We start from the raw sequence: 72089 nt of genomic DNA, 5'->3' as shown, positions 1-72089 counted from the left end.
ATATTCCATTTGCCCCCTTCTATTAAGTTAAATTTATCCACACCCCTCCTTAGTCTCTTTCTCCCTGTCTCAGATGTTGAGGCTTCCACACTTCTGGCCAGGCATTCCCTTCACCTAAACCACTTTGTACTGCCTCTTCTGGGACCTTGCTCTACTAAGCAGTTCTCTTCCCATTGCATTCAATTGCTTACTCTCTACTGTTTCCTTCTTCCCGTAGTTTATAAATATGCCATAAACCCTACCTTGAAATTAAATCTCCCTATAGCAGCTACCACCTAATCTCTATCTCATCCACAAAAGAGAAGTAGGCTCACTACTAAACCCACTATAATCTTACATCTATCATTCTACTACAAACTGTTCTTACTAGGATCACTAAAGACTAAACAAATGTCTACTAGATGTATATTATTAAGTCTCTATATTATTCTTAACTGCAGTTGAAACTGCTGACTTCTTCCTTTGTGAAACTCTCCAGTCTCTTGCTGTCTGTGATTGTACGCTTTCCTCATCTTACCCTGTCTCCATTATAGTTCTGTCTTCTTCCCAACACCCTTGAAATGTTGATTATCTCTAGGGTTCTCTCCTTGGCCCACTCTTTTTCTCACTGAGCAATGTACCAGAGTTATCTCATTTGTCTGCACTATTTCAACGTTACCTATATGCTGATGACTTCCAAATTTAAATCTCCTGTCCAAACTTCCTTGAGCTTGAAATTGATAATCACCTGTAGAGAATATCCTATAGATACTTTAAAGACAATATGTCCAGAATTAATTCTTTTTTACGTCCTAAATCCATGCATTTAACTATATTCTCTCAATTGATGGAATTACCATGTAGCCATTGACCCAAGACAAAAATGTGGGAGTGATCCCAGTTTCTTTCCAACTTTGGTAGAATATATTGTTGTCCTGTTTTTATTCCTACTGCCTTACCATTTCAGTGCATGCTGGCTTGACTTGCTAATGCCATTATCTGCATCTCTCTACATAGCAGAGCAAGAAGTGCCAGGGAATTAACCTCCCTTTTCTTTGACCCATGACTGAGAGTAGGCTTATAAATATCCTGCCTCCATTCCCCTTAGGTAGGATGTGTTTACATATAAGACATGTTTTTAATAATTTCAACATTTATTTTAGATTCAGGAAATACACACGTGAGTTTGTTACATGAGCATATTGTGTGATGCTGAGGTTTGGGATGTAACTGATCCTATCATCTAGATAGTGAGTATAGTGTCCTCTACTGCCTTACCAAGTTCCTTAGCAGGATTAAGTGCCAGTTGCCCACACTGGTAATATGCTTGAAAATATGCCGTTTATTTGTTGAATTTCCTCCTCTGTTTTACTTTCTTATTTTTTGTGCTTGCATTTTCTTCCTTTCCAAACCAAATTACTTACATTCTGCTCTCAGGTTCTGCTTCTAAAAAAACCCAAAGACACTAGCGTTTAAGTGAATATGTAATCAAACACTTGATTTGAGTTGGCAACTGTGTCCCAATTCCATTCACATCATTTCCACCATTTTGTACTTTCCTCATTTATTGTCCGGGCTATTCTAAAGGCCTCCTATTCCTTCTTCTGTCTCTAAGCCTGTCTACCTCAAACCCATTCTCTACACTGCTGAGTGAGGTATTTATAAAGCAGTCCTCTTGTGTCTCTGTTGGCTGAAACCTTTCAATATCTCCCATCACCTACAAGATACAGCCCAAACACTGATGATGAAATTAATATTAATTAAGATCTAGTCCTACCTACATTTTTAGGCTTGTTTATCCTACTTCTCCATGTTTTATTCCAGCAACACCAATTGAATTGATATCTCACTCTCTCTCACCTCAGTGTTATCCCATCTCTCTAGATAACCAGATCTCACCTCTCTCCTATCCTATCCTATCTAGAAAGTTTCACCAGATCTCACCTCTCTCCTATCCTATCCTATCTAGAAAGTTTCACCAGATCTCACCTCTCTCCTATCCTAACCTATCTAGAAAGTTTCAAACAAACAACCCCATCAACAAGTGGGCAAAGGACATGAACAGACACTTCTCAAAAGAAGACATTTATGTAGCCAACAGACACATGAAAAAATGCTCATCATCACTGGCCATCAGAGAAATGCAAATCAAAACCACAATGAGATACCATCTCACACCAGTTAGAATGGTGATCATTAAAAGTCAGGAAACAACAGGTGCTGGAGAGGATGTGGAGAAACAGGAACACTTTTACACTGTTGCTGGGACTGTAAACTAGTTCAACCATTGTGGAAGTCAGTGTGGCGATTCCTCAGGGATCTAGAACTAGAAATACCATTTGACTCAGCCATCTCATTACTGGGTGTATACCCAAAGGATTATAAATTATGCTGCTATAAAGACACATGCACATGTATGTTTATTGTGGCACTATTCACAACAGCAAAGACTTGGAACCAACCCAAATGTCCATCAGTGATAGACTGGATTAAGAAAATGTGGCACATATACACCATGGAATACTATGCAGCCATAAAAAAGGATGAGTTCATGTCCTTTGTAGGGACGTGGATGAAGCTGGAAACCATCATTCTCTCTCTCTCTCTCTCTCTATATATATATATATATATATATATAAATATAAAAGAAAGTTTCCCTAACCTATACCTCAGGCCACCATCCTTAAAATCTCAGCTCAATATATCCTCATGCAAAAATCATTTTCTAACTTTCCAACAAAAGGCTAAACACCACATCCTTTCACATTATTGTCCACATATATCTATTATTTGCACATCAGATTATAATTTTCTATTTACACCTGGATTATTACAATTGTCTCCATATAGATCTCCATGCCTTGAATGTCTTCCTCTTTTGAATCCACATGACACATTTATACCATTACTAAATTTGGAAAAAAAAAAAACTGATAGGGAGCCCCAGGCAAATTCACTATATAACTAACCCCTTCTCCAGTCACTCCATTCTGATCTTTGGTTCAGGACATAGCAAATTAAATTACTTTTCTCATTGCATGCCATGGTGCAAGGCTCTGTTATGCTTCTATGCATTTGTACATGCTTCTGACTGGACTGGATATACCCACCTACTAATCCATCAAGTTTATCTCAAACATTACTGCTCTATGGTACTTTCTCCTATTTTTCCCCATCCCTTCTTGTTAGCAATCTCTTCTAATGGCATCTCTTGGCACTTGGCAAATATTCCCCTTATAATACTCACTATACTGCCTTGTAATGATTTGTAAGTGCCTTACAGGCTGTTCTTTCTCATCTCAGCTCTGTATCTCATACACAGTAAATGCCCAGTAAAGAACTGTTGAGAATGAATGAATGAATGAATGAATGAATGAATGAATGAACAAACAAATTAATGGGAAGAATAATTAGTTTTTAATGAAACTGAAGACAATCACAGAGAGGCAATCCTTCGCTTGCAGTGTGGCTGAGCCTTAGAAGCATTTCTCATATTCGAAACTTGAGAGTAAATCTGAAAACAAAAGATAGAAAAGAAAAAAAAATAGAGGCTAGAAATGAAGAAACAGAAGGAAACAGAGTGGGGAAGGCAGGTGAAACAGGCAATGGGGAAGATTGATGACATAATCTACTTCCACATAGGATCCTCATATGTGGCTTCAGCTCAGGATACACGTGATTATCATAACTCAAGCAATGGGAGATGAAGCCTCAATTCCCCTCAGCAGGACTTTCCCATCACACATGTCTTTCCTACTACCACTAGGGATTTAAACTACCAGCCATAAGAAGCTGCACATTATATTAACTCACAGAAAGAGAAAGAAGCAAAGGCAATAACAGAATTATACCTTCAGGATCCCAGGTGAAAGGGGTATTCTCCAAAATAAAGCTAATTATTTAAATGATGGCAGTCAGTCACTGGCTGGTCATTGCAGTGGCCATACGTATGGTAATGTATTGTAGCCCCTCTGTTGGATGAGGTTTCATGCTCTGAACATCTGCCTACTGAAAGCAAGAATATGTTCCATTTAGCCTGAGAAGAGTATCATATGCACAGAATTACCCAGAACTAGAAATTCAGTAATACAAGCCAATTATTTAGGCTTTGCAACAAAGGGGTGTTGGGGTTTCGAAAGATCACTCGGTTGACAAAAATAATATACAGATTTAACTCAAATACTGATGTGTGGGTCAAATCTGAAGCCCAGTGGTAGATAGCTGTGAAACTGTCTAGTATGCTAATAATCAGGCCACAGTGAAATGGTGTCATTACTCCTTCTCATTATCTTCCCCTGTCCCTTTACTTCATTCTCCTGTCTCTCAATGAGAATGTCAATAAACCTCACTGGAGTTAAACACTGGAAGTATCTAATTTCTCCCCGGCAAGTTCTCAGGTTCTCTTTTCTCACAGATTTTTCATTAAAAATAGGGTAATAAATGAGAGTCTTGGAAGACATAAGGAAATCTGTCTAGTAACTTTCATTAATCAAAAAGCAAGAACATAATTTACTCATTCCCCTGAGTGACATGTTTTTGCTCCATCCCATGGCTCACTTCCTCTTCTCCCTCCCCCTGCTGGTTTCCTGTCTTTCTCTATCCCCCATTATAAGGACAACAATTTCCTCAGAGCCGTCAAACACATCAAACCTTGGTAACAGCCTGTACAACGATGTTTCTTAAAAGGCAATGTCTGAATATGACAAATGACATTAGCCCCGTGTTTGGCAGGGTCACAGCCAAAGCCAAGACTGGTATTTACAGTATACTTTATAAAACCACAAACATCTCCCTAAGTCCTATGGGATGTCATGTCACACGGAACATATATAATTAATCTTCTATTGTGACATGTACCACCTTTCTCCTCAGGCAGGCCTCTCCCAGAGATAGCTAAGTAGCCACTGCCAGAGTTGCCACCTACCAGCAATAGTCATGTGGGGGTTTTAGGGTCTGGCACCAATACAGCATCAGATCTATGCAGCAAGAGCATTTAGTACTCAGCCTTGAAAAAAGACTCAAACTTAACAGGTGATGCAGCAAGATATTTCCCTAGTGGAATAAAACTTTCAATGCTTGGAAGGGATGCCGGCCTTGGAGAATTGGCTGCTATCAGTTTTGGGCATTATATAAATTTGCCTTAATTTAGCTCTAACATGACACTATATTTCAAGGCTTCAATACACTGATATTGCAGAAGTGGAAGTTTCAAAACTGGATACTATCAGTTTTGATCTTTACAATACCTGAATCAAGGCAGGGCCAGCAAAATGATTTGAATGGCTAAATAATAAAGTTTACTGAAAAATGTTAAAAGCTAGATTTCTATAGTGAGTATATACATACATACATGTATGTATATATGTGTATACACACACCCACACACACACTTGTGTCATGTGTGTGTATGTGTGTGTGTGTGTGTGTGTATATATATATGTATGTATATGTGTATATATATTATATCCAAGATTCCAGTTCTAAGTCCTATTCTTCCTCTTTGGCTAGTGCCCAAGCAGAAGTCCAAGGCCAGACATCTACATGTCCCAAGATTCTCTGTCCAGCAGTGGGAAGACCACATAGCTGAGGACAGATTTCCAAATTCCAACATTATCACGGCACTGAAAACTGTTATACTTGGTCAGCTACGCAAGTGCAGTTGTTAATCCCAGAATGAGCAATTGCCTAAGCAGCAAGTCCGACACACATTAAGATTGGCATTTCCTTATGACACCCCTCCATGAATACACACAGAAACCTCAATTTTCATATGCTAGCTTCAACTCCATCTTTTTCTCTAATAGTCAAGAAATCAAATCAGTGAGCTGGAGTGTTTAGTGGAAATATGGTTGTTCCTTTCTACTGAATATAAAATTAAATAATTCACATGTGTTAGTATTTCATTATGAATAACAAGATAATCACAACACAATTGACAACTCATGAACAGACTTTAGGGTATCAAAACCCTATGGTTGATCCATGCTTCACATGATAATCATACCATATGCCTTCTATGCCAGACATAGTGCTAAGAACTTTACGTATTACATTTAAATCATGATCACAGTCAGAAATATTATATTATCTACCCAAGATCATACAACTGGCAAAGTTTTGGATCCAGGATTTTAAAGCAGATTCTTCCTACTGCAAAGACCATGATCAACCACTATCCTATTTATAATGACTCTCCACCTCAATCTTCACCTCAAAACCTTGGGTGCTCCCCAGTGGCAAGATCAAGGTCCTACTAACTATGACTACAACCTTATTTATAGTCTTACTTACTCCCTGTATTCTAAGACTCAGGTCAAATGAATCCTCTTGGCATCTTCTCTGAAAATTTTACAAAAGTTATTGTTCTTCTCTAGTGCAGTGATAGCTTCTGCCCTCCTCTACTCCACTGCTCCTTCATCAGGGCAATTTTTCTCCCCGGGGAGTTATCCGGCAATGTCTGAAGATATCTTCGGTTGTCACAACTGTGGTAATCCTACTAGTATCTAGTGGGAAGAAGCTCCAGTTGCTTGCTAAACATACTCAACGCACAGGAAAGCCTCTTACAACAAATAATGACCCATCCTGTCTCAACAGTGTGAGGCTGAGAAACCCTGGTGTATAAGATAATCATCTTTGTAACTTCCTTAAGGAATTTAACACTTTTCCCCTTGCATTACATAATATACAGAATATTCTCAGAGTTAAGAGACTATGTCTTACACAATTTTATATCACATATCCTTTTCCTTTTCAAGAGTGACTTACTGTTCTAAGTAACTAATAGGTGTTCGATAAGTGTTGGGGACCATATGATTAATGAACATTCTACAGACATTTGACTCTTTAGAGTAAATTCTGAAAGACACATTGGAAGAGTTGTGTGAAACAGTGACTGCATCATAGAATCCTGTAGATTTGAGGTGGACAACATATCAGATGAACAACAATCTCATTTTAAATGCATGGATGATGAAGACCAGAGAAATGCAATGAATTGACTAAGGTCACAGGGCAAGTGCCGCTTTCGTAGTCCTTAGACTGGGCTATATATTAAACAAAGCCAACACTATATAAGAAAAGGATCAAAAGTAGAAAATATCTCTTAAATAAGTAAAATTTCTCTTTTCTCAGGAGAATGAAAATCTCCTCATGACATGTGTTAAATACGTGAGTTGTTTTTTCTTTTTTTAATCATAAACATGCTATGCATCAGCGCTTCCTCTAATCATACTGTCAGTGGCGATCAATGCCTTTTACAGAGATTTGTGGAAACCACAAAGAGTCAAACATTGCTAGTATGGAGATAAATGTCCTTGAAGGCTCTCAGCCTTAGCTCACCACTAAATGCCTCCTTGGAGGATGCTTTATTTTATCCCCACGTTATTACTGAAACAGGGCAGTGGTGCAGTTCTGATTCAGAAAAGTGTCCAAGGTACTATGTCAAGACCTTAGTTTATGACTCATATGAAAGACAGCTCCATCCTGAATCTTCTTTCTTGTCATCTGTTGTCCCAGTCCTGGTGATTCCTCATCCAATTAGTTCATGAGTTCTCTGAGCTAACCCTGTGGAAAACTCTTTCGTTATTTAAAAATAACAGCAACAAAACAACATAATTTAAAACTTGATACAGAGGTTGTGCTCTCTGTTAAAAATTACGTGCCTCATTCTTGGGGCTGACCCAGTTCACCCACTTCTGTTAATAACTAGCTCACAACTGCTCACAAAATCACTTCTTAGTAGTATGAAACTCTCACAGTGTGGCTGGGTATGTGCTCCAGCAAAAGAGACCCAAAGGCTTAACAAGTCTGACTTCAAAAGGAATAGTCTGTTGCTGCATCCTCAATAGGTTGTGCTCAGCTGAGAGAACCCAAGCAGAAGATAATGCCACACTAGTCCAAGATTAAGGCAAAGTGCACTGTGTGCCAATAACTAAGCACAGTCACAATAATGGAGCAAGAATAAACCTGCCATTTGGACACAGTTATCCTGAGTCTCCAGATCTTTCTTCAGATACTACACCAGAGACCTCATGAGTTACATGAACAGAGGTTTTACTAGTGGAATCCCCACTTCGGGGCACACACACGAAATAGAAATGTTATCTTTTTTTATTCAAGACAGAACTGTTTCCTCTTCTCAACCCAGCTACTAATCCACATATCAGCATCTGTGCTGCATAACACATTTCCACATGTTGTACCCATCGCAGGGTCTTCTATTTAACCCCATCCTCTCCTACATGAAAGAAAATCTTCACATAAATATTAATGAGTGTTAGACCCATGAGCAGAAAGGTATGACTCTCTCAACATTTCATAATGATTGCACTTCTCTCCTTCTTCAAAAGCCACAATTAAATCCCAGAGGGAAAATTATCTTCTGTGGATAACGCAAACAGTGTTGTTTTAATATATGCACAGATTAATAATGATATTATTATTATTAGTGACAATAATGAATAAATTTGCTACTAGAAAATAAGTAGGTAGCCCAGATTTTATAACCCTATTAAATATCTCTGTATTTTACATATTGCATATTTTTTTTTATGAGATGACCTGAGTCACATACGCACTTTTATAGCTTCCTATAGAGATACAAGAAAATGGAGCTATAACTTTTCATTTTCTCTCTATCATGTGTGATGTGTATAAGAATATGCATATGTATCAAAAAAAGAAAGCTTTATTTTACTTCAGCTCTTTGATCTGGGGGGTAGGGATTATTTTCCATATGATTCTATTCAAAAGAGTCATATTTCTCATACATATTTAAATAGGAAGGAAAGAAATTAGCCACCAAAATCACCCACAAAAAAAATAAGAAAGAAAAAAATCATCCACCAAAATACAGCTCTCCACTTACGATGTATTGTTTCTCAAGTGACTTTTGTCATTGGATGCTCCAAACAGGGGAGTCCAAAAATAACAGCATGTAATATTACAAGGCTTCAGAGTACTGAAATCATAGTCTAAGTCAACTTTTTTAGGGTATTCAGAAATTTTGAGTGGCACTCACTTTGATATGATCCCCAAACACAGTCTTAATAATCTATAAAACTTCTTTGCTATACAAGAGATTATCAAAAAGATCAGGACAAGAATAAAACAGAATAACAGAACAGTATAAGGAAGAGAATAAAATGGAAAAGGAACACAGTTGTATAGATACTTGACATTTTTTAAAAGGCAGTTATTCATTGTCTCAAAGGCACTGAAGAATCAAAACCATTGTCCGATTGATATTATATCAAAACATAAATTTGCCAACAATCCAATTGTTTTATCATCTTCTGTGCAATAATACAGCACGAAAGAATGGAAAATGCATTTATGATATTCTCAACTTGATTAGCAACTTACTGTACAAGTTGTCTATTCTTAGTTATTGTAACACTTGCTAAGTCAAAAAGTCAGGATTTGGCCTTTTTCCCATTCATTGTAAACAATTCTTGATGTTTTCTACTGGCCTGAGTGTACAGACTTTGCTTTCTGGCCATCAGATCAAGTCTGGGACCAGCATTTGAGGGGAGCACCAAAATGAGCTTCAGTGTTAGGAAGAGTCCATTTTGCAGGGAATGCACAAGGCTAGACAATCCTGAGGTCTTCAAGTGCTGCGTGGTCCCCTTTGACACTTCCCAGTGGTGCTCTGAAAGGCTTATCCCAGTGGGTTTCAAAGCTGATACTACATTAGAATAATCTGGAAGGTTTGTTAAAGCACAGATTGCTGGGCCTCACCCCCAGAGCTTCTGAGTTGGTAAGTCTGAGGTGGCCTAAGAATTTGCATTTCTGACGAGATGTTAGAATGCCCATGCTTTTGGTCCGAGAACTACGTTTTGCAAATCATTATTCTATTCAATTACATACAGATTTCCAGGACAATCTTGTCCTGGGCTCCACAATAATCAATTTCCATCTTCATGTTTAAAATATAATGCCACCACAATTTGGAATTAAAAATTAAACATTTAAGGAGTTACGTTTTCTCTGCTTGACATCAAACATTCACATTTTTAGAAGTATTTAAATTCATTGATATGGATCCACACAACTAGAGATGGCCTTTCATTAAAGAACATTTAATTCCACTGACAGATAAAAGGAAATATGGGGGATAGCCTCATCCTTTATAATGTCAGTTTCTTTTTACGTTGAAGAAATATTATGACTGGTGTACAGAAAAAATAGATTATAGCTTTGACATAGTTTGGTTTTTAACAGTTTTGCAAAGCCTTTTTTCCAATGTTATTTCATCCAACAAATATTTTATTAAATGTCAGCCTACAAAAGGCCTACTGTATGCATGGCACTCTGTCAGGCCCTTTGTAATATTTAAAAAATAAATAAATGGCAAGTTTCTGACTTAGAGAAAAGTTACACACACACACAAACACAACATCACAGCATATAATAAGGTGAAAGATGAAACTTTATACAGGAAGATTACCCTTTTTAGGAAAGCTCTGGCTTTTTTTATTTTGTAGAATAGTGCTCTTCATGAATTGATCACATGTTGAATTTGCAAATACTCTCAGCCTATGTCTTTCATCCTATTCAGTGCTGTTGTTTATCTTTTTAGCTTTCCCTTCTGTCTTAGTCCATTTGGGTTGCCATAACAAAATACCATAAACTAGGTGGTTTGTAAACAGCAAACATTTATTTTTCAGAGTTTTAGAAGCTGGGAAGTTCAAGATGAAGGCACTGGCAGATTCAGTGTCTGTTGAGGGCCTGTTCCTTATAGACGGTAACTTCCAGCTGTGCACTCAAATAATGGAAGGGCACTAATACTATTTGTAAGAGATCTGCCCTCATGATCTAATCACCTCCCAAAGGTGCCACTTCCTAATATCATTACATTGGGATTAGGTTTCAACGTACAAATTTTAGGGGGACACAATCATGATAGCACTTTCTAACATAATTATCCTAATTATCTTATTCCTTTGACATTTCACTCAACTAACATTTAATATGCATACTTAGATGACAGCCATTTTGTCTGGCAATGCGAAGAAAAAGTGGATTGGTCTACATGGTATCTCCCTCAAACTACTTACAGTCTAATGGGAGAGGCGAACAAATAAAAAGGCATTCATGCTATGAGGAGTAAGCACTAAGACTAGAGAGAGGCAGCTAGACCAGACATGGTAAGGTTTTCTGAGTTTCCTAATACTTGAGGCAAATCTTGAATTTAAAGTAGGAGGGGCCAGACAACAAGGTTGTAATGAAGTAGAGGGAACAGCCTGCCAAATGGTCTCACATCATAGTGGAACATACTGTGTTTGTTAAGAAAATTTAAATTGTTCAGTAATGATTGAAAGAAAAAGGTGTGAAGAAACAATAAAAATAATCAGCCAAATGGGACATCAAGCCCCAAAAGAGGACTTTCCAAGTCATCTTAAGGAGCTTGGGTTTTACACTAAGAGTTGAAATCCATTAACTTTGTTTAAGAAGATAATGGCAGGATAAGTTTTGTTTCAGCAGAAACAATCTTGCATTTTCTAAATTGTAGCCATTATTTCAGTTTTCTGAATTTTCTGTACCTTTTTGGATGCCTACCTGAAGCAAGCAAACTAAAAGTGATGAAAATAATTGATACCTTTAACTGGCCATTCACATGATATGATTTACAAAGTCAAATGTGTAGATGTTCAATGGCCACTGGGTGACTGATTCTGTTTCTGCATTTCTATTGGGGTGTTTGGTGAGGCATAGCCTCCATTTGAGTCCCAGGACTGGACATATCAGTCCAGCCAAGGCCTGAGTCATGCTGACTATTTCAAAAGGGCTGTTCTCATTCCTTTCTCACAATTACAGATTTGCTTTTTACCAGTCCTCCAGAAGGAAAAAAAAATGCTGACTGGTGGCCTACTTGTTACCCACTGTGGCCTCTCTAAATTTTTCTACCCAAGCTGCACAAAGCTGTGATGGTCTTGCTCATTCTTATAGTCTTACACTCAGAATTCCCTCCACAGGTCTGTGCTCTTTGTTTTTTCTGCACATTATTTGGCTGATGTCTGATCGCTGTCCAAATCCTCAATCATCTGGAATTTTCATTCTTTGCTTTAGGATATAGCTCATCAATGCCTTACTGTGCTGGCTTGTCACATTATTTTCATTTGATGGTGGTTCTGCGCTCTTTATTTCCTACCTCTAATTTTCACCAAATTAAATTCAATAAATATATTTTCTTAATGTTTGGAACTTTGTACTAAAAACATGATAAAGGTGTTTTGAGTATAGACCTTAAAAGTAAAGCAAAAAAGGGAACTAAAATCATCTGAACTTTAATGCCTTTTTCCTTTTTTTAAAGAAAATTTAAAAATGAATACCTGGACTGTTCTATAATATCTTTGAAAGAAGCAATTTAATAAAAAATCAGAGTGCTTCTAGTTAATTTAATTCCCTCCAGACCCACATTCCTTCCAAATTGCACACTTCAAAACTACAGAGCCAAAGAACTTTAGATGCCCTCTGAGAACGCCTGAGGAGAAGGGGGAAAAAGGTCCATGAAAGAAAATGAAAGTAAAAGCTAATTTATGGAGAGAAAAGGGAAAATGGTGAGGAAGTTTCAATTAATCTGTGATTGATTTAACACTTAAGAACAATTGTTAAGAAAAAAAGCAATATTAGCATTTAATTAATTACTTAGAAGCTACTGAAAAGAACATATTGTATAGTGTATTAAACCTATAGCCCATATAAAGAATGGATTCAAACTCAATAGATTACTAGCTTGAAAAACAAAAGGTTGATGTACCATAGGGACAATCCCATTCCAAGCTTAAAAACATGGGAATAAAAACACATAAAGGAGAAAGGGTTACAGATTGTTAAATTGGACAAAATTTTAGATACCTGGACAGCCTGAAGTCATTGACACCTAGACTTTGTGATTATAAAGAGTCTAAAGTGCTCTACTGATTACCTCTGAAATAATAGACCTTCCGGATTTTTGTTCCTAGACAAAAGGGTGACTCTACTTTATATAGACATTGTAATATTTAAACAAATCTAACACAGGATGTGGTTTCATAGGAACCAGAGTAATTACAGAAACTATTTGTCAAAGAGTAACTGACAGGCCAAGTGATGAACGGAATCTAAGGCAGGATGACAATACCCTCCTGTAATTCCACGGAGCATGATTCCAACAGTTGCTGTTGTCACTTTTGCTTCTTATAGGGAAGCTTGTTCTGTATATGTGCAAGTAAAGGTGTTAAAACCATCAAAGCCTCTCTCTGATATTTTGTTGTTGTTTTTACTTATATTCATGATGAGGGAAGGAGGAAAAACAAAAAAAAAGTTATCTTTGCAAGTTACTGTTAATGTTAGGTACAAGAAAGTGCATGAATGCCTGTTCCCCACACTCCACACACCCAAACCTATACTCTCTGCCTGCTAGATTCTGTCACTCTCTATGGCTTCCAGGACATACTGCTTATGTGCACAGTACTATAAATTTGAGAAAGTCCATTCTGCAGCTTTGTTCTAATCCCACCTCATGTCTCTTCATGTGGAAGTCATCACTGTGGCTCTGAAACAATATACTTTCTCTCTCCTGCTATGTTAAATTCACTATCCACCTAGTCATCTTTGCTCTTAATAGCAGCATCAGCCTCCAACCACATAATGATACAGGTTCTGTTTTAAACATTTTACATGTAATAACATTGATCATAATTACCATATAAATTGAGGCTGCTATTATTTTCATTTTTCAGATGAGGAAACAAAGGCTGAAGTATGTTAAGTAACTTGCCCAAGGTCTCAGAATTATGAAGTTGTGAAGCCAGGACTGTAATGTAGGTCTCTGCTTCCAGAATCTGAATTCTAAACACCGCTAATCAACAACTGCTTTGCCTCAAGGAGTAGAGAAGCTGCTAATGTCAGCATTGTTGCATTTTAGTGTTAATCCACTTTATCACTGGTCCAGAATTAGACTAAATCCAAACCGATATTACCCTGTTGATGACATGAAACGGTCACTACTTTTTTTTTCTTTCTTACCCATCAATGGACGTTTTGTACTATAAAGTATATGCCATGCAAATTAGGTGGAGAAGCAGAAAGCAGGCTATTAGACCCTAGGGTTATCATTTTGGGAAAGAATTGAGGAAAATATGCAAAGGGACATGAAATGCTTTCTTCCTTCCCATGACTTTATAGAGAGGCTTGGATGAATTTTAAACACATATAGTAAGATTTAAGGATTAAACACTTAGTGATGGAAGTTCTTTTAAACTCTAAGCCAAAAGCCTTCAACTTTGCAAGATAAGGGTTAAAGAAAATTAAAAGGACATTTTGCTGAAGGCTGGTGGAAGGAAGGATCTAACTACAGCTGCTGGTGGTTCTCTTTTTAGGCTGACCTTCTTCTGCCTCCTGGGGGGATACATTAGCATGTCCAGAAACTGCATGCCCATGAAATATTTGAAAATTTGAAAACTGTAGAAAGCTTACCCAAAGGTACACAGTGCTATCCCTGTTGCTATCAGTTAAAATGCAATCAATAAAAACCACAGGGCCAGCCTTTCCCTAAAGCAAAAATGACCTGCTGAAGTACCGTCTTCTAAATATCTTTTTAATTTCTGATGGCACTCAGCTATCCTCATTCTTTGGGGTTTTATACTTTACCATCTATGTCTATTTAAGGTCAAGCCATGGTAATCTCTTTCAGGTTCATGTCTCACAACTTGTTGCATATATGAATCACATACAACGTGCTACAATGGAAGAATCACGATCTTTAGAGTCTGGTCCAAATGCAAGTCTCATGCTTATCAGTTATATATAATTAACCTCACTGATGTTTAGTTTCTTAGCTATAAAATGGTCAATATAACAAAACCTCCTAGGTTTATCATGAAGATTATAAGTGAGATAATACTTAAAATATATTTAATATATTGCCTAGTACATTGTGAACTCTTAACAAATGGTAGTGGACATTATTATCATATGCGAAGACCATTTATAGTAAGTATTCAATTAATTCCTATCTTGTCATTATTAGAATGGCTAGATTCACCTTACTCACAAATGGCACAAGCACATCTAATTTACTTTAGTTTCTTCTCTCTGTCTTTAGTATAATCTATTCCCTAGCCAAGAAATTTATTCTATACACTGCTACATGAAATTTTTCTCATGCATTTCCTACTTAAGACCCCCCAAGGGACTTAAGAACATCTTAGAACCCCTATGACATTCAAATTAAATATAAATCGATCTGCTCTTCACTAATTCACCTGTTCTACCTGTCCTACCAAACTCTTTTCTTAGCTTTCACAGACATTTGATAAGAGGAGAGCCAGGTTATCCCACTATCTGAGGCATGATTTACCTATCACACCCGGAAGTTTATGAAGTTTTTATTCTATCTCACCCTAACCAGGAAAACCATATTATGTTACTGTCAGTTCATGTTTCTCTCCTTTTACAAAACCATTCATGCTTTCCTTGATGGCTTCAAATTAACACCACTCAGTGCTGATGAGATTTCTCAATCTATAGCCACTCAAAGTGTTTGCTTTCGGTTTGCTTTTCACTTGTGTGTTGTATATTCCTTTCCTTAGAAAATTTATTCATTATTTGTTTACCCTTGATGCTAATACACTCTATGAAGCAAGGTAACAAACATTTTATATGCTGTCTTTGCCAAAGCTGGTGAAGATATCAGAATACCAGAAAAAATGTTCATAGATGACTACACCACAGGCATAACTCCTTTTATTGTGTTTTCTTTATTGCATGTCATAGATACTACATTTTTTACAAATTGAAGGTCTGTGGCAATCTTGCATGCAGCAAGTCTATGGGTATTGTTTTTCCAATAGCATGTGCTCACTCTGTGTCTCTGCATCACATTTTTGTAATTCTCACGTTATTTCAAACTTTTAAAATATTATTGTATCTATTATTGTGATCTGTGATCATTGATCTCTGATATTACTATTGTAATTGATTTGGGGTGCCATGAACTGCAACCATATAGAATAGTGAACTTAATTGATAAATGTGTGTGTTCTCATTGCTCAATGGACGGGCCATTCTCTCATCTCTCTCCCTCTCCTCAGGTTTCCCTATTCCCTAAGACACAACAGTGTTGAAACTAGGTGAATATTAACCCTACAATGGCCTCTAAGTGTTCAAGTGAAAGAAAGAGTAACATGTCCCTCACTTTAAATCAAAAGCTATAAATGATTAAGCTTAGTGAGGAAGACATGTCAAAAGGAGAGACAGGATGAAAGCTAGGCCTCTGACGCCACACAGCCAAGTTATGAATGCAAAACAAAAGTTCTTGAAGGAAATTAAAAGTGCTACTCCAGTAAGCACACAAATGATAAGAAGGCAAAACAGCCTTATTGCTGATACAAGGGAAGTTTAGGTGTCCTGGGTAGAATCAAACCAGTCACAACATTCTCTTAAGGAACACCTAATTCAGAGCAAGGCCCTAACTCTATTCAATTATATGAGGGCTGGGAGAAGTGGGAAAACTTCAGAAGAAAAGTTTGCAGCTAGCAGAGATCGGTTCATGAGGTTTAAGGAATGAATCTGTCTCTATAACATAAAAGTACAAGGTAAAACAGCAAGTGCTGATGTAGAACCTGCGACAAATTATCTACAAGATACAGCTAAGATCATTGATGAAGGTGGCTACACACAACAACAGATTTTGAATGCAGACAAAACAGCCTTTTATCAGAAGAAAATGCCATCTAGAGCTTTCACAGCCAGAGTCTGGCTTCAAAGGACAGACTGAATCTCTTGTTAGAGGCAAAGGCAGCTGGCAAATTTTAGTTAAAGCCATTGCTAATTTACCATTGCAAAAATCCTAAGACCCTTAAGAATTATGCTAAATTTACTCTGCCTATGCTCTGGAAATGGAACAACAAAGCCTGGATGATAGCACATCCGTTTACAGCGTGATTTACTAAATATTTTATACCCATTGTTGAGACCTACTGCTCAGAAATGATTCCTTCCAAAAGATTACTGCTTATTAACAGTACACCTGTTCGTTTTAGAGCTCTGATGGAAGTATACAAGGAGACTAATGTTGTTTTATTCCCTGCTAGCATAACAGCCCATGGACCAAGAAGCAATTTCAACTTTCAGTACTTATAATTTCATAAATACATTTAGTAAAGCTATAGCTGCCATAGTTAGTGATTCCTCTAATAGAACTTGGCAAAGCAAATTTAAAATCTTCTGGAAAGGATTCACCATTCCAGATGCCATTAGGAACATTTGTGATTCGTGGTCACATGTCAAAATATCAGCATTAACAGGTGTTTGGAAGAAGTTGATTCCAACCCTTTTGGATAACTTCGAGTAGTCCAAGACTTCAGTGGAGGGAGTGTCTGCATATGTGGTAGAAATCGCAAAATAACTGGAATTAGAAGTGGAACCTGAAGGTGTGACTGAATTACTGCAATCTCATGATAAAACTTGAACAGAACAGATGAGAAGTTGCTTCTTAAGAATGAGTAAAGAAAGTGGTTTCTTGAGATGGAATCTACTCTGGGTGAAGATGCTGTGAACATTTTTGAAATGACAACAAAGCATTTAAAACATTACACAAACTTAGTTGATAAAACAGAATCAAGGGTTGTGAGAACTGACTCTAATTTTGGAAAACGCTCTACTGTGGGTAAAAAATGCTATCAAATAGCATTGCAAGCTCTAGAGAAGCCTTTCATGAAAGGAAGGGTCAATCTACGTAGCAAACTTCTTTGATGTCTTATTTTAAGAAATTGCCATAGCCACCCCAACCTTCAGCAACCACCACCCTGATCAACCAGCAGCCATCAATATAGGGGCAACACCCTCCATAAGCAAAAAGATTACAATTTGCTGAAGGCTCATATAAATGTTAGTATTCTTTAGCAGTTTTTTCAATAAAGTATTTTTAAATTAAGATATGTATACTGTTTTTTGGACATAATGCTATTGCACACTTAATACACTACAGTATAGTATAAACATAATTTTTATATGCACTGAGCAACTAAAAATTTCACATGACTCAATTTATTGTGATATTTTCTTTAATGCAGTGGTCTGAAACCAAACCTACAATATCTCTAAGATATGCCTGTATTTAATAGTGTGGCCGATATCAGAGAGAGAATGTACCTGTATAACTGTTTTTCTTCATCTATGCCTCACGCTATTAAATGTTTTCACCCCCTACTGGAAAGAGCTGGAATTGAAGGGATTCTGATCCTATTTCTCAGGTTCTTAGGGAAATAAACCCTAGCACTCACTGCCTGAAAGGCAGCTCATTCACTGATGTTCAGGACTTAAATAATAGTAGAGTTCCTTTTTTCCTCTCTCTCTTTCATTCCTTTCTTTCTGAAAATGTTGCTATGGTAACCTCACTGAGTTTTCATTCTCTGTCTTCATCATGCTTCTGCTTAGAAGCCCTGGAGAGAGAAACATTGATCAGTGATGCAATAAGACAGCCTCTGGGGAGAGAGGAAGGCCATCAAGGGGAATATGTATTCTCAGGACACTGGATCACAACCACTCTTTCAGCAAAGACAGGTCGATTTGACCATCCTTTAGGGAGATTTAATTAAAAACCAGTCTAGGCCAGCCCGTATGCAGCACAGTAGCAACATGGATCACCAGCGTCTAATAGTGGCATGTCAAAGAAGGCAAGGGTTACACAGAAATGGCCCACACATATTAAAGGTTTCTGCTGTGGGCCGCTGTCAAGCAAGAAATTCATTTAGTGCTCATCCTTTTAGCCAGGGAGATTTACTGCCCATGGGTTGAATTCACTTTTCATGTTATTAGGTCACTGGGGACCAGGAAGTTTTCTCTCCCCTCCATCCTATGGCTTTCCCAGTGGAAGGGGCTTCTACATAGTTTCACCTACATATTAAAGGAAGCACACAGGCTGAGGAAATTGTGAATTGTACTTTCAAGGTACTCTCGTTCCATTGCAGCAAGGACTACTGATAGTATTTGCGGTGATATCTTTTTACATGTGACTTTACAGATACCAGTTTATTTTTAATTTTTCCCCATATTTTCATTTTCTCATATATTAGGGGGAGGTAAAGAGATTTGGGACCCTGAAGGTATTCTAAAAAGCCCCCTGTGAATACCTCATACATGTCAGTGGTGGGCTTCTGGTTTCCACTTGGAAAATATTCCTGCCCACTTACCAGGATTCTAATGTTTTTTGGGAGTGAACTGTGCCAGCTTTTAAGATGTCTGGCAAGTGAGAAAGATACTCTGAGAATATAGGACTTGGTGGCCATACACAGTTCTCTCATTTACACTGTCAAAATTCTTCTAGCCCACTTTCTCCAGATTCTCTCAAATCTGCCAGTACACATTTTCCTTTACCGTCACCCTTGTCCCTCCCTTGCTTCCTTTACCTCCTATCTAATCCCTCCATTCAGTGAGGTTCTTTTCAGACCCTGCAATTACACAGGCTCCATTGCACCCCATCCTTGCCAGATTCTACATATGTTAACTTATATGAGTTATTAAACATCTACGGGCTTTAAGCTTTCTCATCTTTACCATGTTATTGTAAATATTAGTATAATAATGTATATGAAAAAGTATGTCAGGAAGTATTCACTATACATTAGCTTTTAACTCATTTAGATCCACATAAGTTTCCTGATTTTTTCAATCTCTTATTTTTCTTTATCTCTTTAGTCTGTGATCACATTGCTCAACATGATTTGTTAAAATTTCATTTAATATGTGAAAGTTAGTTAACAACATCTTCACACACCAGTGCAAATGCCATAGAAGCTGTAATCATTCAGAGTTACTCCAAGATTCCATCAACTGGTTGCCCAACTTTTTTATCCTACCCCTTTTCAGAGAGAGAAAACATTCTACACTCTGAGTACTCCCATAAGGTATTGTATATCTCAAAATAACTACAAGATACGTATATTGTATATACCTACTGTATATATTGTATATCTCAAAACAACTACAAGATAGGTATATTGTATATCTCAAAACAACTACAAGATAGGATTTGGAATGGTCTCACCACAGAGAAACAATATGCTTTTGAAGTGACAGTTATGCTGATTACCCTGATTTGATCATTATACAATGCATACATATATGGAGACATCACATTGTACCCCATAAATATGTACAATTATTATGTATCAATTAAAAAGTAAATGAAAAATGTTAGATCCTCAGAACTTGAATTTCTACTCTTTTCTGTTCCTTGCCTCTTTTTCAAATAGCCTACCACCACACCAATTTAAAATTATATACTTAACAAGCCACTGTAGATAAATTGGACAATATACAGTATTTTATTACACCTACTGTGAATAAAGTTAGCACTTAAAGATCTATGCCTTCTCCCTCAAGGAACACTCACTCAGGGATTTCACAACAAACCCTCAAATGATAATTTCCAAATGTGCAGCTCCACCCTGACTTCTGTCTCAGCATTCACTCTCTTAATTTTCAATACCTTCTGAAAGCTTCTATCAATATGTACAGAATCATCTCAGATTTATTACAAGTCCTTTGTAGCTCATCTGCAAAAAGAATTTTACTCTAAATAATTTCCAATGACCCTGCCAACCTGCCAATCTATGACTTTTTGTATTACTCTAAGACAATCTGTATTACTCCCGCAACTCCCTCTCTACTGTAATATCCCAATACTTGTCAACTGTTCATTCGTTTCATATTTTTTGAGAAAATCATGCTTATAAAGTTATAATTGTTTTTGATTCACTATTACCTAATTAGGCACTGAACTCATCTTCCAAGTCAAGTTGAATATTGTGACATATTTCTTTACAATCTTTTCCTTTCCACCACTCTAATGAGAATCAGAACACTCATTATTATTAGTATGTCCTTTCCTTCTCTCTGTAATCCAACAGACACACAACTGCCAATTCAATATTCTGAAAACATTGTGTTCATATTTCACTCTCCTGCTCAATAATCACTGGAGGTAAATGGAACTCCAATGTCCACAGAAGAACACTGAGGCTCTAGAGCCCAGCACTCACATCCTTTCATAATATCACTTTTCCTTTTCAATCTTCTTACCTGCTTCTTCTCAACATAATTTTTCCTACCCAGTGAATACACAAAGTGAAAATTTTGATTGCATTTAATTATGATTTGTTCATCACATCACAAATGTACATTCCACTGTGTGGAATGCCCCACTATCTTCTTTTACCTATTTCTTTCTTTTTGTACATGACACTATTCAACTTCCTCCTAATCCCAGCAAGTCTTCCATGACTCTCCCATTCACAGAGATTTATTTTGGCCTGTAACACCTATAACACTTCCTATGAACCTACCACTTAATCATATACAGTTTTACCCAGTATGTAACATATTAATGTGTATGGTATATGGAGCATTAATGGTGTATGTAAGGGATCCTGAATGGTACTACAGGTTTATTAATACAACACATTAATTAAAATGTTCCAAGTTATAAATACAGTATAGCAGGCACTTGATTACATAATAGGGACACAATGGAAAACAAGGTAGACACTGTAGCTGCCTCATGAAAAGTGTAACCTAATAGAGGCTCATGCAGGGAAGCAATAAAGAAGTATGATGAATGGTATGAAGACGGTAGTACAACGTGTCACAGAGCACAAAGAAGGGGCACCAAATATGGTCTGCAGATGGGAGAGGCACATGAGCACATAGGAAAATATTCTTGGTTAAAGTTATATCTAGGCCGGGCGCGGTGGCTCACGCCTGTAATCCCAGCACTTTGGGAGGCCGAGGCAGGAGGATCATGAGGTCAGGAGTTGGAGACCAGCCTGGCCAACATAGTGAAACCCCGTCTCTACTAAAAATACAAAAATTAGCCAGGCATGGTGGCACGCACCTGTAGTCCCAGCCACTCGGAAGGCTGAGTCCGTGGAAGAATCCTTTGAACCCAGGAGGAGGAGGTTGCAGTGAGTAGACCACGCCATTGCACTCCAGCCTGGGTGAAAGAGTGAGACTCCATTTAAAAAAAAAATTATAATCTAATTTAAGACCTAAATAATAAATAGTATTTTGGTAGGTAAATAGGGGAGGAGATTATGAATATGAGGTGGCGAAAATCTTAGAGGAAGAAGAAACAGCATACACAAAATCCTAGTAATAAAAACAGATCATTGCACATTCAAAGAACTAAAAGAAATTCAAGATGGCTAGAATTGGGGAAAGCAGGAGATTTTATCTCAGTTTTGACTGGGTCCAGAATCCTATAAGGCCCTATAGTTCATAGTAAGGATTTAGAAAGTTGGCCTGACAATGAATGTTTTTAAGCATAACAATAATTTCATCAAATTCTTAACATGTAGTAATCCAGGAAGAACATAATGGTTGCTTGAATTAGGACTCTTGTAGTTAGGGTGGACAAAAGTAGATGGATAAAGAAAATACAGAATAGGCAAAATTAACAGGCTTTCTTTGGTGATAGACTAAACTCCTAAGGGTAGAAACTGTACTTATGCATCTCTGTATCCCACACAGTGCCTGCCATGGTATTTTAGTGCAGAAGGGACCCTATAAATATTTGTTGAATGAATAAATGAAGCCTCTAAAACTTCTCTCCCTAGAAGAAATATGAATTACATTCATGTTTCATTTATAAGGAATGTAATGAATGCTGAAAGCAGAGGCAAAACCCTTTCAGCATCAGTCTTGTTGAAGGAGCTAGTAAGTAGGAATTTCAGAGTCCTGCTGTGTGCAGCCCCAGGGGAGCATGGCTGGTTTAAGGCCAAGGATTCAGGACTGCCATCACAAAGATGGCTGTGGTACACCAGGCAGTTGAGAAGGCGAAAGGGCGGCAGGAAATCTAATTCCAGAGTTTTGCAAGAGAACACAGATTTGTTATCTTATTTTATTTTATTTTTTTTGCAATAAGGCCAGCTTCTTAAATGCTACAATTACCTATATCAGAAGAGGGAATATGTCACACATACTTTCACATGCTTCTGCAAAACATTTGAGTTGAGTTTGGGATACGGGAATGATATGGATAGCAAACTGAATGCCATATTCTGAAAGCATAATTCCATCCTGGCCACCTTGGCAAGTCATAGAGAAATAATTGGCTAAATATTTCTTTGTTTTCTCTACCATCTTTCTTTCTTTCCCTCTATTTGACTTCATTCTTTCCCTAGTGCCTCTCTCTCCTCTCTTATACTTTTCTTGTATCTCATTTTTCCTCAAGCTCTAGCTCTTCTTAGCTCCATTCCCTCTCCCCCCTCTTAGCTTAGTATCAGGGTTCAGGTCACAGAATAAGCCAAGGATTAATTTAAAACCTATTTAAATTGAGATGGGGGGAGATATAGCATATTTTCCCTCAGCTCAAACTTTCTACCAACAACTGCCACAACACACACACGCACACACACTCACACACAGTGACAACAGTAATTGTTAGTTGACCACAGAATATTTATATCTGATGTCTCACCATTAATGTTCAATAATAGAGAAAATATGAAGAAAACGGTAGTTCTTCTGGACACACCACCATGCAGCCATCAAAATGCTATTTGTCGAGGAATGTAAACAAATGGGAAATTCTTTTGTTATCATGTTAACATGGAAGAAAGTCAGAAAAAATTATATTTCAATACAATTTCAAATAGGTAAAATATGCATTTGAATACTGGAAAGTCATACACAAATGTATTAGCAGTGATTAATTTTGTACAATACTTTCATTTCCATTATTATACAGTTCTGTAGTTTAAATTTGCAATGAACATAGGTTCATTCCATTTGGGGGGAAATATCTCAAAAGAAAGGTGCAAACAAGACACCGTGTGGTGTATACGTGTGGTAGGAGAAGTATTGTAAATGAATTCATTAAACTTTATAATAAGATGTAACTCTGAGTATAAGAGTTTTAGGTGCTGGGTGGAACATAGGTGATAACTGAGGTCAAAATAAATGTTTTAAGCACAGAATATCTAAGTCTAAGTATCATAAATGAGACCACATGCTCATAATTAGAAGATTCTCCAGCCATCTTGTGAATCTAGTCAATCCTATAATCCAAGTGTTAAGAGTGATGTTCTCTACTCAAATTTTTACTTCCTAATACTTTACTGGAAGCTATCCTACCTAATAAGGAAACTTGGTGTCAGCTTATTTATGTATTTATTAATCTGTTTATCTATTTATTTGTTAAGCTATATCTTGGGGGTAGATACACCAGTATCTTTTGCACTGTCTCACATGAATTATTTTCAGTTTTCAAATGAAAAGTACTATATAAGCCCTTTTGCAGTTCTCACTCTGGTCCTTTTGTGTGGAATATTCTATTTCAGTTTGTCAACATGGTAACCTCCTGCACATCTTTTAAAATAGTTTGAATATACTTCTCTAATAAAGCTTTCCATAATTCCTCTTACATCCTAATAGGTAGAAAGACTATCACAATCTTCTGTGATTCCATTATAGCCAACACATGTTCCCATCATAGCACCTAGAATTTATTGGCTTTTTTCATTGTTAGAATACTTGTATGTATGCATTTATTTTTATTGTGGTTAAAAACCTCTCAAATGCGATCTACTCTCTTAACAAAATATTAAGTGTATAATACAGCATTATTAACTATAGACACAATATTTTAGAGAAGATATCTAGGACTTAATCATCTGGCATAAATGAAACTGTATACCTAATGAACAGCAATTCTCCCGTTTTCCCCTCCCCCATGGCCCATAGAAATCACAATTTTTAATGACCAATATGTCTTTAGGTCTCATTTCAAACTTGCTTAAGAAGGCAATGGAATGTGGTTTTTGACAATATGTGATTTGGAATTAGATATACTTGAATTCAAGTCTTCCTTTGCTAATTAGTAAGTATAAAATTTGTGGCAAATCAATATCAATAAACTAAATACAATTTGAAATAATTTTATTGTTAGCATGATAAGCCATTGGGTCTGTCACAATTTGAACAATAATTTTATTATTAGCATTATAAGGCTGTTGGGAAGACCAGAAAACATTTATTCTGGTTTTGATTATCTGGGCACCTACAGTGGACTCTTGCTAAGATATTGTCAATGGTCAAGAAGAGTGAATAACTCATAATAAATGCTTTCATGTTAATTCTTATTGATGGTAGAGAATAAAGTTATTCTTTAACTGCTCTCAGTTCCTCAGGATGCCACATACTGAAGAAATAGACAAAACCTAAAACTGTTCCATCCTTTCCCACTTTGTTTGAAAACACAAACAGGGCCATAACAGTAGTCATCACCTCTTCAGTATGTACAAAATTGATATGTTATTGTCTCAGCATAGGTACTGTTCTATGCTTCATCTGAACTCATCTGCCTCAGTGGAAAAATACATATGGTAGATGTTGTGAAAGTATCGCTTCCATCTTCATGGGATTCTTACCTGACTTAATAATTATAACATGAGGAAAATTTATGCCTAAAATTTATAAGAGGTAAATGGTTCTCTACAATTGTGTCCTCTTCAGAACCCAGATTCTTCCAAACCATGCTAATAGTATCACTAACTCTAACACATCAGTGTTCAACCCTTTCCAAGAGGGTTAGACCCTTTCAGAGAGGAGAGGGGGCAACATTTACATGAAAAGAAATGCTTCTGGAAATGAAATTTGAGGTACATTGATACTTGCATAGTAATTAATTAGGAATAAAATAGCTTTCCTGTTATCTTTCAGATCATATCATATAGGTTATCACCTTTTTCCCTTATCTGAGAGGCTGACTTAGATCATCTCAGCTATCACATAGAAAGGAAACACAGGATCATCATCAATGAAGTCCTGGAAAATCTACTAGCACAGAAGTGATTCCTACCACAACACAGCTCCAACACAGCTATTCTCTGTGCCTGTCCAGATGAGCTGTCCAGATGAGCTGGACAAACACAGAGAATAGACGGCAGCCTTGGGATAGGCTGACTGTAGACTGGGTCAGAGAAAGAAAACAGTGTGGCTCCATATTAAAACATAACTTCAATAGCATCCCCTCTACACAAAATGTTGGGAAGCTATAGCAACAACGTACAGGATGTTGCTTTAAATCAACCTCAGAGAGAATGTTATCTATTTCTTTAAATATAGCCTGTAATGCAAGCAAAGAGGTCAAACAGTAACAAATGAAAAGTGTCCAGATAGGAGTCACCATCCTAGAGCAAAGAGCAGTCTAGCAGCCTACCCATGTATCATATACAATCATGTGCCACACAACGACTTTTCCATCAACAATGAATCACATATACCATGGTGGTGCCATAAAATTATAATGGAGCTGGAAAATTCCTATTGACTGCTGACATCATTGCCATCCTAACACTATATTGCAATGCATTATTCATGTGTTTGTGGTGATGCAGGTGTAAACAAACCCACTGTACTCCAGTCATACAAAACTATAGCACACACAATTATGTACAATACACAATACTTGATAATGATAACAACTATGTTACTGGTTTATGTATTTACCAGAACGTATTTTTATCATTATTTTAGAGTGTTCTCCTTCTACCTATTTTTTTAGCTTAACTGCAAAACAGCCTCAGGCAGGTCCTTCAGGAGGTATTCCAGAAGGCATTGTTATCATAGGAAATGACAACTTCATGCACGTTATTGCCCCTGAAGACTTTCCAGTGGGACAAGATGTGGAGATGGAAGACAGTTATATGGATGATCCTGACCCTGTGTAGGTCTAGGCTAATGTGTACGTTTTTGTCTTGTTTACAAAAACATTTATAAAGTTAAAAAAAAATAAAAAATAAAAAATGGAAAAATGCTTATAGAATGATATAAAGAAAGCAAATGTATTTGCACAGCTGTATAATGTTTGTGTTTTAAGCCAAGTGTTATTACACAAGAGTCAAACAATTTTTTAAAAATTTAAAAATTTATAAAGTAAGAAAGGTTATAGGAAGCTAAGGTTAATTTCTTATTGAAGAAAGAAAAAAATTTTAATAAATTTAGTGTAGTGTTTATAAAGTTTATGGTAGTATGCAGTAATGTCTTTAACATTCACTCACCATTCACCCACTGACTCACCCAGAATAACTTCCAGTCCTGCAAGCTCCTTTCATGGTAAGTGCCCTATATAGGTGCTTCATTTTTTATCTTTTATAGTATGTTTTTACTATGCCTTTTCTATATTTAGATATATTTCAGCACAGAAATTCTTGCCACATCATTGTGTTACAATTGCCTGGAGTATTCAGGACAATAACAGGTTTTCCAGGTTTTTAGCCTAAGAGCAATAAGCTATACCATATAGCCTAGGTGTGTAGGCTACGCTGTACTGTATATATTATTGCTACTAGGCTAAAATCTAGGCTATATCATCTAGGTTCGTGTATATATACTTTATGTATCATGTTTGCACAATGATGAAATCACCTAACAGTGCATTTCTCAGAATGTGTCCTTATTGTTAAGTGACATATGAATATAATAACAAAGTCACAAGTCCATATTCCTGGGTTTGTATGTTATACATACTAAGAAACACACATGCACATACATACACACACATGCACACAGTTAACTGGCACATTTCATATATATATAAAGGGTTGAAGAATAAACTTGATATTTCTTTTTCTCCCTCTTAGGTGCCAGTGCATTTCCAACCATGATTATTTAAAATAGGGTTCATATTTTTCTCGCAGTTCATGGCATTTTTAATGGTTTTAAACATCTTTTTGCATTTAATATTGTGTACTATCCCAAGCAGCATCAGCGAACCTGCTCAAAGACACCCCAGTGGCATATCTTGAGTAGCCTGGGGATGAGTGAATCTGAAGGATGAGTAAGTATATCTTTTAGTACCTGCTGTCTAGCAAAATGTCATGCCACTCAGTACAGACAGATCTGAAGTTGTCCTTAGTTAAGAATCTATAAACTGATCTGCGGAGTTTTAATAGGCCAACAAGTCCTGGCCTCACACACCTCCCCCGAAAACCTTATGTTCAAATGTAGTTTTAAAATTAGTTTTCTCCTTAATGATGAAATTGAATTAGATTCACCAAGCACACCTATACATGGCATATGTCAACAGTTTTCAAAATCCCAAATTTTCCTTGGGAAGGATAGGAGAGTAAAAACTAAAAGTTTTAGGCTTTCTAGTTAATTATCTTCATGTTAATATCATTGGGAAATAAAGGTGGGAAAAGGTAGAAAATAGTACAAAAATGAGAATCAGTTTTAAAAAGACAGTACAATCTTATAGTTCTACTCATGCACACTGTGATACTTAATGGGACATTATAACAAGTCCTCCCAAAGTCAGATGACAGCAAACACTACAGCTTCTCACTTACAGCATAAGGTGATGAGATTAGTGGTAAGAGGGTGGTAGTAAGAAGGCCTGAAGGCAAGAGCAGATCAGCTGTTGGAGGATGGAGAGACATGAGTACAGTAATTGCTTGTTGACTAATTGAAGTGCCTCTTTACCATTTTATCGTTCATGAGAACAAATGTCAAAAAGTATTGATGACTACTTGAAGGATGATATAAAAGAGATCACTTAACAGTGAGGAAATATAAAGATAAATAAGTGCAAAAGAAACGGGATAGGTAGAATTAAGCAACAATTCATGGAAGCTGCTTGACAGTGTATACGATTTGGATACTCAGCCTTGAATGAGCTTCTGGGCAGGTCTGACCATTACCCTGGCTTTCTTTGATGTAGCCATGATAAAATATCATAGAAATGCAAAGTTAGCACCAATACAACATCCTAGGCAAGCTTGTATGGTGGGCACAACAAGAAAAATAAGAAAATCTGATTATCACCAAAATATTACCAAGTCCATTCTTTCATTCAAAAATATTATCTAAGTACCCACTATGCACCAGTTAGTGAACAACACAAACAAGCCTCTGCCTCTTGAAATATATCCTGTTCAGAAAGACAAATAATGCACATAATATATCAGGAGGTGATTACTGCAAAGAAGAAAAACAAAGCAGGATAAAGAAATAAAGTGTGAGAGGAAGCTATGCTAGATAGGATGGCGAGAAGATTTCTTTGAGAAGGTCACTTTTGAACAGAACTGAATAGGGAGAATAAGAACCAGATCCAGTTGCCTAGAGGGAGAGCCACCCAGGGACAGGAAGAGCAAGGGCAAGGGATGTGATGCAGCTATACACTTGGCATATTCCAAAAACATCAAGGAGGCTGTGTGAGAGAAAGAGAAGTGGGAGAAAGTTAATTCAGAGAGGCAGCCAGGACAAGATCATGCAGGTTCTTCTTGACTATATCTAGGATATCTGATTTTATTCTAGATCTTATGGGAAGCAAGAAGAGGGTCAAAAATGGTGCTAGGATCTTACTAACATGGTGGTGATTAATGTGGTCTCATAATTAATTAGAATAATTCCATAAAGTTTTTATCAATAAAGTGTCAAGTTTATATAATACATAGTAAGATCTATTAAATATATTAAATAATATATCATAGATTATATTATTTAATATAATATATATTATATAATTATAATATATAATATATAATTTAATATAATATATATTGTTATATAATATATATTATAACATATATTATTATATAATATATATTATTATATAATATATAATAACATATATTATTATATAATATATATAATAACATATATTATTATATAATATATATTATAACATATATTATTATATATGTTATAACATATATTATAACATATATTATTTAATAATATATGTTATAACATATTATATTATATATTATAATAAATAATATAATATATATTATGATATATTAATTATAATATATTAATTAATATAATATATTAAAGAGGACTAGTAACAACCTATGGGGCATTGGTAACACTGGCATTTATGATGGCTGAAGTATAGATTCTTAGTGTATTTTATTAGAGAGAGAAGGAGATTCATTTAGTAGGAATTTACATGGATGTTGAGAAAACCATTAGAAAATGATGATGCTGTAGTGACATCAGGCAGAGTCTGCATTGTGTATGTAGTTTAAGAAGCACCCACGAGAATCTGAAAAGATTAACAATGAAGGTGCCCTCTAAATGTTAAACTATTAAATAAGCAGAGATCAAGCCATATTACCATTAAGAGGCAGCATGGCTCTGGACCATAACAAGCTTTCCTGTGATAACTAATATGATTAAAGAAAGAAAATAACAATCTGAAGCACAGATTGGTCAGCCATAGTACTATAGAAATAGGAAAGCACAGAGGTCTATTCTGCTCCTGTCCAAGGAAGGGACATCTCGGCATTGTTGGGCTGCTCAGATGTCTGTTCTTTCTGGCAGGTAGATGGAGATGGATGCATGCTGCCATTAGCACCTGATGAGACTAAGCATTTGAAACAAGCATCCTGCTCACCAAGCAACCTTCTGTTAATGTGACTCCCTGTGTAGCTTGTGTGCAGGGCAGGAATTCACTGGCCAGACTGATGCAAATGTCTGGTCCAGTTAACAGTAATATTTTTCATTGTAAATTACTACACTGCCTTTCTAATTTATGTGCCTCAGTCTTTTGTGAGTTGCTACAAGTCATTCCCCCTAAATAATCAGCTCTGTGCATTAAACAGACCAAGCACTGGGACCTACAATGCTGAGGTCTGGACTCCAGCTGTGATGAATTCACCCTGGAAATGCTGCCCTGCAAGGTCTCTTGGCAGCTGGCCTTCTCCTGGGACACACTGACCTTGCAGTACCTTACATTTGAAATGTCGACATGTGCCTTCCAACACTGGGTCTCCTGGGAACAGTCACTGCCGGGGCATATGTGCAGGGAGTTATAAGATGTGATTAATTGAATATTGAAGAAATGTCTCCACTAGTAGGAAAATAATTTTAATTATGTATACTATGTATGTACTCTTTAAATATAACAATAGCCAATATTTTTAATTTATTGAGCACTTTCTAAGCCCCATTCTAAAAGTTTTAAATATTACTTGATTTAAGTACTATTATTACTCCTATTCTCGTTTTAGAGACTGGAAAAACAGAAGTTGGGAAAGGTTATGTCATTAACCAGGGTTTCATCATTACTATATGATGGAACTGTGATTTGAACTCAGACCTATTATCCCCAGAGTTAAGAGAATAGACTCTGGAGCAAGACTTGCTCTGGCTGGAAACCCAGCTCTATCACTTATTAGATTATTGATCTTGGATAAAACATAGAACTCTTTTGAATCTGTTTTGTGACTAAGTGCATAACAACATAGAATTTCAATGAAGTGCAAACGAAATGAAAATAAAGTACTTAGTAATATAAAGTGCGTAATACTGCATATTATACATAGTAAGAGCCAAAGAAAGGTTATCTGTTAATGTAATAGTTAAAATATGTAATATATGAGAGCCTATATCACATAACCAGATCAAGGCTCAGGTATACCTTCTCATGAGTATCCTCACTCCCTCCTTATACCTTTAATATTCAGTGATATAACTTGATTTACTTATATAAGCCTCATTCCAAAAATTTGTGTCAGGTTTCAAAAATATATACAAATATGTAAAAGAAGTAGATCAAATATGGCAAAAAATAGTTGGAAAAGAAAACAAATGGCAGTACGCAATATATTTCTATACATTTGAATTGGGCAGCACATTTGGCTTTGAATTCCCCAGAAGCCCAGGTAAATGGGACAATGTGGTTAATTTTAAGTTTCACACTGGCCATAAGACTAAAACAAACCTCTATTCCATAGTTCTGTAGACTGAGAACCTGACCCACATGGGTCCTCCTAAAGGCGTATTGTGTGATGCAGCAACAGCATCAACAAGGCTTGTAATAATGAACCTCAATAGTTTGAAAATAGCAATATTGCATTTCAAGAATTTGAAATGTCAGCATATATGTGAGTGTTTCTGACCGACTTGAAACTGGACTGCCTGACCATTTTATATCTTCACCCACAGACTGCTAGTGCTTTCCATTTACCCCAAGCTTATTGTATTGTCCTGTCTTTGTAGAGACCTTCTGCCAGGCTATAGTTTCCCTCTTATCTGCATTTATTCAAAATACTCTGTGTTTTTTTTCCATTTCATTTTGGGTTATATTTTCCAATTCTTTGGCCATGTAGAGAAGAGGTCAAAGTCGTTCATCTGGAACTGGAAAAAAAAATTCACAGAACAGTGAGTTTACTACTCCAAATGGTTAATGGCTAGGAGAAAGTGAGTGCCTCTGGAACTTGAAAACCTGGCTTCAGACAATAAATCAAAAGCAACTTAAGTTAGTACCAAGGCACCTTGGGCTTTCATACCTGACTGGCAAAAAAAAGAAAAAAGAATAGCAAAGAAGAACAGAAAGTGGCATCCTCCCTAACAGAGCTATAAAAACGATGGGAGTACAATCTCAACTGTGCTTACTGTCTGCTTACATATGCTGTCCAAGCACACCCCCACATCAGCATCCAGGCTGCACCCTACTTGACTGTCGCTTCTCAAGTACTTGACTTTTTATTTCTTCTTGTTTATTTATCTCATCTCTTTTTTAGCTTGGTACCAGGTCCACCTTCAGAGTTTACATATACACTCTTGCTTTTAAAAACACTCATCTTAATCTCCACCTTATTTTTTTTTTCTTTTCACACTGCAAAATTGTGTGCCTGTTCATAGCCCTAGAGGGACTGGAAGGCCAGGACCAGACTATCATGGAAAGGTCATTTTTTTGTTGTTTTTTGTTTTGTTGTTGTTGTTTTGCACAGTCTCAAGTGGAAAGTCCCATGGTTCTACTCATAGAGGGAGGCCGCCTTTTTCCATGACATTTCCAGATTTACCTTCAATAAAATAACTAAAACCCTGACTTGGGCATTTGAGAATAGCACATTGTCTGATTTTGATTGCAAATCATATATTGTGCTCAGCACTCGGCACATGGTTGATAATCCTTGAGTTGTGGTTTCTCTTTCTGTCACAGAATAGCTAACTGAACTATAGCTTGCTTTGCCTTCCTACTGCTCTCGCTCTCTGTCCTCTTCCCCTTCCTCATGGCACTAAATTCTTTTTTTTTTTTTTTTTTTTTTTTGAGACGGAGTCTTGCTCTGTCACCCAGGCTGGAGTGCAGTGGCGTGATCTCGGCTCACTGCAAGCCCTGCCTCCCAGGTTCATGCCATTCTCCTGCCTCAGCCTCCAGATGAGCTGGGACTACAGGCGCCCACCACCACACCCGGCTAATTTTTTTGTATTTTTTAGTAGAGACGGGGTTTCACCATGTTAGCCAGGATGGTCTCGATCTCCTGACCTTGTGATCCGCCTGCCTCGGCCTTCCAAAGTGATGGAATTGCAGGCGTGAGCCACCGCACCCAGCCTGGCACTCTATTCTTTGGGGAATTCTTACCAGCTGAGTTGTGGCGTTCACTTTGCATGACATGTACAAGGATTGGAGAAAAAAAATTAACTGTCCACTAATTGAATGCACCACTCTGTGCTCCTGGAAGCAAAGTAGGGGAGAGTCACCACCATTAATGATTACAGGTGATTATCTCATCTCCTTTAGAAGCTTATTAGCCCCTATAACGTTCTTTCTACTCCCAAGGTGTCACTTCACACCCAACGGAAAATAGGTACTGAAGTGTCTTGGCCAAAGTCTTCTCTCAAGAGCTCAGTGATTCTATTTTTAGGCTACCAATGAGCCTGGTCCAAGAATAGCAATATTGAAGGTGATATTTTTCCTTTGACAGATGAACTTATATTCCTTAGCTACCGGAGAAGAATGGGGTTGTATAATTTCCCTAGTGCTCCTGTAGAACAAAGTAAATATTCTATACCTTGTCTCCCTAATGGTAAAACTTCAGAGAATGAAGGTGAAATGGCTTGATCAGGGTCATAGAAGTGTGTCAAAAGTTTACATGAAGACAAACAAAACAAAACAAACAGCCAAAAACCAGTCAGAAGCCCAGTCAGGCAATGGATCCGATCACTGGCAACATTATCTCAGATGCAGTGTCCTCTATCAAAGCCATGGTGAGGAACGCGTGTCTGAGATAGAGTTGGAACCCTGGTAGACATGAAGTCCCGGCATTATGAACTCAGGCTCTCAGTGCCTCCATCTGCCTGTGATTTAATGTGGACGACAGTATCTCTCCACTGACAGGAACAGCATTTCTTGTCGTTTCGTGTACTGAGCTATTTCTGCCATGACATATATCAACAGAATCGGGATCTTGAGGATTTATCGGGAGTGTTAATAATTGCATGTGAGTAAGGTCTCAGCTCTTCATTTGCAGCCGGGGATCAGGGTGGGGGGCAGCTAAGCAGAGCCAATGTATATTCTCTTTTGGACAGGGAGCTCATATTTAACACACAGCTTTGTCTTCCCTGACTGCCGTGAAAAAATATGTTTTTAGTAAATAAATATTTAACAGATTTCCTAGTGTCTCTTTTTTCTATTAGTTTGGTTGGATTTAAAACCCAGTATTGTGAAAGTAAAGTGTAAGACAGAATTATTTTGTAAAAATAACAATGATCATTTTTAAGGGTTATTTTTTGTCTGTTTATGTGAGTTTTGTCTTACATCCACGTCCCAGTTTTGTTTTTGATGTATAGATACCCACATTTTCTGGTTTTAAAACAAGTTTAAACATGTGTATATTTGAAGAGAGAGAAAACATACTGATATTGTCTGCTGATATTAGGAAACCTAATATCACCTGAATTCTATTTCCATTTAGTATTTTCATCTTTCGTTTCCCTGACTCCTTCCTCAAGGCTAGTTTTCCAAACTGTTAAGAAAACATAGCAAAATTGGATTTGCTCCATCTTATCCAAAGTAAAATTGACTACAACTAAATCTATTATATATCAATTAAATATAAGTTGAGAACATCTATCCACTTGGTCCCCAAACCATTGAATATATCAAATTTAAGTGCCTCTGGGTTTTGTTATAAGCATTTGCAGAAGCTAGAAGCCAGCTGTGGTTAAAATTCACAACCTATAGATACTCTTTACATCAGATATTGCAATTGCCTGGAAATATTATTTTTATGGGCATTCATTTATTTCCAATCTCCATAACATTCTGAGAAACTTCTATAAGAAAGGCAAAATGCAAAAATGAAATACATAGTGCCAGGTTATAGTCTGATAGTATAAATAGATCTCCATCAGTGACATTTATTTCCTGCCCCTTAATGTTTATAAATGGTAATATGTTCTTTGTGCTCTGAATTTTTTGGTATGTATAATGACACTAGTCTTGCAACACAGGTATTTTTCTACTTCTCAGTATATTATATTTGTTTATATGATCTCTTATTAATTAGGTACAGCTAAGAAAAGTGAGCCTATAACAAACATTACTAAACTGTGTTTTGTTGTGGTTGAGAAAGAAATGAGATAAATAAAAGGGAGAATATGAATTGAAGGTAAGAAAAATATGAATATGCCTGCATTTAAAAGCCAGGTGGCCTCATGTTAGTACAGACCTGGAAGAAACAACTCGAATCTACACATGTCCTTTCACAGATGAGGAGACTGAGGCTTGGAGGGGCTTGTCTATTTTCTCAGAGAGATGCATATCTGGATCCAGAACCAACAGACCAGTGACATTTCATGTTTCTGACCCTCAGCTCCTGGACCAGAAGGGAGCTACTTTTTTAACAGAAGATTTTTTTAGTCCTGGCTTTGCCACTCCGTTTTGCATTTAAAATCTAAGTTCATCTCCTAATTTCTCCTCTTTTCACCCCTACAGGACACCTATAAGACTTCCAGGACTCGGTCAGCATTTTTCTTTTACATTTTCCCCCTTGTATTTTCCTGCTTAACCACCTGAGGACATATACATACAGCAAATAGGATGGGCATTGGGTGTCCAGAGAACACAGATAACTTATACCTAACACAGTATATGATCAAATAAGTCTTGAATTATGCATAAATGTACAAATTAATCAATTCAAGGTAACATGAGATCTAAAAATGTATTACAACAAGAGAAAAGGGATAACAAGCCATTCTTTATGTCTTCTCCAAACACAGTCATACTTGGATAAACCTAACAAATAATTCAGATGCCTTTGCTACACTAACTAGAAACACTACTAGAGACTCAAAAGATAAAATTCTGTCCATACCTGACCCACCTCCCCTTGTCCAACACATTTGCCTTGTATTCCAAGCACAACACGTAAGTATAAAATGGAGTAAATGTATATAGACCATTAGAAAGCAGTTCGAAACTGACCACATAGAGATCACAAAGCCATCATCTGGTAGTGTTGGAATGCCTGGATGTCTATGATGAATGCATTTGCAAATGTTGCTGTGAAGTAATTTCCTTCCATTTCTAGAGTACCCCAGATAAATTAGATTTCCCTCTAATCACATCTGCTGCCTGTGTATAAGAAAAGATGGTTCTCTCATACACAAATGATATGTACTTAGAGGGTAGAGGACAAAGAAATTTAGTGGAAAGTTACCACATATAATTATAACAGAGCAGCATGGTACCAAAGAAAAAGTCACAGGACGCTTTTTAGGCAGAGACTATACAAAATGCCATATGAATACAGCTGTGAGGCACTGCATATTACAGGGCAAGTGCAATTCACTGTCAGAGGTAAACAAGACCTTAACTGTGTCTTACACATACAGGGCACCCTGTTGAGAACTGGCTAACTCATGTCAAGTACTTTCAGTAAACAAATCAGATGTATGATGCTATTCATCTAATATATCCACATTAAAATCAGAAAGGAAATAAATTATTGTGATAATAGAAGAAAATTTAAGCTGAAATGTTATCAATAAAGTGGCCATATGTACCTCTAGCCTATGTCAGAATCATAGGTTATTCTGACAATTTTAAATACTATCTAGTCATAAAGAGTTTGGAATTCAAAAAAGAGATAGTAAATAAATACAGCGGGCTACCGTGTAGTCAAAGTTTCCTTACTGGTGACCTGGTTGTTGCAGATGCTATTGATAAACTACTCACATTCACTTGGGACATGCCATTTCAGAAACTGCCGGCCATGCCCAACTGCAAGCTCCTGTGATTCTCCACCTGAGGGTTTTCTTTTCTTTTGGCCTTCATGTAGCACGTTAAAAGTGCTGAGCAGTAAATGCCCTAGGGAATAGCTCCCATCCAATGACAGATAGAAGATGGAGACAAAGGCCCTGCTCCCTCACTTCCTCACTTTTAGATAGGAAGATTCTGACACTGGTTTTCTTATAGAGTTCCAGTTATTTCCATTGGGTCTAAGCACTAGTGGTACACAACACACCCTTTATAGGTTTCCCTGTATGCCTGCTCATACTTCCCCACTCCATTGCTCATTTTTTTCTGAGATTATCTCCCAAATAAACTACCTGCAAATTGTTGTTCCAAGGGGGAACCCAACTTAACTCATGACCAGTTCAAAACTGGCGTGAACAGAAAATTAAGGCATCAAAAAGTGGGGAGGGGCAAGGAACCATGTAGTAAAGCCCATGCATTTTACTTAAAATGAGATTCCTAAGAAGGGGTAGGAACATTGGGAAAAGAGGCAGAGAAATCACCAAAACAAATGGAATAACTTATGAAGCATTTAGAGTAGGAACAATCAGGTTTTAGTAACCTGTAAGATATTATACATAATATAAGGCTTCAGTAACCTACATTATATATCTACTCTTCTATAAATGTTCACAATACAAAATCTGAGTTAGTGTTGTTAGGTCCAAACATAATACTTACTACCCGTAACTATGCAAGAAATGCCACGTTACATAAGCTACCGTTAGTGAATATAAATCTTTGAATCAATTAGTGTGAACATCTTTAAATGGTCAGCATTATGTTAATCTATGCAGGTAATTGCACAGTCACTAAATGGCCACCTGGAAACACATTCAAATAATGTAAGACCTGAAATTATTTGTACAGTATCTCAGAGTACAATTCTTACTTATACTGATGGTCTAGGTCATTGATCATTAAACACTGAATAGCAATTATTGTACTCTAAGAATACAGGGGGTGCACTGTATAGTTCATAAAATTGACATTAAAATTGTTGTAATGAATAGTTCTTATTTACAAATTAAACTTCAACTTGCTGGAAAACATATTAATGTAGGATATACACCTTTCCCATAACTGGAGATAAAGTAGATGACACAGGACAGGTCTGGTATTACTTAACTGAGTTAGTATGTTCTGTAAGTATAACTTGGGTCAACACTGTACCTACAGAGACATCGCTGAAGTGGGAAAGTTGAAGCACAGAGGAATTAACTGAGAGTTAAGCATAATATTCAGCTAATATTTGAATCAAATACATATTGAGCTGATGTTTCATGGTTTTCTTAAAATTCATATCCCAGACATTTTAGCATAAATACATGCTTGTATCTTTTGCTTTATGTATGGGTTAAGCTATTCTTATATGTTAGTAAGATAAACTTAAGTAGTGAGAATTGATGAGTATCATGAAAGGATCCGGGCTATAAAAATATCTCCCCATTGATCAATAGTTGACACTTTGAATTCTGCCACTAGCAGCCTATATCTTTGGTTAAATTATTGTTGTGTTTCATCTTATGAGATGAAAATGTACCTCAGGGAAGTATCACTTCGAGTCACTCACATCTTAACGTGCATAAATAATACTGAAAGTTTTGTTAGGGAAATTAGGGTTACCACAAAGATAATATGGTGATGGAAATTTTTGTAAAATAACTTTTATGATGAGTTTCCTTTGAAAAAAAAACAGTCTAAAATCGTACTAGACTATATGATTCTGGCTAAAAGTCAGAAGTATGGATGCAGGGGCATATTTTATTGAAAGAAAACACCAAAGATTCAATTAAGTACAGAGCCTGGAAAGAGTCTAACAAAGTGGTGTTTGCCCATTTATGTCAGCCAAAATACTAAGAGCTCTTTCAGATATGTGTGTTTATCTTTATTTTGCCCAATTTTTGTGTCTTTGTCCAGCCTCCCATTCCCCAAACCTGTATTCTGCAAAGCATTCTACATAGATCTACTTCCAGCAGTTCCTCAGAGCATGTCCCACAATAGCTGACCTTATTCCTTCTGCAGCTATGACCTCTATGCACAGGAAAATCTCCAGTGTTGCTCTATATGACTGGCCTAGGCAGACAGATGGCGTGGAATACTACCAAAAACCAGGCATAGGAAAAAACACCAAACAGGAAAACCAGCTTAGTAAGATCAAATCATTTTCTAGCAGTACTGAGATCAAGGTGGAAAGTAAATGTCAGGTATCCTTCCTTATCTTCATTTTTGCAATCTTAAGATACATGTCCTCATGCAATTTACATTTTCTGCAGATAGATTACTAAAATAAATCAACTCGATTCAAGTATTTTTGAAGTATCTTCTCTGTGCCAATCACTACATCAGGCAAAGAGAATAAAGCAATGAACAGGTTACAGTCTCTGACTCTAAAATGTGGGGGATCCCTTCATGCAATATTGTAAAACCACAAGTGAGCGGCTGGTCCCCATGGCTGTAGGAGGTAGTGTTATCTGAGTAATGGCATTTCCTTTAGAGTTCCCACCATGGGTTCTTGATTACCATAGTAGTGATTGGACCTGCCAGTCAGTCAGAATGTTTTCTGACTTGTTTCTACAAACTCTGACCTGAAAGACTGGAACTCCTGCCAATAACTTACTAAGGAGGAAAAAATACAAGACCTGTCTGTGCTCCTTTTAATTAGCTCAGCAATCTGGCAACCAGAGCCCCTGACACAGAAAAAACAAAATAAAGTCTTATTTAAAATACTGTGGGAGGCTAATGCTGAAACACTGACCAGTCTCCTGTTGAGACAGGGGAGGGGCCTGGAGTAAACTATAGCAAGAAGCAGCTCAGTGTATGGGTCCTATTTAAATTCCTGTGTGCATTTCCCATCAACATGCACTAATTTGCACTGAGGCCAAAGACCCAAGAATGGGCAATCTGACAGCAGTCTGACCACTGTTGCATCTTCTGGTTATCTTGGCAGTTCTTTCTTCTTCAGGTGTGACAAATGACACTCCTGAGAGGCTTGGCAGGCTTCCAGGTTGTGTTCTGTGCATGTGTTGAAGGGAATGACAGAGATTCCAGTAACACACCATGAGAGCACACTTTTATAACACTCTGATTTTTATCTGTAATTTTTATTAATCCCAAATTCTCTCATTTGTGAAAGAATGAATGAATTAGATATGGTAGAATGTTCCTCTATAGATTCAAACTATTACTTCTTCTTTTGATCTACTTACCCATCACCAGCCTTAAGACTAAATAAAAGCCTTCTCTCAAGATTCAAACATAGAATTGGTGGGTGGCATCCACCCTGTTTTTTTGCCCTCACACCCATAATTGAAAGACTCAGGAGGAAAAGGTGTGTGATTGATATCTTGTACCAGATGCAGTTCAGACTATAAATAAATATAGGACATATTTTACATCAAATAAAATATTTTAAGACAAAATACAAATATTTACAAAATTAGTGATGCAAGATTTCAATACCAAGTTAAAGAAAGCACTACACACACATGCGCGTGCGCACACACACACACACATACAAATGGTGGAAACAGTGTGGTAGCTATTCATGAGGACAGTGAAATACCTTGAAGGGTTTATGGCACTGAGCTGGACTTACAGGAAGACAAAAGAATAGACTGAGCAATGAAGAGGGAAAGGACATTTCGGGTAGGTTGAATATAGTGAATAAAATCCAGTCATTCACTGGAGGCCATTCACCAAATAAGCTAAGGACATTCACAAAATAAGCTGGGAATTTTAGATAGGTTTATTTGCTGCTTCTAAAAATAATTCTTAGAATCTCCTCACTCTTCCATAGAAATTACCGTCATTGCAGAGTCCTTTCCACCAGAGCTTTCAGGCAGAGCTGGCACTGACTCCTACCTCCCACACTGCCTCCTCCACATCAGACAGAATTACCTGCATGTTCCTGGGTGACACAAAGGATGGCTGAGATGTCACCCACGACAAGCTTAAGTGGACAGTTTTGGACATCAGTCGCTAATACTAATTTCAGTGCCCTATGATTTGATTGCTTGGATGATTAATGGGATTCTCATGACACTTTTGTAGCACGCTTCTTCGTTTTCTCTTTAACTTTAATAAAATGGGATTGCCCATTCTTGTCATGCTGAGTCTGAAGAGGTAGTCAAGTAGACAAAAAGAAAAAAAAACTGAAATGTATCTTGAGAAGGGGGAAAGCAGAATAGCCTAAATCAACTTTATATTTTTTTCAAGATATCAAAGTACAGGGGGCTCTTGTTGCTTTGTCTGACGAAGGCCCTTAATTTTCTGCCTGCATATAGTTACTGAATGCCACTGTGCATCAGCCTTCTTGTCTATGAAATGAAGCTACTAATACAGATGTAGCCCAGAGCAAAGCTGTAAGGATTAATTAATAAAACATGATTGTTAAGCCTACTGCAAACACGAAGCATAGCATGAAGCTACTTGGTTAGAAAGTAATAAAGTGGGGCCTCCGAAGCACTGGGCAGCTGTGCTGCGGGGTCAGAGCCCCACCCCTCCTCCCTTTGAGTATTCAGGTCAATGCAGCCTTCTTTGTGCCATCAGCACTGAAATTCTTCCCAAATACCAGACCCAGAAGTGCTTCCCCTCAGAGGCTCAACACGTCACATGCTTCTCTATGCTTCTACCTGCACCTACTCTATCTCTGTATTTTGGCTCATCTCAGTTTCTAGCTTTTGATTTCATCTTCCTCACATTGATATTTCTTTTTCCAATTATCTCAGCGGAGAAAATGTTCTTCCTACAGTAGAAAGAATTCCCCAATCACACTCCTCACCCAGTGAGTGAGAGGCCTTGCTGATGCTTCTTTACCCCTCTCTCTCCTCCTCCTTCTCTCTCTCTCTCTTTCTCTCTGTCTCTCTCACACACACACACGCACACATTTGCACATAGTGAGATTACAATAATTTACTTGGTACTGTGAGAGAGGAGAAAATACCATCCCTAGCAAGTGAATTTTACAACAAATGACTACGAAATACTCACTAATTTGGCTCAATTCAAAAATTCAATTTAATCAAAACAAATATCTAACATGTAAATTTTTCCAAAAAGCACTGTGCCAGCCATTGTGCAGTGCAAGGCAACAAGCTTAGTCCCTCGCTCTCAAGGTTTAGAGAGATATGTACATGAAATACCACAACATAAGCAGAGTCATGTGCTTTAAAAGAGCTATAAGCAAAAAAAAGAGATAGATTTCTGTTGGAAGAAAGGAAGGAAAGAAAGATGGAAAGAAAAGACAGAAGGAAAAAATCTTACATTTATAGAGGGACTGGTATATTCTTTTTAGGATGTTAAATGCTTCCATATGAGTTACCTAATTTTAATTTTATATTTTCTCTATAGTGTAGCATTATTTTTCCATTTATATAGATGTTAAAACTGAGAATCCAGAAAGTACATAACTTTCCAAAATTGTTGATGTCAGTGGGACAGCATGAGTTCATGAAGCCTCCAGGATGAGACAATTAAATTGATCTTTGAAATAAATATTACACATCTACTCTTCTATAAAAGCTCACAATATAAAATCTGAGTTAGTGTTGGTAGTTCCAAACTTAATACTTACTACCCATAACTACGCTAGAAATGCCACATTATACAAACTACTGTAGTGAGTATAAATCTTTAAGTGGATTGGTGTGAATACCTTTAAATGGCCAGTATTATGTTAATCCATGAAAGTAGTTGCACGGTCACTAAATGGCCACCTGGAAACACATTCAAATAATAGTGTGACATGAAGCAGGGTCACTACTTTTCTAAGACATATCAGAAAAAGAAGTATAGTATAGCAGCAACCCATGGGCCAACAAGAAAAGCAAGCAGGAATGGATCAATGAAAAACCTTGACCCATCACTGAAAACCATTGTTAACATCTAAGTGTCATAGAACACAATTTTTAAAAGGATATGAAACTAGAATATATTATAAAAATCAGTATAAAATTGACTACTTAGAAGGTGAGATTCAATGGTAAGGACAATCTGTCTTAGCTAAGGCTTAAAGACAAGGTGAGAAATGTCTGCTTTTAAATACTGTTTAGTTGGCTTAATTTTCCATTAAATATCAAATAAGCAGCCTACTATCTATTTCTGAGCTGACAGGGTATCTGACATTCTTACCAGCTGCGATTTTCCCTATGGGTTTAATGGGTTTGTATAATATTTATACAAAGTAATATTATCATTATCATAAATGTTTTCTAATTATTTCTCGGGATTAAAGAAAGCATGTTGTATTATTGATGGATTAAGTACAATATTTATGAAACAGTGATAGGATTAAAGAGAAATAAATATGTATATCTTTCTGCATGTGTAAATAATAAATATTAATTCCCATCATCAATTTTGGGCAAAGTGGTTTAGGTATACAATATTTTTGTACGTACTTATAACTTATGAAATACTTCAGTTATCTGTTGTGGGTTTAGGGGTATGAAAATAGTGTTTGTTTATCTGTAAACTGAAGTACTTGGTAAAGTCTTCAGGGACTGCAGGAAAGACAAAGATCTGAAAAATAAACCAAAGAAATAATTTAAACTGTGTTGGATTTTTAGAAAATATGCAAAATGTACACAATAAACTTTCAAAGGCAAGAAACATAAACTTGCATCAAAGCCAGAAATAAATTAAGCCTCATAAGGTGTTATAAATCCCCAGAGCACTCCTCTGCATATAGTTGTTGGTTCATATACGTGTACCTTATAACATTATTCTTTTGATTTTTGACTTGTGTGTATATAATTGTTTTCCCTCTGTCCCATTTGGTTGTGTAAGCCCTCTGCAGACAGGGATAAAGCATCTATATGACAGGCTGTAAAACACCTCAGTTTTGAAGACAGAAGATCTCGCTTGGAATTTGGACTCCACCACTGACTGGTTGAGATATGTGGGGGAGTGGTAATGGCATGTATCGTCAGCTTGTTCTCTTGCCATTGTTTTCAATAATAAGGTCAATCCTCTACTTCAAGCAAGGAATTGATTTTGATATAAATGCAAAGCAATTTCTCCTCCAAAGCTACAAACTACGATTCATTTTAAGGCTAAGATATGAACAATTCAAGAAACATATGTTTGCTGATGAGGTTTTAAAGAAATTACATCAGTGAACTGATGGGAGTCACTTAAGCAAATAGATTCATAAGAGACTAGTGAAGTGATGATACAGTTTTAAATGGCAATACTGTCTTCAGTAGGCATGCAAAGTTGTTTTTCTTTTGGATTAATGTCTTCCAAGTTAAAGGATAATGGTTCAGGAATTGAAAAGACAAGAAAGCTCCAGTCTTTCTATTCTAGTCTATGAATAAATAGGAGTCTGACTAGCATAACCTTCTGAATTTCTCATTTGATTAACCTGATCAATTTAATTTCTGTTTTTAAATAAGCCTGTTTCTAACATATTATCCCCTTTTCCTATGAGCAAAGTTATTGTCAATAACCATCATGGTTCATTATCCTAGTCCTAATAGATTTGTTAAAAATGGAATAACATCAAATAAAGAGAAATCATTTACAAATGAGAATGGGAAGTCTTAGCCTTAGTAGCCAGGCTATTTTTTTTCCACAAGGTAAGCCAGACAATGTGGACTTTTCAGAAGTTTTCCAGGGTGACAGGTGGCTGTGTAATGACAGGCACAGATGTTGTGAGTATACGAGGCACCTCTGGGTCACCCCAGAAGTCTGGGCCTTTACCCCAGGCTTCCCTAAGGTACAAGCAGCCTTTTCAAAACTTCACTTGTCTCAGGGGATCCTGAGTGCCCCAAGTTTGCCTAAGCATCTGCTCTTACTGTATTGCACCAGAGCTAACTTTATGAAAACTGATATGTTCCCAGAACAACATGACAATAAATACTGCCTGTTAATGTAAATGATTTGTGAAATGTTGTCCAAGAAATAAATGACAGTGTAGTATATTTTTTTTAAATCACTTATGCTTTCTGCTGTTTCTGGGAAATATGGTTCAGGTCAGTGCCATATTTCTCTAAGCAATTTTAGGTCCTGTATTTCTGATCTAATCCAGTCTGCAAAAGTTATTTCTGTTCCATACCCACTAAAATTGAGAATGAAGGCACTATCCAAGCACATGAACTTCCTGGTTAACTGGTACCCAGGCAATAGGAGTGATGAAAACGGGCACAAAGCAAGTTAAAGAGGCAGAAAATAGAGAAATCTGGGCTGCAGAAGACAGTCAAATGATATGTGTGTTGATCTGTGCATAACTTGCCTTTTGGAAACTTTGTCCATCACCAGAGTCAATCTGTAAACTTATTATTATTGGTGAAATGTAGGAAATAAGAGGCCTTTATTTACAATAGCCAAGACACAGAATCAACCTAAGTGTCTATGGACAGATGAACGGATAAAAAAAAAAGTAACACACACACACACACACACACACACACACACACACACCATGGAATATTATTAATCCTTAAAAAGGAAGGACATCCTGTCATTCTTGACAATATGAATGAACCTGGAGGATATATTATGCTGAGTGAAATAAGCCAGGCACAGAGATACATATATGGTATTATCTCTCTTATATGTGGAATCTAAAAAAGTAGAACTTATAAAAGCAGACAGTAGAATGGTGGTTTCCAGGATTGTGATTGGGGGAAGAAGGAATGGAAAATGGGAGATGTTAGTCAAAGAATACAAACTTTCAGTTATAAGATGAATAAGTTCTGGAGATCCAATAAACAGCACAGCGGCTACAGTTGATAATACTATCCTGCACACTTGCAATTTGCTAAGAGAATAAATCTTAAATGTTCTCACCATGAAAAAAAGTAACTATATGAAGTGATGGATAGGCTAGTGAGCTTTATTGTGGTAATAATTTCTCAATGTATATGTAGGTCAAACATCACATTGTACACTGTAAATATATACAATTTTTATTTGCCAATTATATCTCAATAAAACTGGAAAAAACTTGAAAGACACTTGGCTGACTATTAAGAAAAAGAGTTAAGCCTTCCCAATGACAAACCAGGCCATTTACTAGCCAAATTAAATGAAATATTATTTGTTTGAAAGTGTAAGTAGCTTAACTGAGAACATTATTAAGAAAAAATATAATCTTATAAATAAATTACTTTTTAAAGATTTGTGAATGACTTTATAAACATACTGTTACAGTAAAATAGCACCTACCAGAAAACATTACAGTATATATAGCTATAGAACAGTGATTCTTTCAGTGTGGTCTACACATCAGCAGCATCAGCAGCATCTGGAAATTGTCAGAAATGCTAATTTTTTAATCCTACCTCATAGTTAATCCAAAATATTAGGGATGGTGCCCAGCAACCTGCATTTTGAGGAGGATGTTGCAGAGGAACTTATGTCTCTAAATTCTATTCAGAGTCATATTTATTCCAGGCTATTTCCATATAGAAATTAATTTTAACTTGTAGTTCACTGGAAAATTCAGGTAACATTATATTCCAGTCCTCGACCATACCTGTTGATTAAAATGTTGTAGTTATTTTCTCTACTAGAATATTCAGAAATTTTATTGATATTTAGATTATTGTTGGAGTTAGTTTTTTAATTGTAATTGCAATGGTAACAAAATATTTTAAATAGTAAGGATATAAGGCAGACGCTTTAATGTTTCTAACTAGCTAAGCCACGGCCAGCGTATCTTAGTTTTTATATAACTATCAGGTTTTATATCAAAGAAAGAATAAAAGATAATGTCAAGATTTTGCAACATAAGATTAACTATCCAGAAATATGGAAGTTCTGGTATGACCTGAGAATGAAATAGGAAGTCATCGTTTTTATAAGTCTCCAGTGAAGCTGAGGTGGAGAACTGTAAGGCAGAATAATGTTCTCACTTCTCTTGGGGGTTTTAATTCTTCTGAGCAGTGGAAAACTAGTGTAGAGACCTCCTGACACTTTCACTTTCCCTCCCATCTTTCTCTTCTAATTGCCCTTAGCCAAATGAATGACCACTCTTGGAGAGGGCATAAAAAATACCACCCCCACCAAGAATGATTTTCAAGTCACAGATAACTGCATTCTGAATTTCACAGTGCTGGAGCAGAAAATGGCAGAAGGTGGAAAGTGCAAAATGAAACAGGCTCATTCAGAGTCTGACAGCCAGCAAAGTGCAGAGATGTGGTAATCAGGGATAAGCTAGTCAGATTTGGGAGGGAAGAAAGTAGAGAATGACAAGCAATAACAAGGTAGTCACAACTGGTGAGATAAGAAGCCAAGGGAAATAAAAAATGGGAAGAACTAGGATTTATTAAGGAGGGAGAAAATCATGTCACTTCCTTTAAATCCCACTGCAAGCTCTGTTCTCAAGATTTTAAGTTGAGGTCATTTCCAAGACACTGGCAAGTTAATGAATATATACTTTTATTCATGCACTAAACTTTATGATTCACTGTACTACTTTGTGTGAAGTGCTTGACAACTTTACACCCTTCACTTTTAGAATACTGGTGTTATCTTGAAGTAGCTTATTTTGCCCCAATTACCTCTTTCTCCTCCTACCAAGGCAGGACACATAAGATGTTAGCTTGCAACTTTTGGCCTGGAGAGAAAACCTCATGGTTGCCTTTCTGTTAGGTTGTAAGTTGGAAACTGACAGATATCAAAGAAATCAGTCCTACCTTCCTCTGCCCATCTTGAACATCATGGCAAAGAACTATTAGGGCTGAGTCTGCTCAACCCTCAGTCAAAGTAGGCAAATCAAAAGCAACAGATTAAATATCCAATAGTCAATCTTATTCAGTTACCTTAATGACTAAAACAATGGCCATTTAGTTATTTTAGTCATTGAGGCCACAAAATCAGATAATCTATTCTGGAATTGAAAGATGGGTTCTGTGATTCCCTACATCAATTTCAAAAAAGTAATAGTAAAAAAAAATAACATAAAATTAACCACCCCATCCATTTTTAAGTATACAATGTAATTAAAAATTATAAAAATATATTTTTTAAAAGTTACAGCATGTAGAACTGATTCAGTTTTGTATCATTAAAGTTGAACACAATCTCAGACATGGCAAAGCCCTTACACGTCCAAATCCAGAAAGAGACAAAGATCCAGAGATGTTCAGAAATTTGTCCAAAGGTCACATGAAAACTTAGTGACAAAGTCAAAACTGAACCCAAAGCTCATTCTTGGGCCATCTTTTTTTCCATTTTACCCAAGATGTGTCAGAAGAGCACAAAATGAAGCTATATGGCAATTATCTGATAAATGTGATGGATGTGTATAGACAAACAGGAATAATTATGACCAGATAATCCAATTTAGGTCCTCAATTACCTAGATTGACTGTCTACATTGACCAAATAAACTGGACAATGATCAAAAATGCACTCTACGTTGTGTGGTGCTCCCACAGCCTGAGAAACACTTCATTATGCTTTTGTGATTAATAGTAACATCCATACCACTAAGATGACTACAAACTACAAATTTAAAATAGAAATGGATGCATCTTCCATCAATGAAACAGATTTGAAAGTTATCTCAAATCTCTCTTGTTCATTAGTAAGTCAAGTGAAAATGTTATATGAACGAAATGTGTACATGTTATAGAATTTCTCTGAAGATAGCAATCACATTGCCTCTGTCTGTTCCTTTGTTTCATCAACGCTATTATTTGTCCAAATGAATCAACCATAATTAGGCCCAAGTTGTAAGATGAAAAGATTTTCAAGTCCTCACAGCAAAACCCTTGGCAAATCTGGGTCATTCTTTATTTCATTCTAAAAATGATGTAGGTCTTAGTTATGAACTTAAGATAAACATCATACTTAGTTCCCTTCACTGACTGAAAATTAGATAAAATATTTAAATAAAACCCAACATCATACTTAGGATGTTTGATGATGGATAGGAAACTTAGAGAGAAGGGGTTTTCAAGCAATACCTCCAAAAACTTTCCTGAAAGACTTCATATTTTGTTTTAAAGTAAAAATTCTGCCACTCTAATTAAGAGAGGTTTTTCTGCTCAAAGTTTCAACACGAAAAATGTATCCCAAAAATAAATATATGCTTTAAAACTCTTTTTCTCTCTAACCTTAAAAATAATACAGGTTTAGAAATTTATTTGCCAATATCAGCAATATAATTGACTGCACATTATGATTGGAAGCTGCAAAGACAGTCCTGGGGAAAGATGAATCAAAAAGTACAATATGATTTGCTATGGTGGAGACCTTGTTGGTCTGGGAATTATAAAGCTGGGTTTTAATTCTCCATTTGGCATGAATAAGCTTGGCTACATTAGACAATTCATCTTTTCTCCAGACTTTGGTTCTCTTATCTCTTAAATGAGAAGGTTGAATTGGATGAGTTTTTGGTTTTACCTCTCTATGACATTAAGCCAGGGATCAGCAAATTAAGGCTTGTGGGCCAAATATAGATCACCACCTGTTTTTGTAAATGAAGTTTGATTGGAACACAGCCACACTCATTCATTTACATATTGTCTTTGGCTGCCTTCATGCTACAACAGCAGAGTTGTTTAATTGTAACAGAGATTATATGTTCCACAAAGCCTAAAATATTTTCTAACTGGCCCTTTACAGAAAAGGTTTGCTGACCCCTGCTCTGAGTCACTGATAGTATTTCTAACAAAAGAGAGCACCATGGTAACACTGCTAACCCAAAGTCCATATTTTAATGGATTATACTAACTCTTTAGGGCAAATTTTCATGTTTCTTATGCCCAAGGCCATGCTGAGTTATGTGTCTTGTCTGATTATATGTCATAGTCCTGTAACAGGCATGCTGGCAGTTGTGGATGTACTGATCCTTCACTGTAACCTCAACACATAAGTGACGGTAATTAATAAGAATGTTGTCTGGATGTTTTGCTGGATGTTGGTAGGATTGGTGAAGGTGACTAAAAACTGGTCAGTTCCCAAGTTTCAGAGTCATTGAGAAGCCTCCTTGCATCTGTGAAAGGAAAGTGAGTTAAGACATTGAAAATAGGTAAGGAAGAAAAAAAGAAAAGTGGTCAAACCTCCACAAAAGTGTGAGGGAAAAAAAAAGAAAGCCTGTCTAAGACAGGAGTAGTGTAACTCACATAACTTTAATCTTCTTGAGGAGCACAATTTATGTTGAAGCTGAAAATCTATATCCAAATTAGTAGTTATAGAATTGGCTCAGATTGAAATTGTGAATGTGCTTTAAAATTCAAGTGACACAAGGGAAGGAAACACAAATATGCTCCTTATTATTCAATCTAATGTCTCACAGAATCTCACTATTAAGGGGAAGGTCTCTCATAGTCACAGAAAGAGAGGGCTTCAGTGCAGGCTTATCTGAAAACCACACTTTATTTGCATCCAAATACTTACCAGGCTAATCATGCACAGAGCCATATCAGAATTCACCTTCTCAACAATCTTTCTGATCTGTACCCTGCCACCAAAGACCCTCAACCCTAGAAAACCTTTTACCTGGAAAACTCAAAAAGCTGACAAAGATATCCCAGAGCCAAATCTCTACTAAACATTGTTACTTATAATTTTTTTAAGAAATTGTGGAAGAGCTGCATGCAAACTTAAAAATATGTATCATTTCTGACGCTTTCAGAAACTATATTTATTTTTTAAATATAGTTTAATAAAATTGAGATGTGAGATCAATCATTCTCAATTTAGAATTGCTGCTTTGCCACTTCCTTATTGTATGGCATTAGTAGGTTACACTGAAACCCCCTGGACCTCAGTTTGAATCAATTAAATAATGCCAAAATTGTCTCCCTTCAAAGACTATTTAAATCTCTTAGAAGCATATGCAGTTGAATGAAAAAAATGTTATTCTCTTTTGAATCATCACTAGTCACCAGACGCAAACATATTAGTTCATTTAATATTTTGAGGTAGAAATTATTAATTCCATATTATAGAAAAGCAAAGAAAAGCCTGGATGTTAAGAGATTTGACAACTGTCATACAGTTATCAAAGGCTGGAACAGGCATTTGAATCCAGGCCTTTCTGACCCCAAAGCCTATGCTCTTTCATCATATCCATATTGCCTCCCACTAATGGCTTCCTCTGTACACTAAGATATACTCTAGTTCCTAAGCTGTAATACTAGCTATGGCATAGAGGTATGGAACACCTCAGCCTCATGATTCAGAAATTATTTACCCTTATTAGATTAAAAATATGTTCCAGGGCTGGCCTTTAGTTACTGATCCAGCACTACTTGTCTGCTACAAGTTTTGGCCAAGGGATTAGGACATTTGATTTAACTAATTACTGGCTTTGGAGACTTGTCCCTGCATCCTATTCCACTCATCTCAGGTCTATAAAATCCACTTCGTTCCTACTATTTGGAATTGCACCTCCCCATGCTCAAAACAAGCCACAGGGAATATGTTAACATCTCTCAGTGCATTGTCAGAGTCTGGCCATAACTAAGAAAATGCCCAAAAGCACAGTGATGCCATTTCCATGAATAAGCTGGTTCTGGAGACTCCTATGTTGGTCAAATTTAATGCTCAGATGGCAGTAGCTACAGAAACCATGTCTATTCTCTCTAAGATTTAAGTCTGGCATGCCATTGAACACCTTGGATGATGCGAGACTCAGCAAGCAATCATCTAACTGCCTTTACCCTCTCTCCCTGGCTATGTTCATGTGCCCAGCATGCCTCTCTTCAGTGTCTGCTTGAGGTCTGCCGTGATCAGTCAGGAGCTAGGTGATCTGCAGAAGGTGAAGGCAAAGAGAGCAAGAAATTAAACATGTGACTTTAGTGACCCAAGAGATATGAGTAACAATGCTATGGCCAAAAATCTTCCCTGCATTTGGTCATGGCAATCACTTACTCCAAAACCAGACTCCTCTGGGACTATAGGTCCAGGCTGCTGAATGCATCTGACTAAAGCAAGAATTGAGAAACAAAGAGAGAAAGAACTGCTGAGTTTGGACCTTTAGCAGAACTTGATTTTACATAAATGCTCTGTTATTTGTCAAAGGGTCTGTTTTCTCCGGTTATACTGAAAAGGGATATGAAAAATTTTTGCTTAGAAAATGTGCATGTTTCCTCTAAAAAGCATATTTCAAAACTTCATTCCAGGAAGTTCCTTTATAACTTGGTGTAATTTGCTGCAGCTCAACATAAATACTGCTAAACTCCCACAGGAAGCATGCAAAGAAGATGTTGGAAATCAGGGAAGAATTGTGAAGGAAGAGGATGAAGGGATTCTGTGTTTCAATGTAGTAATTCTCTTATGCTACTTATCAACTTCCACCCTGCCGTTAGAGCCATTTGTGTTCATCTCTCACTTATTGGACTGTTAGCTCTTTATGAGTACAGAGTCATTGTCAGATATATTCTTTTTTTTCCCCAGCATCTAGTGCAATGTCTGATATACGGTAGGTTTGAAAGACAACAAACATTATGAATATGGCAGAGATTGTCAGTGCTCATTAGATTTCTGTTTACTCTTCATGGTACGAAGACATGAATAAGGAGTGGCAGGGCCATCCAGATGCTACATTACAAAGTGTGTTCCCAGTGAATTTTTCCTGTGTTAAGACCACGAAATGTGAGTGTCTATTTGCTACAGGAGGTAAAGTAATTCTAATACAATGAGTACATAATTCAATTGATTAACTGATTAAGTGATGGCTGAATAATATTAATATGAGATATTAATGCTTGATTTCTAATTATTTAAGTAAGAGAATAAAGACATAATCAGATTTATCATGAAGCTAATGAAGGTTATGTTTCAATGAAGGCACTGGCAGAACTCTCTCTTCTTGGGAAATGCCCTAGCAATACGTTCAGATTTGTAAATTTTTCAAAAGTAATTTTTTGTATTATTTTTCTTAGGAGCAGGTCCCCAAATTACAGAAGCCACAGAAAACTGACTCTGTCCCTGGGTCAAGATAATAGAGCATGGTGGTATATAATGCATAAAATATGAAATTTTTATTAGCAATGCACAGAAAGTCAATCTTTTCTACTGAAGTTGACTTTTTTATTAATAAAAATGTCATACAATCTAAAGTAGCCTGCAATTTATTGTCACATTTTCTCTCATTACTTTTTCTATGATGCCTTAGCAGAAAGAATTGCCTCATTAATAACTTTAACCAATTGCTTTTGCAAGATGTTGATTATTTTTCCCTTTTGCATTTGACAAAGTTTACAAATAGATTAAAAAAACGCCTTTCTTGTAATAGTGTTAGGTTAGTTTTAATAATGAGTCAACTGTGGGTGTTTTAAACATTTCCAGTAAATTTATCTTTGGGCATAGATATATCTTGAATGATAACCAAATTAAATGCACACACATATAACACACACACGTATAAATGAGTTTATGGAATGCTTAGGAAAGTAAGACAAAAAATAACGTCTAACAACTTGTTTGATTAAATTCAGCTCTCTCACTTTTAATATTTTGTTAAGTGATATTCTAACCAGAGGGGAGATATGAGAAAAGGAGTATTTGATAGATATTATCTTTCTAGATATTAGTAAAGGAATAACTTATGACTTTGGAAATGGTTTGAGTTTTAAAGGTAGGAATATGTGATGGACAATTTTGCCTGTATCTTCAGTTGTAAACATTTGTGTCTGCTATATTGATAAGCTTTCCTTACCAAAACTCTTGAATTTGCTATTATTCAATTTGATTTGCCTCTTCCTTTATCTTTACCTAGCTTCTTACGGACAATCTACAAAAGAAAAAAAATATTTTACCTTATTTAGACATAGGCTTTAGTTATTTGTTACCATTTCATTGTATACTATTTTATGATATGAGAATAGGAGAAAAACACTACATTTCTCTCTAGGAAGGAAATTATTCTTAAAATTTTCAAAAGCAACATTCCCAATATAGTTAATAATTCATAAAAAAAGCAAATCAAGGAACTAAAGATAGGAACAATGCATGCTGTCTAGAAGACATCATTCATGCAACTAGTTAAATGCACATAATAAAAGTTGAAGATATGTCTATGGTTTCTGAGCTGAAAGGGTTCTCATAAAAACCCAAAAGTATTCATAGACACAGAGTTCCCATTTTAATGAAAGAGGTTTTTTTCAGGAATCGTAGAACAGTGTTGTATCATCCATACATAAGCAACATGGCAGCAGCTGTAGCTTGTTTTTATCCCAAAGCACTCACTTTAACAGCTGAGCATTAAAACATTGATTTTGATATTGAGAAAACCACATTTACTAAGTTCCATGTCCAAAAAATTTCAAATAAGCTATTATAGAATAAATAATTTAAATCTCTCTCTATGCATTTCATAAGGGTAAAGGTTTTTATGCCCACAAAAAAATGCATGTTTAGTATAACAGCAGAACCATTATCCAAAAGAATAGAAAATATTTCCCCTACATCTAATTTAGACCCTGTTCCTTTAGCATAGGGCTTTGTAAGACTGTTTGATTATTCAATAATTAACTTTCAACCCAAAGTTATTACTTTTCTAACTCTTTGAAAGAAGCTTCGATATATTTTCTTCCTAATTTAATTGGCAGCTATCAGTTAAATAAACCATTTATTGAGACCTTAAATGTAAATTAACAATTTCCCCTAACCATCTGTTAACAGAAGTCAGTTGATGAATGTTAACTGTAACATCCATAAGTGTTGGTGGCCTTTCATTGCCCATATCTTCCCCATATCCCTGTAGTCCAGAGATATGTCAATTGAAATAGCTGGATAGTGGTCAAGACTTCTTCATAAGCCCTCTTGTCTGTAGTAGGCATTTGTTCTGTGTTCCTGAGCTTGATATATGGTTGTAGAATCAAAAACGCACATTCATCATAAAGGAAGCCAGTGTTTTATCTAGGAGCTACAAGTTTTCTGGTAAGTACAAAAGGAAAAGAACAGCACCCAAGAGAGAAAGTGAAGGAAGAAAGATGGGGAGCTAGCAGTGGGTGAACTAAACAAAGCATTATAAAGCACTACACAGGAGCAATTCATCCAGCATCGAGGCTACAACCATGTTATCTTTTCATTTTCAAATCCTTCTTATCCCTCCTTAAGGGTCTACTACATGACCTTACAGACAGTAGATACTCAGTTAACATTCTCCAACAATCGGACATGCCAACCACCTGCACATTTCATGCTTGGGGCATGTGGTGAGAAAAAGGACAGTGGACGAGAGCTACACACAAAGAACACTCTTCCTCTCTTTACACTTCTGATTGTCTTTCTTGGAGCCTCCATTTTTCCTGTGTCCAGACTTTGGTATTCAGTGTGGGCCCATTGGAGTGTCTGGAAAAATTTATTTCTTTTACAGCTCCTGAACAGAACTAGCATTCATTTTCCAAGCTGGAATCACAAGAGAAATATGAAAGCTAACTGCACATAGTATAAATAAACATGGTATGGGAACATGAGAGCAGAACACAGCGGCCTGACATAGACGAGAGAGACAATCCAGCATAACAAATAGTAAGTTGTGCTTTGCCCGTGGCATTTTCTGGCTCCATCAATAATTATATAATACAACAGTCACTGATTTCTCAGCCCTGGATCAATAATGGGTTTCACATCCCCTCCAGAGCTGGTTGTTGACCAAGGTGCTTGCTCAGACCCCCACCTCATCTATGGCAAAAATCGATTCTTGCATAACTGCTCATGTGCTTGGAATGTCAGCATCAGAGCAATGGAGAAATGTGGAGTTTAATAGCACTGCAGAATTCATAAAGATTTCATATCTGCCCCACAAGCCCATAGAGCTCAACCAGTAGCTTCAAAGGAAAGTTCCCAACCCAAAAGATACAATACAGTGGGACTTTCCAAAGGAAAAACAACAGCAACAACAACAACAGCAACCACAAACATGTAGCACACTCACAGGCTAAGAGCAGGCTATGGAGGGAAATCTGTGTTTCATCTGTCCTATGATTAACCTGTCCTATGATTAACATATCCCATATTCTAACAGGTGAGCTGACATTCTTAGTATAATGGGATGGTAGTGTCACAATAATATTTGGGATGGACTTTCTGAGTTATAGCCCAAAAATATCCCATCACAACTAAGGCTACATCAAAGGACAGTGATATCACATCATAAAATATATTTTTAAAAATGTAAAGAGGCCCTATTTCTTTATACAAAGTAGCATATTTTCAAGTCAGATATTCTTTGATAAACAACCTATTTGTGTGTACTCAATACACACACACAAAAAGGAGATCTAATAATCATTGTTTCAATCTGATCAAGGCAGATTGCCAAACAGGACAATATAGATACCAAAGTAGGTTATAAAAATTGAAATATCCTGTTTGGTTGTCTGCCTTGATTTCATTAACTAGACAATGGTCCAAATTCTTCTTCACTAGTAAAGTTGTATACTAGTAGTACATAAATAAGGACAAAATTGTGAAATAGGCTTTTTTTAAGCTTCTATTGCCCTCTCTTTTACAGGGTCACTCTAACTGGTGGCCATAAAAATGTCAGAAGAATGTATCATAGACATTGAGAACCTTAATTTTGCAGTTAAAAAGAAGCGGAACCCAGAGAGGCTGAGTGTGTTACCCAAGTTTAGCAATAGCCCCAGCATCTCACGGATCCAGGAACCACATGTTATCACACTGTGCCAGATCTTCTGCTAACAAGGACAAGTATGTTTTGGGGGTTCTAGAGGCTATGCCCCTAAATTATCCTCACTTAAATGGAGCAAATATTTGTGCCTTTCTGAAATTCCTGTGTTAAAATCCTAACCCCCATGGTGATGGTATTAAGAGGTAGGGCCTTTAAGAAATGAGATCATGAGGATGGAGCCCTTATGAATGGGATTAGTGCCCTTATACAAAGGACCCCAGAAAGCTCTTTGACCCTATTTTTGCTATATAAGGACACAGCAAAAAAGAGGCTGGTTATGAACTAGGAAACAGGCTCTCATAAGACATCAAATTATCTTGTACCTTGCTCTTGGACTCCCCAGCCTCCAGAACTGTGAGAACTATGTTTGCTGTTTAAACCATCAGTCTATGGTATTCTGTTACTTCCCCTCCTCACATCATTTTTTTTAACATTTCCCTATTGTCGTGAGGAAATACAACTAAGCAACACTGAGTCTAATTTCACAAAAAGGTGTTTATGGTGGTCAAAGCAGTATCTTCTGATCCTTCCCCTCTCACATTCCCACCCTCATACCACTTTTCTACCTATAGAATTAACCGAACTTAGCAATTCCATTCTTTGCGTTGCTTGGAGCAAAATCTTGAGATTCATACTTAATGCTTCTCTTTCTTGTATTCCCCTCATCCCAGCCATCATTAAGTACTCACAGCTCTACTGTCAACCTCTGACCATTTCTCATCACTTTCACTGTTATCACATTGGTTCAAGTTACCATCATATTCACCTGAGTTCATTGCAATAGCTTTATAACTATACCTACTAGAAGATGTCACTGCTTTGACTTTTGCCACACTCTTTCTTACACCCAAGTTATTCTCATCCAATAGCCAAAATTAGCATTTTAAAGCCTAAATCTGAATATGATACTTTTCTACTTAAAACCTTCCAATTGCTCTCCATCTCACTCAAAACATTCATACCTGACAATTGTCTATAAGGCCCTATACGATCCTATTGCTCTAACTTCATCATCTATTCACCCACTAGTTCACTAGGAGTCGGCCATACAGTCTTCTTGCTGTTCTGCAAATACGCTAAACATGCTCTGGCCTCAATGTTTGTATAATCACTGTCCCTTCTTCCTGGATCACTTTTCCCTCAGATACAAACATAGCTGGTACCCATAACTTCCTCAAGATGTTGCCCAAGTGTCATCTTCCCTTGCTTTACCTTAAAAAAATAAAACTGGCCTTCTAACACCTACCTCAGCATTTCTTACTGATTTTTCTTCATTACAGTTAACTTCTAATATGCTATATAACTTGATTTTTCTTTTGTCTATTGTCTGTCCTCCCCATCCAGATGTGAGCTCTGAGTGGTGGGGAGAAAGGATGGGAGGCAGAGAGGTTTTCTTTGTTTACCACTACAACCCCAGTACCTAGTATGGCAGCATGTAGCAAACATTTAATTAAAGTTGATTGGATAAATTAATGAATAATAAGACGAAAGTCAGATTTCAGGTAGGAAGGTGCAGGGGACAACCTGGGGCAAAGGAAGCCTTCTTTGTATCTGTTCATCATCTCTAGATGCATATTCTTTCATGAACAAGGCAGGAGGTTGGTTCAAGCTATTCAAGTTGTGTCAGTAAATCAGGTATCTGGTCTCAAATAAATGTTGGAGGTAATCTGATGCTAAATAATGTTCTCAGACAGGATAAAATTTAGGGAGTGGGCATGGTGCTGTTTTTTCTGAAATAGCTGGAAAATGGTCCATCACTCTTTCCTGTGCTGCTACCACCCAGAAAGCTTGAATTATAAGCAAGTATTTCCTTTCTGTTAGCACTTCCTGCCCTTGAGACACGAGTTTGCAAAATCATGGAATGAAGGACTGAGGGAATGAGAAGAAAGTCAGAGAACCACATTGAGGGAGAAGATATGTGATACTCTGACTTCCTACCCTCTCCTTATGATTCCCTCGAGATCTGTTGATGCCTTTGCTCCCCTCACTTCTTTACTCCTTGCCATCTGCTATCCCTATGTCTAAGTAAGGTCAGTAGTGACTGAACTGGATGAAAGGATACTTCACATTGAGAATCAGGATTAGATACAGCAATTCAATGCCTTACCAAAGTGCCCAGAGAACTCTAATGTTTGAAAATAATTCCCAACAGGTACTGAAAATTCAAAGAACTTATGATACAAATGCAGCATCTGAGCCACACTCTTATACAGCTAGGCTGATTATGTAGTCTAGAGAGCAGGAACTGATCACCATGGGCTGGCCAACTGGGCAAAGAACAAATGATGAATGTGATCTTAACACTGTCCAACTGCCTGACCTCAAAGGCTCCCTTTCTGAATGTACCTTTAGTCTGTTTGCACAAAAGCAGACTGCAATAACAACTAAAGTTTTTCTTTTTAGTTTCTTCTTTAGGCATGCACTATGGAACAACATCAACAAAAAGGCGCACCAGCAGGAAGAAACTAACTAATGTACAGTCAGCAAAAAAGTCCAGATTTTAGCACACTTTTACTTACATCCTCAGAGAAAGAGAATACAAGCTGTATTTGACCCAAGCAACTCCTTGCAAACTTTAATTACAGCACTTGGAAAACCTTACATGTAAAAGTAATTAAAAAGAAATTGTTCCCTGGGAAGAAATAGGCCCATTTGAACTGTGGAACTTTATTTTTTCCAAGAAATTTCACAAGTGAAGTTGGTGTCAGGTAACTTGCCAGGCAATAAACAGTAATAAGAATAAAATTTCAAACATCTTCAGAGTTGACAGGTGAAATTTAAAAATTGGTCATCAGGGAATCTATCTCACTGACAAGGTAAAGGAAAAGACATAGTTGAATTTTAAAAAGTCAAACAGCAACTGTTGACTCATTGGGAATTATCTAGAGAAAGTAAAGAAACAATCTTAAAGCTAAATAGAAGGGCCATTATTCTATTTTAACAGCCTCTCAGGCCACTGGGCATGACTTATATTCTCAGTCCTTCTGTTTTAAAGACCCACATGCTCAAACACAAATAGATATGTAAGTCTACTCTTGAACATATTTAAGTACCAAGAATTTAGCCTCATTCCCATGTTTACCCTAACAGAGTCCAGCAAAGATGGGGCAGATCAGCAAAAACAAAAGTAAAAATTTAGAGAATGTGGGAAGGTGTTGCTATTCTGGATGATGTGGGGTAAAAACATGGGGTCTGGAGTAAAGTTTGAGACAGGCTCAGAATCCTCCCTCTGCTACTTGGCTTAAATGTGAATAGGTTTTTCATTCTGAATTTTATGGATGCTTGACTCTAGCTTAAGAAGGAACGTGTACTGAAATAGATTTGTCTGCCTTTGAGATGCAAAGTTTGGCACTAGAATAGTCTAAAGAATTACATAGTTTTGTTCAAATTTTCCTATCTGGGTTCTAAGGAATGTTCTATTTTCAGGTAGAGATAGATTTGGCAAACAAGTAAAACTAGTCACTGGTCACTGGGTCCACGTTTGGCATCACTTTATATACTTTGATGTTTGAAAGTCTTTATCACAGCACATTGAGGTGTCTCATCCTCATATATCATAGCCTTCATTGCAGTTATAACCATAATTGAATAACTGTGTGACTAAAGCTCTGTTTGTTCACTACCTCTTCCAAGATGCTAAGAAAAATGCCTGGCAAATAATATTCATTATAAAAGTAATACCTGGATAGATGGATACAAGAATGGAGGATGAAGACAGTTTCTCCTCATTTATGCAATTATTCCCAGTGACAACTGAGTTATCACTTTAGGGCTCTCTAATAAAATAAGAGCTCAGTTTTAAAGTAGGAACACTGTCACCTAAGTCTTTAAGTGTGGAGGTAAAAGTCCTTTCCTCTGTCTGTGCTACTCCCTCTATGGTTACCCAGGTCATACATAAACTTATGGCCATAGTTATAATGGTGCATATCTTTTTGTGCTGAGAATGCTCACAAGAAGTCCCTGCTGTTCACATGCAAGAGACTCCATTATTTTCTACAAAAATCATCTGACTGGTATCGTGAAATGAAACAAATGTGTACTATGCTGCTCTTGAAACCAGAGATTTGACGCCAACTTGGTCTCCCACCCCTTGTAATAAGTGAGAAATATTATTTACTATATTCTTAGCTTTCATTGCTCCATGTACAAATATGGAGACCTCATTGCAGGGCGATTGGGAAGATCAACTGAGATTATTAAAGAAAGCCTTAGTATTACTGACGGTCAATAATTAAACAAGTATCATCATCAAGTATTAGTAGGTTCATGTACTTCTCCTGGACACAGGAGAGATAGCATAAGCTAGTGTGTGGGTTTCACTTCCCACATTTGTAACTGTCTATGCTATCTCTTTTGGAAATCAGATTACGTCTGGAGCTCAAATGTCACTCAAAACAAATGTTCAAGGAAGTAAAAATCAAGTCTAGAGGCTCATGATGTTGGAATTCAAGATGAGAGACTATGAAAGATGGACTCAGATGAAGGACTGATTGTAGTGTACCTATACATGTGTCCAGACACTTTGCTAGCATGCTCGTCTGCCTTTATAGTCCAAGATACCACATCCCAAGACTAGGCCTCGTTATCAGGTAAACTATTACTTCACCATCAATAAGGAAAGGTGTGTCTTGGCAAAATAAAGTTCAGAGTCCCACAAACCACACATGCACAACATTCAATCAAATGATACAACGTTATTTACAATCCTTCAGAGAGGAGTCATTCATGCAGGGACCATGGGCTCAAAACTGATGGTGCTGTACAACAAATATGGAGTAGCCAAATATTCCGTCCATCTAAAAAAGCACAGATTGTGAAGCTCTGTCATTTACTAGTGGAGTAACGTTAGGCAAGTCATATAATTAATCTGAGTATAGTATCTTCATCTGAAAGGACACAGGGAGAAATCATGCCCATTTTGCAGTGTCTCATGAAGAATAAATAGTAGGCAAAATATCTACTCTATGGAAAACATTCAATAAAAATCTTCAGTTACATTTATTCTTATCCTATACTTGTTACGATATGAAAAAAAGTATTTGTCCCTACAAAATTCATATGTTGCAATCCTAACTCCCAAGGTGATGGTATTAGAAAGTAGACCCTTTGGGAGGTGATTAAATGATGAAGGTAAAATCCTCACAAGTCAAATTAGGCCCCAGAGAACTGCCTTGCCCCATCCACCATGTGAGGATACAGTGAGAAGGCATCATCTATTAGAAAGAGGGCCCTCACCAGGCCCTGAATCTGCTTCCACCTTAATCTTGGACTTCCCAGTCTCCAGGACTGTGAGAAATAAATTTCTGTTGTTTATAAGATACAGTCTAAGGTATTTTGTTAGAACAGCCCACATGTGTTATGACATAAATTGGTACTGAGAATTGGTCGAGCTGCTATAACAAATACCTAAAAGTGTGGAGGTGACTTTGGAAGTGGGTAATGAGTAGAAGTGAAAGAGTTTTGAAGTGCATGCTAGAAAAACATATGTTACAGTGAAAAGCCTGAAAAGGGCAATTCTGATGCAGGCTTAGAAGAAGAAGAGAGCTAAGGAGAAAGCTTCAATCTTCTAAGGGATTACCTAAGTGGTCATGAACAGATTATTGGTAAAAGTATGGATAGTAAAGGTCATTGTGATGAGATCTCAGATGGAAGTGAAGAACATATTATTGGAAATTAGAAGAAAAGTGATGTTTGTTACAAGTGGCAAAGAACTTCACTGAATTGTGTCTGTGTTTTTGTGTTTTGTGGATGGTAAAACTTGAGAGCAATGAAACAAAATATTTGGTGCAGGAAATTTCTAAGCAAAGTGTTAAGGGTGCAGCATGATTTTTCTTAATCCTTACAGTAACATGCCAGAAGAGAAGATGATTTAAAGATGGAACCTATAAATCAAAAGGGAAGCTTCCTGTTTGATTAAAGATTTGAAAAAATATCAGCCTGGCCATATTATAAGAAATGAGAAAGCTTGTCAGGTAGAGAACCAAGCCAATATTTAGTATGGATCTATGGAATAGCATTTAGTATTCATCAATACAATGGAACAACAACCCAAAGACATTTCAGAGATCCTCAGGGCTGTCCCTCTCAACACAGGCACATTATAAAAGGGCCTTATGGAAAAAAGGTATTTGGAGTCCTTGCTTTCCTGAATTCTAACTGTTCACCGTAGCTTATCTTAACTGCCCTTCTAGAGGGCAAGTAGGTAAAGGTCAGCAGCATCCATGCAGTGTCATCTGCACCAGGGCACTGAGTGCAGGAGGTGTGTAGGAATGTTCACCTTCGCCTAGATTGCAAGGGATGGAGCCACTCAAAGACTGTGGTCCTCCATTAAGGCAGAGAATGAGTGAGAGGGTAGGGTCACTACAGACAGTTCACACTAGGACAATGCCTAATCGAGCCATGGGGAAGAGGCTTCTCCCACCACCTCAGACCAGTAGAGCTACCAGCATGCCATTCCTGCCTGAGAGAGGGCAGGCACATGCCCACAATCCTTAAGAGCTGCAGTGTGGGCTGTACCCAGCAAAGCTATAGAGGTGGAGTCACCCAAAGCCATGGGTGCAATGCTGCCTGAAGCCTTAGATGCTCCTCCCCTGCCAGGCAAAGCTGCAAAGGCAGGACTTCTGCCCCAGTGGGCTTGGAGGGTAAAAGGTCAAAGGTCATTCTGAAGCTTTAACATTTAATGTTGTTTTCTCTGTTGGGTTTTGGACTTACATGGGACCGGCCAGTCACTTCCTCCTTCTTTCCTGTTTCTTCCTTTTGAAATTGGAATGTCTTTCCTATCTCATCATTGTATTTTGGAAGGACGTAAAGCATATGATTTCATAGCTTCATAGCTGGAGAGCAATTTGCCTCAGAATAAATCATATATCGAGTTTCATCTATATCTGATTTAGATGATATTTAGTTAAAACTCTGGACTTCATACTTTTGAGTTGATGTTGGAACAAGTTAAGAGTTTTGGAGTAACTGGGACAGAGTGAACATATTTTGCAAGTGAGAAGGACATGAAAGTATGGGGAAGAATGTGCTGGTCTGAATGTTGTGTCCCTGCTCCCCCCTCCAAATTTCCTCAAAATCCATATGGTGGAATCTTAACACACAAGGCGATGGGATTAGGAGGTAGAGTCTTTGGGGGCTGATTACATCATGAGAATGGATCTTTTGTGAATGGGATTAGTGCCCTTAGAAAATAGGCCCTGGAAAGATGTGTTGCTCCTTCCGCCATGTAAAAGACACAGATAAAAGTTACCATCTATGAGAACCAGCCCCACAACAGACCCCAAATCTGCCAGTTCCTTGATCTTGGAATTCCTAGCCTCCAGAACTATGAAAAATAATTTCTATTGTTTATAAGCTACCCAGTTTATGTTTTTTTTGCTATCATAACCTGAATGACTAAGATAACTCTGTGAATGCCTGACCTAAAGCACATCTTAGAGCATGTAGTTGATCAACATATCAGTTTGTATTTCTAAAAGTTATCTTCATTTGTGGGAACCTATTTTTATAAGTGAAGGTTTGACTTTGCACCACAAAACTGGTATCCACAACAATGACAACATGACTGAGGAAACATGTGCTGCTGTTCATGAAATGGATGCCTCCATGAGTGGCTATATTTGGTGCCAAGAGGGCACCAGAATCACCCATCATTATCAGTGTGCTCTCTTTAGACGTGTGCTTAGCAGCCTCTTTTCTGACGGATTTTTTTTTTGGTGGTAGGACCCAAGAAATTATATATGTTCAACATCTAAGCAAGATAATGTTACTATAACAGTTTAACACTTCTACAAAAGAGCAAAATCAAACATAAAATAATTTGTAATAATTTGTGTTATTACAAATTAGTTAGTTGTCACAATAAGGATTGACCTATAGTTGATATGTTTCTTAAATTATACTTGTGTATACAAATACTAGCCTAACATTAGACAAATTCAATTAACTTTTACAGCATCTTTTAGAAGACAGTCAAAGAAAGAGTTTACAAATCAAAATAAGAAACAAAAGATAATGGTGAAAAATCTTGATAACCACCTTGATGGAAATAAACCCTATCACAGATAACCAAAAATCAATTTATACTTGGTTTTCTAAGGGCTGTACTTATGCTTACAAATATATTTCTACATTTATATTTACAATTTATCATGTTAACTATTATAAATTTAAAATATGCAATATTTAATCATTAATATAATCAATATAAATTATATCATTAATATAAAATATGCAATATTTAATCACATTTAATATACTAAAGATAACATCCATCATATTGGAAATATATGTTCTAAATTTGTGATATTACAATATATTTTAATGTTATGTTGTAAAACATTGAACTAATTACATTTACTCTCTTGAGAACTCACAGCCCTTCACTTATACTATAAATGTCTAGTTGTTTCCTTTTTCCCCCACTGTTCATCACTTCTATTTCCTTGTTCTATAAATGTCTGAAGAATGTATTTCCTAGACATTTATACAGAGCCATCTTACAGCCACACTTGTTTTTAAACACACTGCTTCACACTTTCTATGGGCCAGGTTAATGGTTATTTTTGGTTTTAGATGCCATCTGTTAGAGCTTCTGCTGGACCAAAGATCCTGTTTATGTCAACAAATTACTTAATTAAGCAAAGTAGGTGACAACAAGGATGAGTTTTTGAGAATGATGTGGATGTTCATAAACACTATATAATTCAATATTATTCTTTATTTGAATGAAGATAGAAGTGCCTGAGGTGCAGATAAGAGGATACCAGCAAGGTCCCCCCACAAAAGTGGGAAGGAAAATGGTCTAGTGTCCAGGTTGAAGGACTAGCTGTAGGTCAAAGGATGGACACTCTTTCCTCTGCCATGAGAAGAAAAGAGATTCTTCTGTAGATGAACCAAAGTCCTGCATGAGCAAGCGCTCACTGAGTCTTTCCTGTGCGCCAAGTACAGCATTGCCTATTATGTGACAGGCCACTGAGATAAAAGGTGCCTCAGTGTCCCTGTGCAGCTAACTCATGGCTTCTCTAAATCCACATTCACTGGACACTGGACTTGACTTAAGGCCACTCTGCCTTACTCCCAGGACACTGTTTCTCATGTAATACAAGACTCCATGATATCCTTGCATATTCAATAAGGACAAGATTCCAAGTTAGAGCACTTTTCACATGCCTCTTTAAAAATCTTATAATTTCATCTTAATTGAGAAAATTTTCTAATTCTGACAGCTTTTCAAATAATATTTCTTGTAAATTCACAGGTCCTTTGGAATTTCTATAATTCCTATTCTATAATGTTACTATAGAAAACTCTTGGATTTACTATAATTCTAATAATAATTAAAGAATAGACTTTAACCACATTATTATCAATTGTTAAGCCTAACTGTTCACAAAAATCACGCATTCTGTTTAATAGAGGACTCCTCTTGGTTCAAAACTAGCTTCTTGGTTAGCTGTATTCCTAGTTATTTCATTTTCTTTTTTGCTATTGTAAGTAGGATTGTGTTCTTGAGTTCACTCTCAGCCTAGATATTGTTGGTGTATAGAAATGCTACTGATTTTTGTACATTGATTTTGTGTCCTGAAACATTACTAAAGCAGTCTATCAATTCTAGGAGACTTCTGGCAGTCTTTAGGATTTTCTAGGCATGGAATCATATAGTCAGAAAGGAGAAATAGTTTGACTTTTTCTTTTCCTATGTGGATGCTTTTTTATTTCTTTCTCCTGACCAACTGCGCTGCCTGGGACTTCTGGTATTGTGTTGAATACGAGTGGTAAGAGTGGGCATCTGTATTAGTCCATTATCATGCTGCTATGAAGAAATACCTGAAACTGGGTAATTTATAAAGGAAATAGGTTTAGTTGACTCACAGTTTTGCATGGCTAGGGGGAGCCTCAGGAAACTTACAATCATGGTGGAAGGCATTTCTTCACAGGGTGGCAGGAGAGAGAGTAAATGCAAGCAGGGGAAATACCAGATGCTTATAAAACCATCAGATTTCATAAGAACTCTCTCACTATCACAAGAACAGCACGGGGGGAAATTGCTCCCATGATTTAATTACCTCTACCTGGTCCTGCCCTTGACATGTGGGGATTATTACAATTCAAGGTGAGATCTGGGTGGGGACACAGAGCCAAACCATATCAGCATCCTAATCTGGCTCCAGTTCTCAATAGGAATAGTTTGAGGTTCTGCCTGTTTAGTATGATGTTGGCTGTGGGTCTGTCATAAATGGCTATTATTTTGAGGTATGTTCCTTTGATGGTTTTAACATGAAGGGATGTTGGATTTTTATCAAAAGCTTTTCTCCATCTGTTGAGGTGATCATGTGGTTTTCATTTTTGATTCTGTTTATGTGATGATTCACATTTATTGATGTGTGTATGTTAAAACAGCTTTGCATCCCAGTAATAGAATCTAGTTGATTGTGATTGATTAACATTTTGATGTGCTGCTGGACTCCGTTTGCTAGGAATTTTACATCTATGTTCGTGAAGGATATTGGACTGAAGTTGTATTTCTTCGTTTTGTCTCTGCCAGATTTGGTATCAGACTAATGCTGGCTTTATAAAATGAGTTGGGAAAGAGCTCTTCCTCCTCAAATTTTTGGAATAGTTTCAGCGGGATTAACAGTTCTTTGTGCATCTGGTAGGATTCAGGTTTGAATCCATCTGGTCCAGGGCTATTTCGATTGGCAGATTCATTATTATTGATTCAATAACCAAAGTTGATACTGGTCTATTCAGGATTTCTATCTCTTCCTGATCCAATCTTGGGAGAATATGTGCTTCTAAGAATTTATCCATTTACTCTAGTTTTTCTAATTTGTGTGCATAGAGTTGATCATAGTATTTTCTGAGGATCTTTTGTATTTCTGTGGGATCAGCTGTAATATTACCTTTTTCATTTCTGATTGTGCTCATTTGGATCTTCTCTTTTTCTTTGTTAATCTAGCTAGGGGTCTATCAATCTTATTTATGTTTTCAAAAAACCAACTCTTGGTTTCATTGATTTTTGTATGAATTTTTGTATGTCAATTTCACTAAGTTCCTCTCTAATTTTAGTTATTTCTTTTCTTTTGCTAGTTTTGGGATTGATTTGGTCCTTTCTTCCTAGTTCCTTTAGGTGCAAAGTTAATTTGAGGCCTTTCTAATGTGCTGATGAAGGCATTTAAGGCTATAAACATTCCTCTTAACATTGCTTTGGCTGTATTCCAGAGATTTTGGTAAGATGTCTCCCATTTTCATTAACTGCAAAGAACTTTTTATTTCAAGAGTAAGTTTTTTAATTTCTATGTATTGGTGCAGTTTGGAGAGATCTTCTTGATATTGGTTTCTATTTTCATTGCCCTATGGTCTGAAAATATGCTACTATAATTTCAATTTTTGTAATGTATTGAGGCTCGTTTTATGGCTGAGCATGCAGTCAATCTCAAAATATGTTCTGTGTGTAGATGAGAAGAATATTCTGTGGTTATTCAGCATAATGTTCTGTAGATTTCTATTAGGTCCATTTGGTCAAACGTTGAGTTTAGCTCTAGAATTTCTTTGTTAGATTTTTGCCTCGATGATCTAACAGTCAATTGGGTATGAAGTCTCCCACTATTATTGTGTAGTTGTCTTAGTCTTTTCACAGGCCAAAAAGAAGTTGTGTTATGAATCTGGGTGCTCCAATTTTGGTGCATATAAATTTAGGATAGTTAAGGCTTCTTGCTGGATTGTACCCTTTATCATTATGTAATGGCCTTCATTGTCCTTCTTAATTTTTGTTGGTTTAAAGTATGTATTATCTGATATAAAAATAGCAACTCTTGCTCCCTTTTTTTCCCTCATTTGCATGGTAGATCTTATTCTACCCTTTTAACTCTGACCCTATGGGTGTCGTTACCTGTGAGATGGGTCTCTTGAAGACAACATATGTTTCTGTCTTGTCTTTTTATCTAGCTGCCACTCTGTGTCTTTTAAGTGGGGTATTAAGTGCATTTACATTCAAGACTCGTATTAAGATGTATGATTTTGATCTGTCATCATGTTGTTAGCTGGCTGTTATATAGACTTGATTGTGTAGTTTCTTCATAGTGCCTGCGGGCTATGTATTAAGGATGATATCTCCACAAGGAGAAAAAGAAAACACTGCTGAAAGAAATCAGAGATGAAACAAGTAAATGGAAAAATCATTCATGTTCATGGATTGGAAAAATCAATATTGTAAAAATGGCCATACTGTCCAAAGCAATTTAAAGATTCAATGCTATTGCTATCAAACTATCAATGACATTCTTCACATAACTAGAAGAAACTATTCTAAAACTCATATGGAATGAAAAAAGAGCTCAAATAGCCAAAGCAATCCTAAGCAAAAAGAACAAAGCCAGAGGCATCATACTACCTGACTTTAAACTACACTACAAAGCCACTGTAAACAAAAAGCTTAGTACTGGTACAAAAACAGACACATAGATCAATGGAACAGGATAGAAAACTGAGAAATAAAGCTGCACACCTACAACTATCTGATCTTCAACAGCACCAGCAAAAACAAGCAGTGGGAAAAGGATCTCCTATTTAATACATCGTGTTGGGATAAATAGCTAGCCATCTGCAGAACTTTGAAGCTGGACTTCATACTTTCATCATATACAAAAATTAGCTCAAACTGGGTTAATGATTTAAATGTAAGACTTGAAACTATAAAAATTCTGTAAGAAAAATTAGGAAATACTCTTTTTGACATTGGCCTTGGCAAATGATTTTTGGATAAATCCCCAAAAGTGATCATAGCAAAAACAAAAACAGACAATTAGACCTAATTAAACGAAAGAGCTTATGTACAGCAAAATATCAACAGAGCAAACAAATAACCTACATAATAAGAGAAGATATTTGCAAACTATACATCTGACAAAGGCCTAATATGTAGAATCTACAGGTAACTTAAATCAACCAATGCAAAACAAATAACCTCATTAAAAATGGGCAAAGGACATAAACACACACTTCTCAAAAGAAGAAATATAAGCAGCCAACAAATATATGGAAATACATAAGGATTTGAAATATAAAAAATGTTTATTATCACTAATCATCAGAGAAATGCAAATCAAAACTACAATAAGATACCATCTCACAATAGTCATTAATGTTATTATTAAAAAGTCAAAAAACAACATGTGCATGCCAGGCTGCACAAAAAAGGAAACGTTTATACATTGTTAATGGGAATGTAAATTTTAAATTAGTCCAGCTACTGTGGAAAGCAGTTTGGAGATTTCTCAAAGAACTTAAAACACAGCCACCATTCAACCCAGCAATCCCATTACTGGGTATATCTCCAAAAGAAAATGAAACATTCTACCAAAAAGGCACACACATTTGTATGTTCATTGCTGCACTATTCACAATAGCAAAGACATGGAATCCACCCAGGTGCCCATCAGTGGTAGACTGGATAAAGAAAATGTGGTACATACACACCATGGAATACAATTCAATCACAAAAAGGAATAAAATCATGTCTTTTGCAGCAACATTGATGGAGCTGGAGGCTATTTTCCTAAGCAAATCAACATGGGAACTGAAAATCAAATACTGCATGTTCTCACTTATAAGTGAAAGCTAAACACTGAGCCCACGTGAACATAAATATGAGAAAAATAGACACTGTGAGCTACTAACGGGTGGGGGTATGGGTTAAAAAACTACCTCTTGGGTACTATGCTGGCTACCTGGGTGATGGGATCCATACTCCAAATACCAGTATCACAGAATATTCCCATGTATAAAATCTGCACGTGTACCCTCTGTATATAAAATAAAGTTGAAAGAAATAAATAAAAGTATAAAAGGCTTCTAAGTGTGACTTCTTTGAAAGGTTGACTGTGTTAAGTAATGCCTAATTTAGCAAAATTGTCCGGTATGGACACATTTATGGCAATAAACCTAATCATAATAATTCCAAGGATACTTAAAATTCTGTAGATATTCTACGGGACCATTGGCCTAAGTAAATCCAGATAGTAATATATCATAGGCTTCAACACTAAGCAGTTGCAAAAGCCAAATGTTGAGGTCCTGAATTATGAACAATGAGACTGCCATTATTGAAAAGTTTAATGGGTTGTATGTAAATGGGTTGTATGTAAAGTTTGTGATAGAAAACAGGAAAGTGGTCTTGTACATAATTATTGTAAACTACTATTTTTATTTATAAGTTAAACAATATGGAATAAAAGCCCATACTGCTGCCAGTCTACTGTGTGGAATTTTTTTTCCTTTTTTGATAGATGGTGATATGGTTTGGCTCTGTATCCCTACCCAAATCTTATGTGGAATTGTTGGAGGAGGGACCTGGTGGGAGACGATTGAATCATGAGGGCAGACTTCTACCTTGCTGCTCTCATGATAGAGTTCTCAGGAGATATGTTTGTTTGAAAGTGTGTAGCAACTCCCCCTTGCTGCTCTCTTCCTCGTGATCCAGGCATGTAGGATGTGCCAGCTTTCCCTTCACTTTCCACCATGCTTGTAAGATTCCTGAGGCCTCCCCAGCCATGCTTCCTATACAGCCTATAGAACTGTGAGCCAACTAAACCTCTTTTCTTTATAAATTACCTAGTCTGAGGTAGTTATTAATAGCAATGTGAGAATGAACTAATACAGATGGGGTCTCGCTCTGTCACCCACACTGGAGTACAGTGGCACAATCATAGCTCACTGCCACCTCAAACTCCTGGCTTCAGTAGATCCTCTTATCCTGTTGTCCCAGCCTTCAGAGTAGCTAGTTAGCTAGTAGGTAGGACAACAGGTACAAATAACCATGGCTCTTTTTTTTTTTTTTTTTTTTTTCTTGTACAGACAGGGTCTTGCTATGTTGCCCAGGCTGCTCTTGAACTCTTAACTTGAAGCAATCCTCTTGCCTCAGCCGCTCAAAGCACTGAGATTACAGGTGTGGGCCATGGTGCCTGGCATGGCTAGAATTCTTAATACACATGGAATTCCTAATGACAACCCTTAAGCCACTAAGAAATGGATTATGAGATAAGAAGGAAGAGAAAATAAATAGCTCTATTCCACCCTAATTACTTTTTCTTATTACTCCATAGCAAATTCCAGGACACTAGTATATAGGATGATCATATATTTTAGTGTGTTTTGGACAGTCCTGGTTTATATCTATGATCCCATTGTAATTACTAATGAAGTTCATTTTCATTGTCAGAAGTACCTCAGTTGGAATAATAAATTATATGGTCACAAACCCAATAAGCCACTGAAATTACTGAACTCCCTTCAGAGTATTCTGACATTAAAAAAGAATGAATCACTTTGTTATATGTTGCTGTCGTTGCTATTATTTAATACCAAGTAAACAGCATTGGGTTGTTGCAGACAGAAATCAATAAAAAGCAATGCTATAAGCCTTCAAAAGAGGGAATAGAACCTCATTGCGGGAAGAGGACTTAGAAGTAAGTAGCATTTTATGTTCAC

The sequence above is a fragment of the Pongo abelii genome, chromosome 2 (genome assembly GCF_028885655.2).
Source record: "Pongo abelii isolate AG06213 chromosome 2, NHGRI_mPonAbe1-v2.0_pri, whole genome shotgun sequence".
NCBI lineage: Eukaryota > Metazoa > Chordata > Mammalia > Primates > Hominidae > Pongo > Pongo abelii.
The sequence above is the reverse complement of the archived record's forward strand: the minus strand, read 5'-3'. Positions refer to the sequence as shown.